This window comes from Pagrus major, chromosome 18 (genome assembly GCF_040436345.1).
Source record: "Pagrus major chromosome 18, Pma_NU_1.0".
Taxonomy (NCBI): domain Eukaryota; kingdom Metazoa; phylum Chordata; class Actinopteri; order Spariformes; family Sparidae; genus Pagrus; species Pagrus major.
The window spans coordinates 12562981-12635069 of NC_133232.1; the positions used below are offsets into that span (position 1 = coordinate 12562981).

The 72089-nt window shown below is 40.2% G+C and overlaps 1 protein-coding gene and 2 long non-coding RNA genes across 4 annotated transcripts; all 3 read right to left on the reverse strand.

Annotated features, from left to right (window-relative positions):
- Positions 1-10307: 10307 nt before the first annotated feature.
- On the reverse strand, positions 10308-19605 carry LOC141012860 (uncharacterized). The gene is made up of 4 exons (XR_012180417.1): positions 19553-19605; positions 17340-19452; positions 17078-17244; positions 10308-14851 (listed from the first exon to the last, which is right to left on the reverse strand). It is a non-coding gene; the product is annotated as an uncharacterized lncRNA (long non-coding RNA).
- A 167-nt stretch (positions 19606-19772) lies between these two features.
- On the reverse strand, positions 19773-22607 carry LOC141012861 (uncharacterized). 2 transcript variants are annotated; one of them, XR_012180419.1, is made up of 4 exons: positions 22559-22607; positions 22408-22478; positions 22256-22328; positions 19773-19951 (listed from the first exon to the last, which is right to left on the reverse strand). It is a non-coding gene; the product is annotated as an uncharacterized lncRNA (long non-coding RNA). The 2 variants fall into 2 exon arrangements; XR_012180418.1 differs by lacking the exon at positions 19773-19951 and having other exon boundaries at positions 22223-22328.
- Positions 22608-44729: 22122 nt separating this feature from the next.
- On the reverse strand, positions 44730-50499 carry LOC141012898 (uncharacterized). Its single transcript, XM_073486446.1, has 7 exons — positions 50467-50499; positions 46982-47075; positions 46528-46641; positions 46194-46414; positions 45898-46069; positions 45544-45653; positions 44730-45047 (listed from the first exon to the last, which is right to left on the reverse strand). Exons 3-7 carry the CDS (start codon positions 46550-46552, stop codon positions 44730-44732), a joined length of 846 nt encoding a protein of 281 aa, XP_073342547.1. The 5' UTR covers positions 46553-46641; positions 46982-47075; positions 50467-50499.
- Positions 50500-72089: the final 21590 nt, after the last annotated feature.

Genomic DNA, 72089 nt, shown 5'->3' on the forward strand with positions numbered 1-72089 from the left:
TGCACCATCGAGGGATGATGCCATTACATCTGTGGGGGCATGTAAAATGATTGCCGGATTGAAGTGGAGGAAACAGAGAAAAAGGGAGGGGGAAAGGGGTAATAGGAGTGGGGGGTTTTCTATTCATTTGTGATCGGTAGGGTGGGGGATGGCGTGGGTTGCACCCCCCTGAGATGAGAAAGGGTTAATGAATAAGAATGCAAATAATTATCGAATAAAACAGGTAGGCACACAAAACCAGTGCAATAAAATGGTGTAATAAGTCAAAGCATGCTAGGTTCAAGGACCCTGAGGGGGAAATCCGGCCAAATAACCATCCCACCGAGCTCCATGTCCTGTCTATGTGAAACCATACTTTCAAAATAAATTAGATAGGGTTAGGCTGAGGGAACTGAGCCTGCCCCCTGAAGGGGACAGGAGGTGCACGGTCGTTCCCCCGGTCGTACTCGACCCCCACAGTCCACCCTCCATCAAAATTTCCCATCCTTGTAGGTAAATATTTTTCAATTGTTTTTTAATTCTGGTGTAGCCTTTTGGTATATATGTAATAACGTAGATGTTTGTTATTCATTTATGAAATGAACTGTTTTATCTGAATTAATATTTTTAAACTCAAATTTTGATATAAACTAAAGAAATGAAATTGTTTTTAAATGTTTTAAACAAAAAATGCGAGTGCCTGGGGCATTGTTTCGACCCTGTCTGGGTTTTCTTCAGGCCTGCAAACAAATGCTAACTGTCTGACTGACTTGTGGAGAGATGCTTCCCTTTCAGTGGTCTGAGCGAAGGTGAGCTCCTTCTCCTGAGCGTATCATTTTATATCCCTCTACTCTTGTGTTTCAATGGTCCCGCCCCCTTTCTACATTACGGAGCAATACTATAGTTCCCCTACAGATTTAAACTTTTTTGTACATGAAATAATCTGAATGTAGGTTTTTAAAGTAAGTATGAATTTATGTATTTATGAAATGATCTAATTAAGGACTAACTTTTTAAGGTATTTAGGGCCAATATACCTTGTTTACATAAAAGTATACCCTGTTTTTGAGTGAAAATAAAATGAAACAATTAAGTATTTTGACTTTATATCATTTTGACTATTTGACTTATCACAGAGTGGTATATGTCAAAGTTTAGTGAGGATTCCATTTTTGAATCATTTTAATTTTTTTTTAATGGCAGCACATAATCACACCTGCTGTCCTCTGGGGTCAAAATTGACCCTGTCTGGTTTGACTGTTATTTAAAGAATATAAAGTGGATACTTTACCCAATACTGTGTTACACCTTTAATAACAACTTCATTCAAACACATTAACACCATTTCTTTATTCCATTTGAAATTTAACGCCTATAAGACCTCATTTAAATGAACTTTTACCTTGTTTTTGAGTAAAAATAAATAAAATCATCACTAATTCTGACTATAGTTAACGATCAGAGTCACGTGTGTTGATAGATCATCACAGACTGGTATATGTCAAAGTTGAGTTAGGACGCTGTTTTTAAACCACCATTTCTTTTAATGGCAGCAAATAATCACACCTGTTCTCATCCCGGGTCAAAAATGACCCCGTCTGGTTTGACTGTTTATAAAACAAAGTATAAATTATCACCCACCTCTGTGTTTCAACTTTTTAGTCAGCTTTATTCCAACTCATTACCTGACATATACAACATGTCAACATTCATTTCCAAAACATTTAACTTTTCTAAATTAACTTTTCAGATTAGGGAGAAGGAAGAGCAACAGAAATGTAGCTTAATGCTCACCTTGCGTCGCTTGTTGTGAGGTATCACCAGCTGTCGCCCGAGCTCCTCCAAGAACAGTCTCCTCCTGTTGTATGCAGACGCGTCAAGAATGTTGTAGAAGACAACGAGGGACCAACGGGCTGTCATTCTTTTGCACGTATACACACTGGTAACCTGAAACATACCAAAAAATATTCAGGAAAGGAAGTTTATTTCCCTACACACAAATTCAATGCATTATTCCTTTCCATATATAATATAAATATTATGAATAATAAATGTGCATTACCTTGTCAAGGTTATCGACACCCCCTTTGTTGTGATTGTAATCTTCGATGATTTTTGGCCTTTTGTCATCCCTGTTGCTCACAGCAGCATCCCGATGCAGAGTGCTCATCAGAAGAACATTTTTCTGTTTTTTGGGGCGATATGACACCAGAGCATGGGTCTCGGTGAAGGCAAACTTCGATGAGAACCGAGCCCTGTCTGTTTTTGACACCAGTGCAGGGGGTAGCTTGGGCTTATTCCTCAGTACTGTTCCCACCATGTACAGCTTTCTTTTCAGCAGCTGCAGGCCAAGGACATGTGAAGTAAAGAAGTTGTCACAGGTGATTGTTTTCCCCTGGAGCCCTTCTGTAATGTTAGGGACAATTCGCATGCCCTGATTTCTGATTGCGCACCAGCAGGTTTGCCAGTAAATACCTGCATGTTCCATGCATAGCTGGGCCTGGCATGGCATGCTGCCCATATTTTTATCCCATATTTCCCTGGTTTACTCGGGATGTACTGTTTGAATGACAACGACCTCTGAAGGGCGACCAGGTGCTCATCCACAGTCACATCAGTGCATGGATCATACATCAACGGCAAGAGAGACACCCACTTGTCCCATAAGTCTCGAATGGGAGCAAGTTTGTCTCGTGCACGGCGATCTTCTCTTGTGTCTTTATCATCAAATCGAATCACTCTTGAGATTTTATGAAACATCTTGAGTGTCATGGTAGCACGGAAAATTTCCATGCCAGACTCAGCTTGCCATAAACTAGCTGTAGCTTCTTAACTGGATCGGTACACGCCAGCAAGAATCAACATACCCACATATGCCTGCAGGACCATTCGATCCATCTTTCTCCACTTGTTGCCATACACACGTTGCCCCTCCTTGTTTGTCATGTTCAGCACCACCTCTTAAATAGGCTTGGGCAGAAACAGGTCAAAAGTGGGCTTTATGACATCAATACAAGACCTTGCATATGCGGTTGGACCATGGTAGTTTGTCTCTCTCTCTCTCTCTCTGCTGTCAACATGCATCCTCCGTCACTGGGAGGGATGGAAGACCAGATCAATGTTTCATCCTTTGACTGGAAATATTCTTCTATCTCAGCTGGGTCCTCTTCCTCAGATTCTTTCTCATCAGTTGATTTTTCCTCTTCATCATCATAAGTGCAGTCCTCCACTTCTGACACTTCTTCCATTTCAGCTTCAGGTTCTACCTCATCATCATGTTCATCATTTCCTTCACTTCATACCCTTCTTCCATTTCTGCAGCAGGCGATGTGGGGGCTTCTTCAGAGGAAGAAGTAGCATGTGTTCCGTATGTTGGATCTATCACCTCATCATTATTTCAAGTTCAAGTTCAAGTTACTTTATTAGTACCCAGAGGTAGATTTTGTTTGCAGTAGAGTCCTCATACACACATATGGAAAAAACAGACACATATCACACATCATCCAACTTAAAAATTAAAAAGTTCTTACACGTCCAGATCATACTAAGATATTGAAGTGAACTACAATACTAATAGTAAAAAGAAAATAAGTAAGTAAATAAAATAAATACAGCAAGGAGTAAATAAAAGCAATAATCATCTGTGCAAAATACAGCTATGCATGGATTAAAGCAAAAAAAAATCTTTTGACTGAAATGTATTTTCGAGCTGTAGCCAAGTCATATTCCCAATTTGTAATTTGTGAAACATGTTACAGGGCACGTTACTTGACACGTGCTAAAAAAATAAGATAAGATTTACAGCCTCACCCCACACCATGTTCTCTAATGCAGACATAAAGTTTAAATATTTGACCAACAGTGTGTTACAGGAGGATGATCTGAACAGCTGTTCCATTCACACTTAAAATGTTTTTTGTCTTTTCAATGTAATTTTCAATCTATGAAATCAAACTGTCTTTACTCTTCCGAATAATCAACCATCTACAGAGCTTTTCAGTACGCTATTTTTCTACTTCTTCTTCTCATCATCATCATTATCATTAATTATAATTATTATTATTATTATTACTACTAATAATAATAATAATAATATTGTTTAAAGTGAGCCTCTTATTGTTTAACAGAAAAATACATCATACAAGCAGCAACTTTTGCAGCCTTGTCAGTCTGATGGTGAGTTATCACCTTTCTGTCATCACTAACATACTGTTAGTAATCAAAGAAGCTCTGAGGCTTTGTTATATGTTATAATACAAGATTTCAGCATTGAGCTACAATCAGGCAGCGTTCCTGTAACCATGGTAACTCACGGTGCCAGAGGGGAGGGAGAGACGCTGAATGAAGCCGTTTACACAGATACACTGCAGACAAAGTCCAGACTATAGTTGTTATTTCACACATGTAGCACACAACAGGAGACTCTCCATGTCAGACGAGTTCTCACGTGTTGACTAAACTCAAAAACTAATTGATAATTGGTCAGGCGTGCACACACTGTTAACGATACCCACCACTAATGAATTGTTGTTTTAACTTTTTAAGGTAAGTATGAATTGTTGTTTTTAACTTTTATGGTAAGTATGAACAGAGTATGCAAGGTTAAAATCTCATATCGAGCAGGCTCTACATTAACCTGCACAGGCACATTAGAACTGTACATTCATCAGATCAGTTGGAAGTGAACCTGCTACTAATGAAAGTGCCAGTTTGTCTGCTGCATCTATTGCTGCTGCTGCAGTTGTAACCCAGCTGTAGTTTCAGTCAGCTGATGTTTTCAGTTAGTATCGTTTTGTGTAGTGCCCTTTAGACGGTGTCATATTACGACAGTGTTACGACAGCCAATAGTATGGTGCTTCTGGTAGGGATCGCGGGCTCAGAAGATCATTATTGCTGTGTATTGCCGTGTGTCCTGCTCGTCAGTGCTCTGTATTAGCCTGCCTTCATTTCATTTATAAATACGATGTTTCCTTGCTAGTGGGTCGTCATTGGAGCAGAGACTGTGCTTTTCCTGTGGCTACTGGGAGAACAGCTGCCGCCTGCCACCTCTTGGACCCCGTCTGATATTTTCAGGCAAAACATCACACTGCACTTCACATATAGATCTCTATATAACTTTTATTTTTTTGCTGGCCAGTACTAAACATATTTTGTTTTGCTAACGACAATTAAAAGGAAAAACAAAGGCTTCCTTTCATTTTGAATTGAAGACCGTCCGGTATTGAATTATTCTCGTGGGTTGAGAAAGGGACTCCCAATTCAAACAGACAAGGAGCATCTTGTCCGGTGCCTTTGTAAAGAGTAAAAATAATAATTACATTGTTTATAGAGAACGTAAACAATCATTTGTTTTCAGAAAAGAAAGAAAGAGGGAAATATATTTGTGTTTTATTTTTATTTTAATCTATTGATAAAGAGTTAAGGTCATACAGTTGTGGTTGTATGTTGATGGTAATGTATATTTCTATGGTTTCCACTTCTAGCATTTGTAGCATTTCAGTTCAGAAATTGAAAATTGTGAATAAAACTGGATAGGTAGTAAACTGCTACCATAACCCTGGTTAAATTCCACTTAGTGGTTACACAGTGTCTACACTACACCACCACAACCCAGAGCTCTATAAGACAGTTTGTGCAAAAGGCTATGTACTTAAAAAAATATTTTTTGTAGCACTCTGTTCCATGTTGAGTATAATAAGCCATATAAATAATAAATCACCCATTCTTGAGAATTGTGACAAAACCTTATTTTGTTTTTTTTTTTATTTTTAACCTTCAATCATGCTTGGAAGATATATTTAAAAGATCAAAGTCTTGGCTATTAAACCTTTTAATGGGCCAACCACCCAGTGATTTAATTTTTTCTTAAATAGCATTTTTTGCAGCTGAGGACTTGAACTTTGTCAACTCCGTCAGGCACACAAAAAGTCATAGTATTATAATATAAAACATTAAGGAAATGTTTGATGATTTTTGTTGTATTAAATACAAGATGATTTAATTAGCTGTATAATAAAAATGTTTAATATTTTCTTATTCAAGAAATAAATACCATTATAATGTTGCCAACTTACAATTTTTGTTGATAATGTCATTTGTCTTCGCGATAAACAACATATAATTTTTTAACACAAAGGACACACATTAGGTGTACCAAAGACACTTTTTATTGACATGAACTCATTTTATAAACCATTATGAACATATATTTCATGAATATCACAGAAAAAGTCCGTCTGACGGAGGTGACTTCTCTATGACGGAGTTGACAGCCAACTGACGGAGTTGACGCATATGAAACATAATAGTATACAAACCTTAAAAACTGGAAGCACACAGAAAGCCATTCCAAACATGATTGAGAACATGATTGAGAAACTTTGTAACCAAACTGATCAACTTTCAAACTAAATAACAATAACTGTGAAAGACCTATTTTCCCCTGAATTAAACAGCCACCATTTATTACAACTAGGGATGGGACGACATATCTAAATTCAATATTGCAATACAAAAATGTAAGGACATATATAGGTCAGAAAATTGGATGGGGATAGTATCTGTGATTTTCTGCGCCAGTAACCATAAATGGGACATTTGACTATCATAATTTAAGAAGCCCTCCATGCAAATTATATGATTTATACTTTGTAATGACATTTTGAAATTGTGTACATTGTAGCAAGACAATGCCATTGCTTGAAAGATTTGTGGCTCAGAAATAAAGAAACATATCTGACATTGACATTGGACATTGGCCTGTGTAACAAAACTGTTGCTGTTTAGTCACCAGGAAGCAGATGGCTAATGTGTTCACATTCTATGAAGTCCATTACATCTGGAGAAATGCTATACATTTCCCTTGTTCGACTGAGACGCATAGGAGCTGCATTTCCCACCAGGTTAACAAGAACATCTTTAACTGGGCAAAGGCATTCATCTCCCCTGCCATGTTGAGGTGTGAATTTCTCATTGGGCCCATGGGGATGCAGGAATTCCACTCTCACATCCTGGTTTTCACCATCCACAGAAACAGCTCTGGCCAACCACCAGTGCTCTTCATAAACTACTGCCATCCAGTCCCCAGGTTTAATACTCTCAGCAGTTATTCCTGTGGATGTGCCCTCAGGGCCTGATGGTGGCTCTTCTTCCTCCAGAAAAACATGATTATGCGATTGCATAATTCAACGCATAATCAGCCAAAGTCCGCACATTTATGCAGGGGCCGCATTTTTTTCAAAGACGCCACACTTTGGCCGCATAAATCTCCGATTTCCGCGCAAAATGCGCAAAATATGCAGGGCTTGCATGATTTCATAATCCCCGCATTTTCGTTGCAAAAAAGTCACATATATCTTCGCAGAAAGTTGAAAAATGTTGCGTTTACTTCACACAAGAGCAGCCATTTTCCTCCTGTTGCCTTGGGAACGTTATGAAGTGAAGTCATCAGAAAGCTGAGAACTTAATTACTCCCAGCACTTTCTGTGATGTAGTATGCTTGCTTATCATAGGAAGTCATTAGAAATGACTCTTTACATTAAGGTAGTAGCCTAGTGAGCCTAGTAACAGAGTGTTGGGGGAATCACTTTTTTTCTTCTTATTCATCAAACCGCAGTTTTTGCAAGTTCCCGCAATTTTTGCAAATTCCCGCAATTTCATCGCATAAAATTGCATAAATATCCTGCATATTCCATCGCAAACATGCCGCATAATCAAAGATTTTTGCCCGCAACAATCACAAAAAAACTCCGCATTTTTCTGGAAGGACTGACATTTTCTTTGGGGGCTGCAGAATATCTCTGGTTATTCATGCTGCCTCTCTCAGTGCCTAAAGCAAAACAAACTGGACTGAAACAGTGACACATTCTTGGTTTACTGCAGAAACATGTCAATTCTCTGTACCAGAGACTCTTTTGATTTGGGATGACCTGGTGAATCTTTCTTGTTGCAGGCAAAGGTTTCAGGTTAGGAGGAAGGACTTTGTCGAACCTCTCCATTTCTTGTCCATCAGTGAGGTAGAGTAGTACATTGTTAAGGCTGTTGGAAAACTTGTCATGGAACTGCTTGGCATTGACAATGTCATGTCCTCTTAAAACCAGACTGTCAGCTGCCCTCTTCACTGCCCCTCTAATTCCATCTGGAGCGCCCTTTCCGTGTGAAGTTGGAAAAAAGTTCCACGTTGCCCTTTTAAACCTCAATTTCAGAGGAATGTCACTGAGGAGGATGAAATTTTTCTTATTCTTGTATTGCTTGCTTGGACCATCTGACCAGAAATGTACTGTATCAACTGATGGATGTGCCCTCTGTATCTCTCTCAGTACAGGATCCATGTAGGCCCAAATGGATGCAGCATCTTGGCGTTTAGAGTCAGAGATTGTGCTGAATCCTGACTTTGCTTCCTTTGTGTAATACATACCAGTATGTAAATTTAACAGAGGTAAGTTCTGTCCGAAATGGCATGCCTGGACTTCAGCATGGTACTCGCATTTCCATGCCTCTGAAAAATCAGTGTGTACGATGACTTCGTTCTCTTTGCACATTTGAATCAGGTTGCGGTATTCTTGTGACTGGTTCCGGACAAGACACACGTGTTGTGGTTTTACTTTTGAGTTTTTCCTCATATAATTGTATGAGCTCTGAGAGCTTGCCTTCATGAGTTATCATTATTGTTGAGGTGTATGTTTCATCTGCTGTTGACTGTCGCACTCTTTCCCATTGTCTCCAGTGAACATTAGTTGCTTCATGTTCTGGGAGCAGCAATGTCTGCTTGTTTACACAGCGTGTACATTTTCAAAGGAGGCAGGACTCAGTCGCTGGTGTGCAACACACCAATTTAAAACTATCCTCCAGTTTTGCTGAATCCACAACCCCCGACTATTTCAGCACCTCCAACATTAAAGCTGCATTCTCATGAAGTTTACATAGGCATGTATGAAAGGGCCTTAAGGCACAAAAGGATGAGCAGCTGAGTTTTACTGTAGGGTTGCTTGTGGTGAATTCCTTGTGTAGGTTTATCATGCTGTCCATCAAGATCATCCTCTGATGCTTTACTTTGTTCCTTGTTATGGTGTCTTGTTCGTCTGTTGTAATCCGGTCAGAGTTGTGGAAGAAGTCTTGAACGTCTTTGGTGATGACCTGGAGGTATCTTGCTTGTTTTGCCTTGGTTTGTTTTTTGTTCAGAGATTTACAAGATATTCCAAACTGTTGGATCTTGTGGAAAATGCGATATTTTGTCAGAATTTTTCCTGATAAGGTTAATGCTTGTTTCCTGGGTGGAGTTTTGTGTTTGCTTGCGGAGAACTCATTTACCAAAGCATGGTGGAAAAAAAGGGTACTCTTAATTGAGGGATTTCTCAAGTCACTTCCGCTAATCATCTTCTCAGTCATGGTTTGTGGAGAGTTTATGACACATTCGGATGCATGCTTCGCTCGTAATTTAATTGAAAATAAAGTACTGATTTCAAACACATTATTCAATTATTAAAGAGAACTGAGAGTTATGTCACCTCCGTCAGCACAGATGTCAACTCCATAAGATGCAATATCTGACGGAGTTGACGTCTTACGGTGTTGACGAAATGTCACTTTTTTTCACTTCACAGCATAGTTGTAGTGAGTAGCCATTTTATTTTTGAAAGATGCTAAGAGTTCTCTTAATGCTAATCAAAATACACCTTTTTAAACCACAATTCATATTCTGTTTTGATTTAGAAGGGCAACTGAGTTGACCTGTTATGGTTGAGACACACCTGATAGCAATATTATTTCATGAATTTATCAGAAAATAGTGCCTAAACAGCATTCCCGCCTTTTTTTGAAACCAGGAAGTGAAACAGGGGTCCTTAGGATATAGCTGACCGTTTTTATGCCTGATTAAATTATGCTTTTGTAGAAATCTGGAGTTGACAAAGATCTGAGACACAACTTTAAAGGGCCAACATTTTTTAACAAAAAGTATATTTTTAAACAAAGATGATTATAATAGTACATTTGACATCTATGTTATCAGTAGGTGCTGTTATTTTTAGATTTTGAAGACTTTTATGATTAATATTTTATTGGGATTTTTGAATATCACACATTACAAGTACACATGTGGAAAATGTTGGTTACGAAACAATGTTGAGACTTGTATACAGCAAGTAAACAAATAACTATGTTATACAATGCTTGCACTCCAGGAAAAGGAGAAAAACAACCAAAAAAAGCGAGACGAGCAATCTAACAAAGGATAAAACAGGACAGCACAACAGCAATACAATAAAATTAATTAATTAATTAATTTTTTTTTAAAAAGGGGGGGGGGGGGGACTAAGAATAATAACAGATCATAACGTGTAACATGCTCAGCGATGCTAGGTGTCATGTTCAGATTGGCTACCATATCTCCTACACAGGTTCTTTCATATTGGACAAGTATCATTCCCATTTCAAATTGAAGCCTTCCACTCTGTTTATTAGCCTGTATGATAGGCCCTCCAGTGCAGCCAGTCTGGCTAAGTGCAGCATTTCAGCATTTCAAAACCATTAAGTAATACACTGAAGCTTCATGACCTCTACCAAAAATTTTCATTATTTGTGTGAGGAAGCTTACAGTGGGGGGAGGTGTTGAAAGAGACCCGAATGTGTGCAACAGCAGGTGTCTGAGTTGTAAGTACTCGAAAACTGATTCTGGGGTAGGTGGAGTTGTGTCTTGATATCAGAATAGGACTTGAGTTGACCCCAGTATATAGGTCTCCAAGGGCCAGGATTCCCCTGTCGACCCATGACTTCCAGAGAAAAGGTGATTTCCCTATGCAGAGTTTAGGGTTGGTCCACATGGAGGCTGCAGTGTGGAGGTTTGCATCAAAATCGAATATGAACGCCATTCTTTTCCATACCCACTGTAAGTGTGAAATAATAGGATGACTCTGTGCCTCTAATGAAAGCTTAGTGGTGATATAATGCATAGGAGGGAGTGGATTACACAAAGGGCTTTCTAGACCAAACCACGGGGGTGCTCTCTCAGGAGGTAGCGCCAAGTGCGCCAAGTGTCTCAGGCTGAATGCATAATGATAGAAAAGCAAATTCGGGACCCCCAGTCCACCTTGATCCACTGGCCTCGGTAATTTTTTCAAGCTTAATCTGGGTCGCTTATTGTTCCATAGGAATGTGTTGCACAGCCTATTAAACTACTTAAAATATTTTGGGGGATCTTCATTGGTAGTGCCTGTAATAGGTAATTAAATTTGTAGGTGCAGTTCATTTTTATCACATTGACCTTGCCCCAGAGGTAAAAGTAATAGTCGAGACCACTGTTCTATATCAATCTTAAATTTGTTCAGAAGGGGCTCAAAATTAACCTGGACCAAATCATTCAACGACGGGGGGAAAAGGATGCCTAAATATTCAATACCTGATTGGGGCTAAGTGAAATCACCAGGTTGGAATAAGGTCTTGGGGCAGTAGGGAGTCAGAGGAAGAGCCTCTGATTTGGCCCAGTTCACTTTATATCCAGATAATTTAGAAAACAATTTAATGGTTTTGAACAGAGCAGGGAGAGAGCGTTCTGGCTCTGTTATCAGGACCAAGGCATCATCCGCGTAAAGCATCAGTTTATGACTACTACTGCCTACTTGGATACCTGGAAAGTCAGGGTCTTTACGAATAGCCGCTGCTAGAGGCTCCAACGCCAGTGCAAAAAGTAAAGTGCTCAAAGGGCAGCCCTGCCTAGGGCCTCTATGGAGCTCAAAGGACTGTGAGATTATGCTATTCGTTGTCACTGAGGCCTTAGGCTTGGTGTATAGAAGATTTGACCCAGCTAATAAATATCCTGCCAAAACCAAAAGCTTCCAGGGTGGAGAACAAATATTGCCACTCCACCCTGTCAAATGCCTTTTCAGCATCCAAAGAGAGGGCAGCAGCAGGGGAGGCGCATTTTGAGAGGTCCACATGATGTCAATCAAACGTCTAATATTATCAGCTGAGCTCCGAGTGCGAAAAAAGCCTGGTCGGGGTGAATCAGGTTGGTTATCACCTTATCTAACCTTACAGCTAGAATCTTAGCAAGAATTTTACTGTCACAGCCAATCAAACTGATTGGTCTATAGCTTCTACAGTCTAGCGGATCCTTATCCTTCTTTAAAATGAGAGAAATTAGTGCCCTTATCCAGTGCCTCACTATACATTTGCAGAAGTAGAGGGGAGAGTTCCTCAGCATACACCTTAAAAAATTCTGCTGTGAAGCCATCCGGGTCTGGCGCCTTGCTAGATGGAAGGCCTCTAATAACATCCACAATCTCCTCCCTAGTGATTGGCGCGTCAAGCAAATCTACCTGGTCCACTGATAAGGTGGGGAGAGTGAGGGAGGTCAGAAATGCATGCATCTCTTGCTGGTCAACTTGCGTTTCTGACGAGTAAAGCGTTGCATAAAACTCTCTGAATATCTTATTTATCTCTTTGGGATCCCGCGTAACAGCACCACCTTCTGTCCTAATTGCTGCTATTGTGCTCTGAGCCTCTCTCTGTTTAATGTATCTAGCCAGCAATCTTCCTGCTTTGTCGCCCTCTTCTAAGTATTCTTGCCTAGCTCTGAAAAGAGAGAACTCTGCCTTCTGAGTCAGAATGGAGTTAAGTTCATATTTTAGTCTGGTCAGATTAGTGAGATTTGAGGGGGTCATATTTTGCTTAAATACAGCTTCAGCGGCATAAAACTTCTTCTCCAAATTGTTTTATTATGTTAGATTTCTTTTTGAAAGAAGCATGTTGTGTTATATGACCTCTAATAAAGGCCTTGAACGCTTCCCATTCCACACCAGCAGATGGTGCTGACGCCAAATTAGTTTCTATAAAAAGATTAATTTGAGTCCTTAAAGATTCTTTGAAACTTAGGTCAAGCAAAAGGCTGGAATTGAGCCTCCACCTGGGGGATTTAGGGGTATTGCAAAAAGGGGTTACACAAAGAAACACAGGAGCATGATCTGAGAGAAGAATGCTACCGATAGAGCTAGATACTATGGAGGAGATACCAAATCCAGAAACAAAAAAATAATCGGTCCTAGAAAATGTATTGTGACGCGGGGAATAGAAAGTATAATCTCTTGTGGTTAATAACCGCCAGACATCAACTAGACCAGAAGCTTTGTCCATTTTGTGCATAATGGAGGCTGATTTGCATTGACGCTGTGATGGGGTGCTACGATCCAATATGTTATCCATAACCTGATTAAAGTCACCCCCCATCAAAATCGGGTAGTCTCCCATATCGTTGAGTTTACACTTTAGTTGCCCAAAGAATGTGAGATCATCAATATTAGGGGCGTAAACATTAGCTAATATTACTTTATGGCCCTGAATCTCAGCGAGAAGTAACAAAACCCGTCCAGCATCATCAATACTTTCCCTAATACATTTGAATTGCATTTGTTTGTGGACTAGAATTGCTACCCCCCTGCTATGACCATTCCAGCATGAGGCGGAGACATGACCAACCCAATCTCTGCAAAGCTTTCTAGATTCCTGAGTTAATAAGTGAGTCTCCTGCAGAAATGCTATATCACATCTTTTCGACTTAATAAATGTTATGACTTTTTTCCTTTTGATAGGGTGGTTAAGACCTTGCACGTTCCATGTCATTAGTTTCAAGGTCCTTCCTTTATCAGCCAGCATCATTATATTGGAGTAGGTCTAGTAACCGATGCATGTAGGGGATGTAACCTATCATTAGGAACCACCTTCGCTGAGCAACAAGCATCATGTACATGGGCAGGAAAAGAATTGGGGAAAAAGAAAAAAGAAAACAATATGACAGGAAAAAAAGATGTGTATACATATTGATACATGGTGCCCGTGAACTGCCGTCACCTGCAGGTGCTCAAAAAGCACCAAACCGAACACACAAAAAACTTGGTCCGTGACTTTGAACAGTCTAACAGCTCGCGAAGAGGGCAGTCATGCAGCTATAATTATGTAGCTAAAAATTAGTAAGGGCTACATCAGTACAAGAGCTGTGTAAGGGTCATAAGCAATAAACAGTCAAATATAACCAAAATACTTGAACAAGTTAGTTTTAAGTATCTCTCCACTCATCTAGTAATGTCTATCTGAGGCATATGTCTCCCCATTAAGCCCTTATCAGCTCTGGGTTGGTCTATAGTGCTAATGGAAATGGTGGGAAGGAACGGAAGAAGACAAAACAAAACAAATGTATTTCTCCACCCCAAAAACAGGTGAAATAATAAGTGGGTGAGTAATAAAATAAAGGTACACCAGTAAGTTCAGGGAGTGACATACATTACAGATATGCTCCCCCTACTATAGCAACTCTAATGCCAACAGTATAGACAAATAACAATCTGAATCAGAGCACAACCAAAAATGATAGGTATAATAAAAGCCATAATGCCTCCATCCAAAATAGTAAATGAAATATCTCTTTCATATTCAGATGTGTTTAACAGTGTAAATGAGAGACGTGTACAGTTCAACTGGATGGTTCTAGGTAACTTAAGGGCAGAATATGAATATGCTTTCACGGGAGCAGAGAGCGAATGAATTCCAGTGCTTTTTTGGGGTCTGTGAACTCACGTCTACCGTCCACCGTCCTCGGGGAGAGCACAGCTGGATACATCACGGAGAACTTGATCCGACGCTCGTGAAGCAGGCATTTGCATTGATTAAAAGCAGCCTGTTTCTCGGTGACAAGTTTGGAGTAGTCAGGAAAGACCATGATGTGATGCTTGTCCCAGTGCACCTTTCCCATCTTCCGCGCAGCTTCAGCGATCCGTTCCCTGTCCTGGAATCTCAGGAAACGAGCAAGGATCGGTCTAGGGGGCTGGCCGTCAGGTCTGCATCTGGCAAGGGCGACGTTTCAATCACATTTACGTGTCAGGATCTGGTTATTATAGACAAAGATTCAATATTTAACCGTCATGTATCATCACAGTAGCAGCGTTACATACGTTGGCAGCTGTAAACACTAATAAAAACATTATAAAAGTACATCCGGTGGTTTGGTGCCTACCTGTATACTGAACATGTAAGGAGTAGTTAACGTTTATAATCATCAGAGAACGTTACAGATGTTGTTTTTGGTTCCTATCTGTTTCCTGAATATATTCGTACGTGTGTGAATGTGTAAATGAGAGACATTAACTTATAGCACATTGTGGAAGGAGCTTTCTAAAGTTCACTCCATTCACTTGTATTAGTTCACGGGGCAGATCTGCCTCCTCCAATATGGCGGCGACGTCGACGTACGGTCCAGCGCTCAATGAGGCGTCTATGTATATATGTCTATGGCTCTGCTGCTCAGCTCTGCCAGGAGCATGCGTAAACACAGGGCAACGAGTGCCTTAAAGGGGAAGCATCATCACATTTCTTAAAGGCATTTTTTAAATCATTTCCATTAAATTATTGCCAAATCTGTGTTAAGTGGCTCTTAATGAAATGTATGCATTTTAATCCAAAAACACATTTATGCTTCTTAACAAAATAACCATATTTATGCTCTTAAAATAAATATTTATGTTGTATCTATTTTCCTTCTCTGGGCTGTGGACCATCTTGGATTACACTACTGTGGCGGTAAGTGAAGACCAGTTGTGTTCTACAAAGTGTTTTACCAAAAGAGTGTGTGCGTTTTTCTTTTTAGAAATATTATATCTGTGTTGGATGAACCTGGTAAGCATTGTATTACCTGTTTCACCAACATATTGCATTCCGCACTGTTTATGTAACCAATAAGTGGATTTACCAGGGTTATGGTAGCAGTATACTACCTATCCAGTTTATTCACAACTATTAATTTCTGGACTGAAATGCATCAACTTCATCTTCACAACACTTCATCAACACACAACCACAACTGCATGACCTTAACTCTTTATCACTAGATTGAAATAAAAATAAAAACACAAAATATAGTTCCCTCTTTCTTTCTTTGTGGAAACAAATGATTGTTTACATTTCTGAACAATTCAACACCGGACGGTCTTCAACTCAAAATGAAAGGAATCATCAGTATTTTCACGATCCGCTTCCAAGATTGTAGGTAAGAACCCACAGGGAAGGAGCATGTCACGATGCAGGACCCGTTCTCTGCCCTCTCCATCCTCAGGCTTGACCACATAGACAGGGATACTCTCATCTGGCTGTTTGACAACAACATGAACAGTGGACTCCCACTTGTCTGAGATTTTGTGCTTCTTTCTGAGACTCAGGGTCCTTACAAGGACCCTGTCCCCCACTTCCAAAGGCAGAGCGGTCACTTTAGCATCCCAGTGCCATTTGTTCAACAGCTGCCTTTTCTCAGCATTTCTTGAAGCTAGCTCATATGCATGTCTCAGTCTTTTCTTCAGGTCACGCACATATTGTGAGTGCGTTTTGGGGTTGTGGCCTTGAGGGCTGATGCCCAAACATAGGTCAATGGGAAGACGCGGCTCTCTGCCGAACATGAGAAGAAAAGGAGCTTCCCCAGTCACATCATTTCTTGTACAATTATACGCGTGTACTAGGGGCCTAACATATTTCCTCCATTCCCCCTTCTTTTTCCCATCCAGAGTTCCAAAGAGATCAATCGTTCTGTTGAATCGTTCTACCGGATTCCCTCTTGGGTGGTAGGGTGTTGTGCGAGACTTGGAGATTCCAGCATGCCTACAAAGTTTTGCTACAACTTCTGACTCAAAACAGGCTCCTTGATCACTATGTAGTCTGCAGGGAAAACCATAGTGACTGATGAAGTTCTCCCATAACACTGTGGCAACAGTTTTGGATGTCTGGTCTCTTGTTGGATATGCCTGTGCATATTTTGTATAGTGATCAGTTATGACCAGTACATTTCTAGTGTCTCTTGAGTCAGGTTCTATTGACAGAAAATCTATACAAATCAACTCGAGGGGACCACTGACTTTGATGTTAACCAGTTTTGATGCCTTTTGCACTAGCTTTCCGTCTAACACATCTTTCACAGCTTTTACATTTTGTCTCAATGTACCTAGCCATTATCGGCCAATAGAATCTAGCTCTGGCTAGTTCCAAAGTTCTTTCAATGCCCATATGCCCCACTTCATCATGAACACCTTGTGACTGCTAGGTATGACAAGTTGATGAAAAGCTTCACCTCTTTGGTTGAGAACCCTGCGGCACAACACGCCATCCATCAAGGGTAGTTTTGATCGCTCTCGTAAGAGTAGGGCTACCTCCGGCCTCTCAGTTCTCATATCCATTGTCTCAGTGTCGATCCCACTTTCAAACATGTGAATAATTTGTGCTAAGGCAGCATCCTCTCTGCAAACAATGAGTGAGTGCAATCAAAGTAAGACACTAAGCATTTTTTACAGACAGCATACAGTACCTGTACCAAAGACAATGCCGGTGCCTACCTGAGACATGTAGCACACGCTGTTCAAGTTGCATACACCTCCACTTGAAATAAAATGGGGAGGGCTCCGGTTGTTAAGGGGAAGTATTTGATGAAAGCTTCCCATTGGTCCTTAGGTGGGACTTTCACAGATGGAGAACTGCAAGAAAAGAAAAGCACGTGTCGCCATCAGGTAGTTGTGATGTCGGACTGGCACCAATGAATGTCTTTAATATGGAACCATCCAAAGGATATGTGTCGAATCACAAACATGGCATTTTGGCTGAAGAGCTGCCTGATGTTGCATGCAAGGCCACTATTACTATTCCAGCTGATTTATATAACCCTACTGCAGCAGTCTTCATCCATCACAATATTTAAACATTCCACCAAAGAATCACGTATATAAATTCTTGATAGGAATGGCAGTGTTAGCTCTCTGAACAAGTTGGAAACTCTGTTGAAGGTGCCCAGCATAGTCATATCCATCAACGGGCAATACTGGATAATGGGTGACAGGACGCGCAAAGGCAAATTAGGGCTAGCAATGAAGGGAGTGTCAGGGTCAGCATGAAAGATATGTTTTGGCACTGTAGGACATGCAGAAGGAACAATATCAGGGTCAGTGTGACGGACGGTGTTGGGGTCACCATGTGGGACATCACTGGGGTCACCATAAGGGACATCACATGAGTCACCATGAAAGACATCACTGGAATCACCATGAGGGTCATTGTTGGGGTCAGAGTGATGGTCAGAGTCAGGGTTTGAATGGTGGTCAGAGTCAGGGATAGCATCAGAGCCAGTATTATAAAGAAGCACCCTCTGCTTCAAAGGTCCTTGATGTACCTCTAAGTGTTGCTGGTTGATGGCAGATGGCAAACTGAAAAGGTAGAGCAGAGAAAACTTGCTTCATGATAAGGTGTATGCCCACCATTGGCCCCGACCAATCCGCCTATCCCAGACTTTTGGCTCTTTATACTACAAAAATGGCTGAAAACATTTTGTGTTGACACACGAAAAATATAAATAATATAGGTGATGGAGCTTAGCCGCTAGCTAAAACATACAACATTATCCCAACAAACATCTTAATACACAGAATATTTAAACAGATAAGGTGGATGGCTTGGTTTAACAAAGATATTAATTGAACTTTAAAGGTCACAAATAGTGCTGCTTACCTGCAATAGTCACAGTAGAAGTGAGCACGGCATTCTCAAAGGCCCAAAATAACTCTCATGGGTGCCACCTAGTGGCTCAACTTTATACATCAATAAAATGTCAGAATGCAATTACTATTAAATACTTGGTTTCACTAATTTAGTTTACTAATGCACTGAAGCCCATGCCTTTTGCTTTACTTGCAGCTTTATTTGAGAGGTAAAATGATGATAATGCAACACTTTTCTCACTATATGAGCTATTATTACAGTATGAGCTGTTATTACATTATGAGCGGTATCAATAAGGCTCTTAATGTAATAAGTTATTACATTATTACATTATGCGCAAAGCCCTTATTACGTTATACGGGTTAGGGTTAGGGTTTCATTACATTATGAGCCGATTATTACATTATGAACTTTTATTACATTTAAATTATTACATTATGAGCCGTTATTACATTATGAGTTGCTACAGCACCGAAACTGGCAATGTTTACCTTTGGTCTCTGGAGGACGTCCCCGCGGCCTGGCATGTACCAGACGGCAGATTTCGGCCCGCTTACTCCCTGATTTTCTTACAGCTGTGTCGTAGAAGAGAGGGGGAAAAGGAAAACAGAGAGAGAGGGAGAGAAAAGGAAGTTTTAAGTCAGAGTTGTTCATGTTCAATGGTTGCAATATGCCTTGTCTGACGTGTAAGAACAAGTTAACTAACAATACTAGGACTAATAATTACCAGTTACAGGTTACATAAGCAACCTGCTAGTTCCGGTCACTTAATGAGTGAAATTGCCTCAACCCGGTTTAAGAAATGTACACTCACTGATTCCAGAGGTGGTCCAAGTTGGACCTGGCATTGGCCACGGGACCTCCCTTCTTACCAATGAAAAAGCAGCCCTTGTCACCCTGCGCTTGAGCTTGCCTCTTCAGGCAGAGTGGCCTGATGCCCGTGAAGTAGGCATCAAACCACTGTTGGTGGGAAAGGAAATGCCAAGCTGGTTTTTCAAGTCTGCCATCTTGTGGAAATGTTTTTTTGACTCTAATGTTAAAATAAAAACGCTCAACTCACCCTATCCTCTTCTGCACTGATTACCACTGTGTCTTTCCTTGAACTGGAGCAACACCCCGGCACCGACGCTCACCTGCCTGTCGTTCCAGTCAGTCACCTGTGATGGGGGATTATTTTTGTAGGCACACAAACAACTTTCAATGTACGGGAGTCAAAGGTGCAGGGAAACTGAGCCAACATTAGAATAAGCGCACGCTTACCTTGAAATCCACAACTGTGTGTTCCGATTTCCGGTGCGTAATCATCAGGGTCGCCATGCAAAAGTACCGGTAAATCGTCATGCGCTTCTCCGATAACTGCTCGCTACTTTGCAGCTTACGGCAAGCTTCCTCGATCCATTCTTTGGCCTCCTCCAGCAGACCCTGGTGCTCAGACCAGGACTCCTCCTTCCTCTGAGAGCTGACATGCATCACAGGTTCATATAGGAAATGTAGATTTAACACATCAAAAAAGAGTCAGCTTAAATGTCAAATAAATCATAAGCATAACCACCTCCCCTCTGCACCCTGCGGTGTCTCCTCTTCTTCACTGAGCACAAAGAGTCCTTTGCTCCTCATTCATTGCAATCAAGCCTATTCAACACACCTGACTTGGCAGAAACTCACTTGATAGCTACTTCACTTCAATGGTCTCACAACAACTAACACAAAAAGTATCTAGACAAGATTAAATATTTCAACTAACTTTCTTCACAGAATGCCTAAACACCAAGGCTGTGTCCAAATTCAGGGGCTGCATCCTTCAAGGACGCAGCCTTTGCGGCCCACGAAGGCCGGGTCCTTCGGAGAGACCTTGAAGGCCGCGTCCACCATTGTTAAATGGGACGGTCTAGCCTTCGGAGTATTTCCTGGTTGCATCACCAGGTGTTCATGCATTAAAGTCTGTTTTGGTTCAAATCTATCAAACGTGTACATTTATTTGTGTATTTTAACTGAAAGTTGAAATTTGGAGGTTTTATAGTCCCTTGAAGTTTAACATATCTGGCGTTGGATGTTCAAATGACTAAAAGCCGAGTATAAACCCATTACTTAAATTTGAATGTCATGTCTGCGCCACTTGATGTCGCCATTTTCTCTTGCTTCCTCTTCTGTTTCGGGACTGAGCAGCGGTGCACAAAGGATCTTGGGATATAGCAGGCCGCGAAGGATAGTAGCGGTGCGTCCTCCAAAAAGAGGGAAGGGCAGGCTGCATTTGTGGGCCGCATTTGAAGGAGCCTTCGAATTTGGACAGCCTTCACGCAGCGTTGTGACGTAATTGGCCTTCAAACAGGGCCGCCCCTGGCCAAATTGGGGCCCTAAGCAGAATTTTATTTTGAGCCCCCCCCCCCCCCCATTACAAAATGACTGTATCATGAAAGGCCATTTAGGTTTACAACCTTTATTAGTAGGAACAAATCAAATGAACAGCCTCTTTCAACAATGGAACAAGCCTTTTACAGATGCAGGCTGCTTCAGTAGACATGGTGCTTGATGGCCCTTGTGACGTACTGGGCGCTGGCTCCGTGTCACCCTTAGTAACAAACTTAAGCATTGACCCTGTTATGACAAGAAATCCATCATACAAGCAGATTATTAAGATTTGTTTTGGTCTTAATGGTAAATTACACAATGAAATTAATGTAAACACTAGCCTCACAAAGATTAAAATTAATGCAAATAATAATTATATTCAATATGATTTTATTTTATTATACTATTTTAATCCCACAAGGCGGCGCCCAATGAGCATTGTTAGGGGTCGGTGCCTTGCTCAAGGGTACCTCGGCAATGCCCAGGATGTGAACTAGTATTCTCCATTACTAGTTCACATCATACTTTTTTTTTTTTTTGTCTGAGCGGGACTTGAACCGGCCACATCTGAGCCCCCAAGCCAAGTCCCTACGGACTGAGCTATTGCCGCTATTTGATACCTCTATATTTAAATATTTTTATATACTTATTTTTACATTTTGTACTTAGGTTCTATATTCCTATACTGCTGTTTGCTGCTGCAACGCTTTAAATTTCTCCATTGTGGGTCAAATAAAGGATTATCTTAAATTCACCAAGAGATGGCGACATTTTACCTCCATAAAAATAGCCCAAAACTTCTATTGATAGCATAGATTGATAGGCTATAAACCTGAGCCAACATACGACCACCAACTGGTCAATTAACCACTCCTTTTTCAACAGAGGTGAATGTATATGCAGTTAACAAGACATTCAATAAATGATAATCAGGGCCGCTGGAAAATTTAATCTCCAGTCCAGAATTATCCTCTCTTCTGTCTCATGATTAGCAGGCTAGCAGCTGGGGTGTTCCTCCTCTTGTTTTGACTTTGTCTTTCTTTTGCTTTCTCCCGATTCATATTGCCGTTTGGAGGCCATCTCTCCACCTGCATCCAACTGCCTGTCGGCGCATCTGACCGCTGATTGGTCAGATGCTGCGTGCTGTCAATCATTGCGCCAACGTGTGCGGTGTCAGATTACTCGTTTTTTTTTTTTCTCTCCTGCCTCGGGCTGACTTGGTGCTCTACGCGCGCCTCACGGCAGCGATGCGCATCCTTTGCGCATTTGCAGAGAATGTGTCCCCTTGCGCAAAATGGGGCCCCCCATGGATCGTGGGGCCCTACGCACAGCGCGTGTTCTGCGTGTAGGGAGGGGCGGCGCTGCACAAATAAATATTAAAACCAACATTTTTGGAAAATGAACTCATACATACCACTCCGCAAAGCTACGGTGAAGGCCAAGAGAGGCGGCGGAACAACGGCCTGCGCCGCGATTTAATCACCCAGCTACATCAGACACACAAAGAAATAATCAGCTGGGAACTGAGTGACAGAGCCGCGGGACGGCAGACAATTGTGGACTTACTGAAAGGGACAGGCAAGCGCATCCAGGAAGGGCTTCTGGCGGAGCGATGCGTCCCCCCACAGCCGATTGCGCTACAAATAGCGGAGATCGCGTCACCAAAGTGCCCGTGTTACGCACACATGAACAATGGAAGACTAGCAGAGAGCATTACCTGAATGAAGAGGATTGTACACCCGCAACGGCCACGCCGAACCACCGCGATAGACAAGCCACAGCCACCAGAGAGAAGCGGAGGAAAAGGATGAGACAGGTGTGTCTGCACCTCTATATGTAAGGGCGCATTGTGCCGCCCCTCGATCAGGATGCCCAATAAGTTGGCACAGTGCCATATAGTGGCAGGGAGGGAGACGACCTGTCACACGTCTCAGTTATAAAGACATATGCTTTTTTATATACATATATTTTTGTGTGTAAAGTGTATTTAATTTAAAGGGAAACTATAATTTCTTCATGTTTTTTATAAGACTGTTATATGTCAGCCAATTAAAATGACCATATCAGTATAAAAAGCATATACTTTTTATATATGAATATATACAATTATATATAGCTTTTTGTATGTTAATGTTATGTAAACTATGCTTTTTTTGTTTTTTTTAAATAAGATTCTTATATGTCAGCCAATGCAAATTACCATTACAGTTTAAAAAATATATGCTTTTTATGTATTAATTTATAACGTTTAACACAAGTTTCTATAGTCAAAAACATATGAATCACATATTAAAATGACATGACTTCATTTGTTCCTATACTGATACTGTCTTGGATCAAACAAGTTTAAAACTGTCAAGACATGGTTTGCCTGGTCATCGCCCAGAACAACTAATTTCACCATACAGTGATATAAATGCAGTCTGTATAGATCTGTTATGTTGAAAACATGGCTGCAAACTTTCAAGTCAGTAGTCTTTATTAACAGTGGAACATTGCTGGGATTACAGTGCCGACAGCAGTAAACAAACAGCAGTAAACTCTAATCTTAGAGAAGATCGTGTTTTCAAAGATATCCTTTGAATGAACTAGTGGCAAGATAGGAATATGTTTCACAATTTCTTTTGATATTTTCACACACGTGTCATGCCTGGATATAGACATGAAGAGCACATGCTTATTCTACTCCTTCTCTAATATGGGAACGGCGTCACCATCAACTAATTGTTGTCATTACAAACTGGTGTACACACCTAACTGATTTGCCTCTTCACATCTAAAGAAAGGAAATTAAAGGCTTAAAGGGAAATTTTGTTGATTTTCAAACTTTCCCTCTATCTATCCGAGTTAGGGATATAATGTGAAAAACATCTGCAGTTGTTGACGATGTTCTCCGTGTCTCTGGTGCGCAGCTGCAAAATCTGTTGTTCTTCCGCCTCCAGTGACGTCAAATGACGGCGCTGGCCCCAGAGACAGAGAACATTTGCAACAACTGCAGGCATTTTTCACACTATACCCCTAACTCAGATAGATAGAGGTAAGGTTGAAAATCGGCAAAGATCTCTGAGCAAATGCTAGTACTGCCTACTGTGTAGCATGCTTCACTGATGTAATCTACCAGCACATCTACAGTACGCATTACGAGTATGGTGATTTTTTTTTTCCTGCACACTGCATATCTCACAATAAACAGGCACTAAGCAGTGCATAGTATGGTTAAAATGCTGTACATACTTCCAGCAGACAGTAGTCAGTACAAGTATTTGCTCAGGGCCAAGGACTGTGTGATACACTTGTGTAAAACTTAGAGCAAACAAAACAGTTTAATGGAGGGCTGTGGACACAGTAACGTTTTTACTTTTTGACCAGAGCTCAGTAATCTTGGCGTTGATCGTGCTTCCAATGCTGGAGAGCTGGGTCCCTGGCCACCTCTCAAGAGTTGCACCTACATATGAACAAAAATAAACAAAAAACAAAACAGAAAAACAAAAAACAAGAATGCAAAACCTTAGTACAGTAGGCTGAAATCAGGAAATACACAAAAGCGGAGACTATTGAGGAAACACCTATTGAATCCGAGGTGTATACGTGTATATGTAGATATAGGCTATATAATTAACTGTATATATTGTTTTAATTTATTTTCATTCCAAATTCAATTATCTGTATATTTGTACTATGTATGAAGGGGCTACAACTCATTTTGTTTTGCAACCCTGTGTTGTAAAATGACAAATAAATGACCTTGAAAAGCTGAAAACGTACTGTAAATGGCATCCAATTTATTTTTGTCCAGTGGTAGACGAGCATCTGTCTTACAAATACTGTGGCCAAATTTGCATTGAGGGCATAGGCCCATGCAGTTTCTCAACCATGACTCCAGTCCCAGGATGGATCTCAACCTGTTTAGACAAGGACTCAAGGTGAACATTTAAAGTTAGAATATATATGATTTGTTCAGACCAACAGATTTTAGACATTAAAGCACATTAGATCTGCCATACTCATTAAAAGGTCTATTTTATGTGCTGTATTTATTTATTCTTTACAAAAACATTACTTTAGAAGACTGGGAGACAGTCAGTGATGGAGTGACAGATGCAGACGTGGAACTGGTCAGCGTAGATCTTGGCATGGACAGCAGTGAAGCGGCAGATGGAGAACTGGACCTGGACTGCGGACAACCTGGGAGGGCCAGCGGTGGTGTGGTACGCTCCAACCTGGATCTCTTAGGAGATGCAGCCGAATCAATTAAATTCCTCATGCTCTGTAGGAGTCCTGGCACATCTAGACATAGTATATCAAAAACAAACAATTAGTTATCATCACTCTTGTTACGCCCCAGTCTAGGGGTGCCTAGAGCGCAATATGAAAACGGGTCCCCAATCTTCCCCGAGTCCCAAACAGCCACTCACAAGTTTTTATATACAACAGAATAGTTTATTTACAATAACTTAATGGATCAACAACTATAAATATAACTAAGGAAGCAACTTCGGGGTGGACCAAGGCCAAAACAATAACCAAAACACCTCTATCTGGGAAAATAAATCTCTTAGCTCAAAAACCAAAATCACAATAAACTTACCTCCCTCACTAACGAAAAAACAGGAGAAAACACGTTCAAATGAAAGGGCAGTCCACCCTTATGTAGGAACATATCTGTCCATCGCCTCTGCATTACATTGAGGCCCTGTTGTTCTTGTTAACCCTTTTCATCTGGATGAAGATTATTTACATGAAGGAGGCACCTTTCAGGCTGACATCTTATCTCCTGGCAGAGAGGATAGTGTTCTCCTGGACCATAAAGACTTCAAATGAGGACAGTTTTAATTAATTTACAACCCAAAGCCTTTGGATGAACTTTCTCTCCCATTTCTGAACTCTCTTTCCCCTCAAAACAGATAAATCCTGCCCTCACAGGTCAGTCTGAGGAAACATGAAGTTACCTACTCTCTCCACATCAGGAGGGACCGAAGCCATCTGGTTATCAGAGACTGTGTTAATACAATGTCTTTACATTTGCAGATTAAGTAACACGCCTGATCTCTTTCTACCTATTTCTCTCCCTGTCTCTATGACTTCTGATCCACAAACACTCTCCAGAGTGGACACCAGACACCTTCTGCTGAGTTGTTCTATGCTGTTACTCTGTCTTCTGTTATTTACGACCCTTATCTGTGGTCGCATTCCAACCAAATGGTCTCTGTGTTCCTCCAGATTTCAGACCATTTCTAATTAACCATTAAGTTAGGATCTCATTCTCTTAATTCCAACAGATTAAGGATCAGTAAGAGAAGCTCATAAAACTGATCTTTCTCCCGTTTCTCTGTGATGAAATTTGACTGAAATCAAATTTAATGTTTAAATGTGTCTTGTGTTTGGTGGAACCACAGTGCCCTCCAGTGGTGAGTCCTGGTACAGTTGGACGAGAAATATTCTGTTTAATATGTTCATGGTTATAACCAGTAAATGACTCTGATATGTCTTTGTTTTAACAAGTATTAAGCTGAATATGTATAATTAATGTTTAATCACGTCATAATCCTTTTCATGATAGACAAAGTACATCTATTGAGCCATGGTGAGAAACTGTGAAAGGTGAAGCACGGTTTTGAAACGTTTAAAACTATAAGTTTAGTTTAGTGAGTTTCTGTGAATCTTCACACCTCCACTAAATCTTGGAGACAAAGCCGGTAAGCCCCGCCTAGACACGCCTCGATTTGCAAATAATAAAACGGAGAGATCACGTCTCTCGAGTTCAGTTTTTCAGTTTTTAAGGTTCAGTTTTTAGTTTGAATTTTTGTTTTAGTTTAAGTTTTGTTTTAAAGTTTCTTTTGTAACTTATTTTGAAGCTCTTTACTTTACTTTGAAACACGCTCCAAGACAGCGATCTCAACAGAAGTGCTCACACGTTGATTTTTCTCACTTTATATTTTTCGCAGTATTGATTAGCTTCTTTTATTAAGTTTGTACCAGAACGAAGTTCTGTTTTAATTTGTTTTATACAGTTAAGTATCGTAACCTGCTTTTGAAGAAGTGAACTTAATTTAGATTATCTTGCATTAACTAACAACGGAAGATCCGCCTGATCAACGTATCATCCTCAGTTATTTTATTCAAGAAGTTAAATTTAGTTTACAAAGTCAGAGCCTGAAAACCACTCGAAGAAACGAAGAAGAACATCTTTATCACAATCATCATCACGACACTACAGCAACTTGCTGTGTCCGAGACCGTGCAAGCGGTTTCCAACGAAAGACTCTGACAAGCCCCCAGCGCTCGCTAGCGGTACCATCCCGCTGGGCATTGAGCCAAGATCTGCACCGGATCGGTACGGGACCAGCTGCCCTCTTCCTAAGACAAAGGACCGAGGTGCCCAACCGACTGATACCGGACGAGCTGACCCTCGGCCATTGGACCGGGACTGCCAGCTAGAGCCGCAAATCACCCGAGGGAATCCGCTGCCGCGGACTCCGCAGCTCTGCTGAGAAAGTAGGCTCTCCATCACTCACAACAGCTGGATTCACACATGATACATGAGATGGTGTATATGGCTCTGATTAATATCTTTTAGCTTAAGAGAAATTCGTTTAGGGTCTCGTTAGTATTAAAATTACTCACGTAATCTTTAAATGCTTCAACCTAAATCGTAATCTCACCATCAGCCCATATTCCACTAATAACCCATTACTTAGTTATTTCACTTTTCCTGTTACCTGTTGTTATTCATTTAAATTGCCATTTCATTTATTTAACCTGAATTATTTAGTCAATAAACATATTTAACCGTATGTCGTTGTCTGTGCAGGTTTGTTTTTAATGTGGAGAACCGATGGATATGTGTAGAATTCACTACTTCATTTATGAGATTGAATAAATTGATCTGAAATTGATTAAAATTGATACAAGTTAAACTTGTCCAGTCGAATTTGATTAATTACCTCCGGTTTATTCAAATGGACAAAATAACGGAGGTGGTGCCCCATTAACGAGTGTTTTATTAATCGCCAGTGATTAATAAATTACATTTATTATTAGTGTATCTCCTACACTTACTATTTAAACAAACAAAAGAAAAGCTTGTTGATCTCCACCCAAGGCTTTTCCAAACGGACATGTGGTTGGTTAGAAGAGGAGGAGGATGAGGAAGTGCTGTCTCTTCTTGACAGCCGCCATCTTGGCTCCTTATATATTGGGTGTCATCAGCTGCAGCCAATCACAGGTTAGGATCGGATCTCTCTACACCAATCACCTCTTGGGGATGGCACACTCCTATTTGCATATAAAATCAAAACACACACACACAGCAAAACACACAGCAAACGACACAAACTATGACCACAGTCATAACACTCTTCTTTAGGCCAAAGTAGCGTACAACACAGTCAATTCAGCCTACAGTCATTTAGACAAAAAAGTGTAATAGTTGTCTAATGGTTCAATGATTGATATAATGATACCTTGAAGAACCATCTCCTTCAATATAGCATTCTCTGCTTACGTAACCATTCAAAAAGGTTTGTTCCACCTGGTGTCAACTGTCAAAGTGTTATTATGTCACTTTCAATGTCAAATTGACAGAGGCTATGTCAAGTGACATGGTTGTCAGTTGATATACTGATATGTTAGGACACTTTCAGCAGTACACTGGTTGTAACTAAGGGATTAAGCATGTATAAGTTGTGCTTATGCATTAACTTTTAGTCAAGTTAACTTGTGTAGATGGGTGCATGTTTCTGAAACAAGGTTTCACTGCCAACTAACAACTTTCTAGCATTTGTAGTGCGGTATACATGATGAAATGGTGACAAAACTGTTAAAACAAAAGTATGAGCTCTGTTTAAACAAGTTACACTTTAAAACTAGAGTTGACTTGTTTAAATGTTTAAAGTTTCTACTTTAACAGTTTTATTGCTGTGAACACATTCCACCAAGAACATTCCAAACTATTTTATCATTTATACAACACAACAAATGCGAGAAAGTCTTTTGTCAGTTGGCAATGAAAGTTAACACATAAGCTAAAACAGGCTGAATCTCACCCTATTCATAGTTGAACAACTAACAAATTATTTTGAAATGCTGTAAATTAAAGAGGACAATCTGCAATTAAAGCCATAGTAACTCTATCTTACTACTAACAAAGATGACAGTGCCTCTGTAGTGAGGCCACCCTCCTCGTTGTTTCTTCCCATGGCGCCATTCAATAACAGCTGAGTAGTTTTTATCTTGCTGAGCTTCCCAAAATCCTCCCCTTCACTCCACTGCACCACGGCAAACTTCCTCTTCATGTGTCCTGAAGAGATCAAATAAATCAAATCTTTGCTAAGCTTAGCAATCAATAAATAGAGTAGACAGAAAATATGACTAAGCTAAACATCCTTTTTTGGACAAAAACCACTTCAGGTATCTGCAGGTTTAGGCCAGTTAGATTTAGGATTTTTTTGATGCCGCTCAGAATGAAATTTAAGACAAATGTCACATATATCGTGATATACAATTCTGTTGTCTAAATTGATAACACCAAGCACATATTAACCCAAATTTCTTCCTAAATTTGATCCGAAATATTTGAAGGAATATAATTGAAAATTGCATTTTTGGTTTTATATCACACTTTACATTACCACGCAAGTCTTGATTACAAATAGATGAGCACATATTGTGATGTACAGTATATCGCTATTGAGAAAAAGTCCTGATGATTATTGTGATTTTTACTTACAACCAACCAGAGAGGGTCAGGTGGGTCTGGTGTTTGCTATAAACAGACAGTAGAGAGATGCAGGAAGCACATCACTGGCTACAAGATGTTTTTGATCATGGTTATTTTGGCCAAAGGCTGTGCAACCAAATATAGTACATATATAATATAAATAATTATTCTATTTACTGATTTAAAGGGATACATTTAAAGTTTAGAATCAAAAACAAATATTCTGTAATATTGCAGCAAATAGAATAATATTATGTATTATATGCTCAAAACGTTAAGCCTACCCATTGTAATCTATTCATTCCCCATGTTTCTGTCTTGTAAATTGATAATTCCATGGGAAAAATGGATCTAGTTAACAGCTGTGCAGTCCTGATCACCTGCTACCTTACCCATGTTTATAAACAAACACATGTGGCTATGCTTTATACATCTCACAATGCTCTAGTGACAAAACTTAACTTGCATGCAGGCTATATGACTCACCTGTAGCTAGACGAGAGACCCCCTACCAGCCGCTCTATTTTGTTTCTCATCAGATCTGCATTGATCTAAGAAATTATCATTTTCGCTCTTCAATGACGGAATTCTTTAATCCCTGTAGTCTAACGTTAATTACTAGGCTACATGAGTTAACGTATCTGTCCCTGCAAACATAATATGAGGGTTGCGGGTTCCACTTGTGTTATTGGCCTATCATAGAAATCGTATTAAAGCTAATTTATGTTAATGTTACGTTACCTTCTAAAAATGCGCCACTTTGGGTAACGTTAGCTAAAAATGACTGTTAAGCTAGCTAGCTAAGTGAACGCTGAAAATGAATTAACTTTAGCCAGACAGAAAATCAATTGTTACATGAATAAATGTATGTCAAATTTAAGCTAAAACATTGAAATACATATGTTAATTCACTTACCTCTAAATTCACCCAACTGTATGATAGCAAAATCTGGTGGCCGCCATTCGTCTTCATTGAAATTCATTCATTGATTCACGTTAGATAGCGTTGCTTCCCCAGTCGAGTTGACTTACATTAGCTACCCTACAAGACAGTAACGGTAATAGCTATGTCGAAAAGAAAACACAACGTTACTCCCAACACGAAAGAAAAAGATTGGTTGAGAGAAAATGTTCCTAGATGTACTTTGACAAGATGGAAAAAAAGGTTTGTGCTACATCTGTTTCTTAATGCAGGTTATAATTACAGTGATTCTTTCCTAGTTACTTTCGACTGTTTCCTTAGGAAAATCAACAGAACTTTGACTGACACTGAAAAACACACTGACAGCTAGCGAAAGCTGTGTTTGTCTCCAACACAGTCTCCAAACTCTTGGACACTGTTCGCATAGTCTGTCTCCAGTCTGCACGTTTCCAGACTTTTCACTGTGACAACCAAGCTCCTTCGTAATATTATTAACATTAAACTCGCTCCAAACGCTGTTGCATAGCGGACCGAAGCGGAGCTAACTAGTTAGCCAATTTCAAACTGACTTCACATTACTCTTAAGCAACTGTAAATACTATCAAAACGTGGCGACACTTACCTGTGGCTCAGGTGCAGTTGCTGGGTCCCGTATGGTTGGGACTGATACTTTTACCAGGGTCAGTGTCGAGGCAAAGCCAGCTTTGTACTGACCCTCGTTACTGAAGCAGTCCGATGTGAAGTGGTTAGCACACACAGACAAACTTACAGGAACCGTAGCTGGCACGTTGTCTTTAAAAATGAAACGCAACCACTGTCTCTTCTGTTCTGTAACATATTGTGTTCGTAAGCACCAGTGATGATAACTGCGCCTGCAGTAGCTGTGTGACGTCATGACTCATGTATGCTCGCAGCACAGAAGTAAAACAACACAGTTCAGCTCTATGTTCGTGTGCGGTTCTTTCAGCAATACATTACATGGTGTCAGAAGTCTGAAGTGCAGAAAATAAACATTTGTGATGGCGTCCTCACAGTTTGAGCACCCGAGGATCGACTGGGATGCTGCCGACTTATACCAAGTTTACCGAGTTTGAAAGATTCCGAAGTCATGTCACGTTCGTCTTTGATGGTCCGCTCTCGGAGCTAGCAGCTAAACAACAAGCCGGCTGGCTAGGTACGTGGCTTGGGGAGCAGGGCAGGGAAGTGTACAAGACATTCACCTGGGCTGTGGGTGAAAAAGAGGATCCCTCTAAAGTGCTGGATAAGTTTGCAAGCTACATCAGACCAAGAAAGAATAAAAGGATTGCAAGACATCACTTCAAGCAGAGGAAAAAAGGTCAGACTGAAAGTTTTGACAACTTTTTGAAGGATTTGAGACTCATCAGAATCAGAATCAGAAATCAGAATCAGAAACAGATTTATTGCCAAGAAGAATTTTACACCAACAAGGAATTTGTCTAGGTGAATAAGGTGCATACATTGAAGACAATAAACAATAAACAAACAGTGACTATAATAAATATAAAAAAGAAAAAATATTTTTAAAAAATTATGAAAAATAAAAGATGTACAAATTCTGCATTAATGTAATGCAAAGATTTCAAGGGCGGTGATGGGTTTGAGTGCCAGAGTGCAAGAGTCAGTGTCAGTGTCAGTGGGGGTGGGGGTCCCGGGACTTGTTGAGGATCCCAACTGCAAAGGGGAAGAAACTGTTCATATGGCGGGAGGTTTTGGTCCTGATGGACCGCAGCCTCCTGCCAGAGGGGAGGGTGTCAAAAAGGAAAAAAAAATGGACTGTGAATATCCTGATCCGGATGATATATTAATTGATGCAATCATTGCAGGTGTGAGAGAAAAAAGAGTGCAAGAAAGGCTGCTGGATAGAGGTGAGGAGCTGACACTGCCGAAAGCTATTGAAATTTCCCAGCAGTTTGAAATGTCACAAATGAAAATTTTCAAAGAAGCAAAGGTGTCTGTAGTGACTGTGAGACCCAAACATGCAACACCTAATAAGTATATGCACAAAGGACAGACAAAACCCACGCACCAGAAACAAACACCAGATAACAGGCAGAGGAGCTGCACAAGCTGTGGGAAAGATCCAGAGCATAAATGGAGCAAAGGAAAATGCCCAGCAAAGGGATCAGTGTGTTCATACTGCCACAAACCAAATCACTGGGTAGCTGTATGTCGCAAGCGTGCTGTCAGCACAGTGAATATTGAACCAGACCAGGATTCTTCAGAGGAGCAGATACTGAACATCAACCTTACACAAGATGAGAGATCTGGGGATGATAAATGGACAGTAAACTTGGATATCCTGTCACAGGAAGTATTGTTTAGGATTGACACGGGCGCCAAGTGCAACACCCTAACTCTGGACAGGTACCAGTTGCTCATGCATGAAGGTGAGCTGAAACATTCCAATACTGTCCTACGCTCATACTCAAATCACAAGCTAAAGCCTGTTGCTGCAGTTGATCTTCTGCTAAAGTACAAAAAGTGTGAAGTGAGTGCAGAGTTTGAAATCATGGACATTGCTCAGGACAATGTGCTCAGTTGTGCTACAGTGGAGGCTCTGGGCCTGATTGCTCGTCTTCATTCAGTGCAAAAGACTGTTGAAAGAGACAAAATGTACAGCGTTAATGCCTTTACTCCAACACAGAGTGTATCTACAGGTCTGAATGAGTTTCCAGAGCTGACACGCACCACCGGAACCTTGCCAGGTACATACGCCATCAAGATCGATCTGGACGCCAGGGGTGTGGTCCATCCTGTCCGCCGCCAACCCGCCGCACTTAAAGCAAAGATTATAGAGAGGCTGCGTGAGATGGTGGAAGACGGCTACATTACAAAAGTTGGTCAACCTACTGAGTGGGTGAGTTCAATGGTAGCTGTAGTACGTAATGGCAAGATAAGAATCTGCATTGATCCAAGTGACTTAAAAAAGGTCATAAAGAGAGAGCACCACCCGATGCGCACCATAGAAGAGGTTGTGTCAACAATGCCTGGTGCTAAAGTGTTTTCAGTTCTGGATGCCAAATCAGGATTTCTCCAGATAAAACTGGATGAGGCTTCATCCCACCTCATGACCTTCAACACACCAATCGGGAGGTACCGATGGCTGAGGCTCCCATTTGGACTTAAATGCGCCCCTGAAATCTTTCAACGCATCATAGATGAGTCATAAGTGTCATGGATGACATCCTAGTGGCAGCCCCCTCAGTGGAGGAGCATGACACAATATTGCGCAAAGTAGTTGAGAGCCAACCAACGGTGCCATATGTGGGTCATCTGATAACTGCTGATGGGCTCAAGCCAGACCCAGCTAAAATTAAAGCAGTGCAGCACATGTCGCAACCAACTGACAAACAAGGTGCTCGCCGTTTTCTGGGCTTCGTCACCTACCTCTCAAAGTTCATACCGAACCTCAGTGAAGTGGACGCTCCACTACGTCAACTTCTAAAGAGTGATGTGGAGTTCGCGTGGCAACCACCGCAGCAGAAAGCCTTCGCCAGACTCAAGGAGTTGTGCATGGATCCACCAGTGCTACAGTTTTTCGACCCCGCAAAACCCATGGAAATATTCTGTGATGCCAGCAGTAATGGATTAGGAGCTGTTCTCCTGCAGAATGGGCAGCCCATAGCCTTCTCGTCCAGGTCACTGACTGATGCAGAAACGCGCTATGCGCAAATTGAAAAAGAGATGCTCTCTATTGTCCATGCCTGTGCAAAGTTTCACAACTACATATTCAGCACGCATATCACAGTTTTCAACGACCACAAACCTCTCGAAGACATCTACAAAAAAATCACTTCTGTCCACTCCAATGCGCATCCAGAGGATGCGTCTTCGTCTGCAGTGGTACGACCTGACAGTTAAGTACAGGAGAGGAAAAGACATGGAGTTGCCCGACATGCTGTCCAGAGCACAGCTTTCAGAGTGCACGCCAGAGATCGATGGAGTAGAATGTGTCTCCATGCTCAGCTTTGTCTCAGTCAGCGACCAAAAATACACAGAACTGAAGGAGTGCACATAAGAGGAGCTAAGCCTTCTCCTACAGACAATTCAAAGTGGCTGGCCTGAATGCAGATGAGATGCACCCGTGCCTGTACAGCCGTACTGGGACTCAAGAAGTCAACTGGCTTCGTCTGATGGACTCATTTACAAAGGATTACGCATTGTGGTTCCCCCCACCATGCGGGAGCGTATGCTGAAACTCATTCACCAGTCTCATCTGGGATGGTGAAAAGCAAACAGTGAGCACGTGAAGTGCTTTACTGGCCAGGCATGAGTGCAGAAATTAAGGAGGCGGTCAGAAATTGCAGCAAGTGTGCTGACTTTCAAAACAAACTGCCCAGACATCCCCTGAAACCGACAGAGCTGCCATTTGAAGAGGTGGCATCAGATCTGTTTGAGTTTGATGGAAAACAGTACATTCTGCTTTTGGATTACTACTCAAAGTTCATTGAAGTGGATGAGCTAAAGGACATGAGAAGCCACACCGTCATAGAGACTCTTAAAGCTCAGTTTTCTAGACATGGTATCCCATCCTTGCTCCGGTCAGATAATGGCCGTCAGTACTCCTTAGAGGAGCTCAAAGACTTCTGTGAAAGCTATGGAATAGCACACAAAACATCTTCACCACACACGCCGCACTCAGATGGTGAAGCAGAGCGCGCAGTGCAAACAGTGAAGAAACTTTGGAGTAAAGCAACAGACAAACACCTTGCACTGATGGACTACAGAACTACTCCACATGAGTCAGTAGGTCTGTCACCTGCACAGCTGTTAATGGGCAAGAGACCTCACAATAAGCTACCAGCTGCCATACAGTGCTCCTCAGTCCTACGTGGTGGAGTGTGGAGGCAAGCAGTACTGCCACAACAGCCAACATCTGCACAGAAGCACAGCGGCAGCTAACAGTTCCCACCACTACGTGTGCGATGAACAATGGACTGAACCCCCAAGTCTGCCTGAGAAGGAGACACATCCTTCCTGCCCCCCTGAACTGCCCCACTCACCCCCCAAAGTGCCTGTGGGCCCCACTCAAGCTCAGCCACAGCGCACCACTAGGCTGGGTAGAGTTGTGAAGCCCCTGGATAGACTGACCCTGTAGCTGACTAAAGCTTGACAAGTTATGTTCATACTGAGAAAGTAAGAGCAAGTGAACTTTCCTCCTGGTTATGTGAAAAAAAAAAAGATACAAGAAGTAATTGTATTTCAGTTCTGTTTATTTCTTCCTTGTTATTTTTCTTAAAAGCTGATATTACTGCATATACTGAACAATGCATGTTTAATGTCCGAGTTACAGAATTTCAGGTAACAAATGAGCAGTACTGAGTTGGTTTGAAGTTGAGTGAAATGCAGTAAAGTTTGTTTAATGTGTCTATTTTTTCTAAGGAGGGGAGATGTAACATATTGTGTTCATAAGCACCAGTGTTGATAACTGTGCCTGCAGTAGCCGTGTGACGTCATGACTTATGTATGCTCGCAGCACGGAAGTACAACACAGTTCAGCTCTATGCTCCTGTGTGGTTCTTTCAGCAATACATTACATGTTATTTTGTAGCTGGGACAGAATATAAGCACTTATGTTGATTTTCACAACCAACAACAGAACACTTCTCGTTGCGCTTCGATATGGTGCTTTCGATAGCGTAATGGCAGATCTCCGAGACGGTAATGCTGTACCTGGTGGGTGGACACTGTGGGTGGGAATATTCAAATGATCAGTCAATGACGTCGGTGACCGATGCCGAATTTGACTCGGTCATCTGGAAACTGCAGGCAAGACACCGTCAGAAAATCTGTATCTCACTCAAAAAAGCACAGATGTTTTTTTTCAAAGTTTTTATGCATGTGGCAGCACCATAGACCCAAAATAACACCCCAAATCCCAGAAAAAGTGAGTTTTTCATAATATGGGACAGATGGATTTTTACACATTAAGTTGTATGAAATGCATGCCAGTAGTATAGTGGATGCAAAGGTGTTACGTGTTCACGTTTTCTTACCAAAAAAATAGTACAGGAGATATGAGGGGGTCACAAAACCAACAATTTCATGCTCCCCTCATGATGGGGTCACCATACCAACAAGTTTTGCTCTACAAAGTAACATGCGTGTGTTATGTTACACTATTTTATCAACAAACATCATCGCATATGTCAGACCCTTGGTTTCATGTCCCCCTCATGTCTCCTGTGCTATTTTTCTGGTAAGAAACGGGCGATAACTCGGAGCAGGAGATTAGTTAAACAATGTGACACCTTTGCATCCACTGTCTGTATTTCATACAACTTACTGTCCAAAAATCCAAACTATCCCTTTAACATTGTGCCCATTTCACATCTTTTACTTCCACCTTCCATTGGTGTTAAAAGAACAACACGGGCAGCAACATACAATGAATTAGAGCATGACACTCGATTCTGATTGTTCAATACACATACATGTTCAAACATGTGATCTACAAACCTTACTGCACTTGTGAGTGGAGCATGTGTGATTCTTATCTTTTCGGATTTATCACGTTTCTGTATTTAATCTGTTTCCTTAATTTAGGTGAATTCAGACTTCATCATGAATGCTATGTCTCCCTCATTCAGTGAGGAAGGCACGACAAGAAGGCATCGGGAGATGAAAATAATAAACTTCCTGCAGGATTTCTTTCAAAAGCTGGAAGACAGAGGTAACAAGCTGGATAGAAACATTTTCTTTGATGATATTTGTCTGTCAATAAGTATTTTTATTGTTTTCCCACTAGTTCTAGGATTATACACTTAATAATAATAGTATAATTCAGTCAGACTTCTTAAGCAGTTTGCATACTTGAGAATTTCTCAGTTTGGTAAACCTTCCTTCTTTATGATGAAGGGCACTGTGCCAATGGCAATGTTTTAATTTATATCTTTGTATTTATATATATGAGAAGAGGAGGAGAGCAAAGAAAACGATGAAGAAGAGGGGATCTCCTGCCAGGAAAGCCACCTGTCAGCTGTGCCTGGAACAACAGGCAGGGGGGAGCTTTTAACTGTGAGGAGTTTCTTACAGTGGGTGACGGGACAAGAACATCTGCCACTGATAGAAACCAAAAGTGAGACGTTCAAAATTTCAATCAGCTTTACCCATGACTGTCAAACCCACTACGGGGAACACAGCCTTTGCTTCACCACAGAAAACGTTTGTGCAACAGGGCTTACATTTCCCACACAGCACATTGAAACCTTTGAGGATTTTGAGAAAAACCTCACAACAGCCATCCATTTTGGATTTGACTTCAGTAGGCACTAAAATAGCCTATCAGCCTCTTTTACTTGAGGTGTGTTTTACCTCAGAGGAGGACACGAGTTCTCACGAGTTTTCCATCATGGCTCATTTTTTGGATTTCTTCTTCATTGAATTTTTAATCCAGATCTGCTTTCAATGTTTCACAACTGTTTTTACTAAAACCCCAAAATTTGCTAATGTTTGGTTTGTTGGCTGCAACAGCGCTGAGGACAGGAGACGGCACTTGACAGTTAAACACTCAAAACATTCTGATTAAGACCAAAAAGGCATTTAATTCAGTTTCATTGTATCTCATTAATATCCAAATGACAAACATTTTCAACAGATTTCCAAGGTGGAGGGGGTATGGAAAACACTGCTACAGCAGTAAGGGAGCAGCATCGTAACGTTAAGCTATGGCAGTCAGCGGTCAGTTTGCAGACAAAGCAGCAACCACATACTCTCGACACAGGCGGTAAAGATTTCGGCTGTCAGTGTCTCCATTTTCATGGAGCAGCATCTGCATCTCCTCTAGCTGCCGATCATTCAGTGGACAGTCAATTTCAGGGACCACTACCGCACCATCTACATCCTCTCCGAAGTCTGTGGCTACATCCCAGTCAATGGTCTGTCGTCCGTAGTCTGGTTCCTGAATATCCTGGAAATTGTAGAAGACAGAGTAACACACCATGTCTCATTCCATATCTACAGCAACACATGCAATGAGTTATCCTAAATGTTTTGGCTTTAGTGGCAGTTTTGTATAAAGTAACAAAAAAGCATACTTGAACAAATTGAGATATCAAGTTTCTGACAGTCACATAAGCAAAAATTACTTGAGTAAAAGTTTTGTAATGTTGGCTATTAAAAGTACCTAGTGCAAAACTAATTTTCTGGGAATAAACGTTATAGTTTAAGGTAAAGTTAAATGATACAAAACACTTTTGTTACTAATCTGATGGCTGATGAATGAAATTATTTTAAAGATGTGCTAGGCTGGCTAATTGATATAGAAGGTTGATGAGACTTAAAATTATGAGAATTAATAGAAAAACATAGATTCACAATCATTATTATGATTTAAATGTAAAAAAAAATAGGTCAAAGTCATACTTATAAGATAATTAAGTCCATGTTATAACTTTATTTGAACATGTACAGTAACCCCAAATTATGAGAAAAGGTTACAAATTGGAAGCAAAAACTACATATACGTATCTCACACTTTTGTCTTTTTATCTTATAACTCAATACTCATTACTTTAACTCTCAGAAATGGGCTTTAATAGATACAGCTTGTAATATGCAAACAATTTTTTTTAAATGAAACTGCATATTTTATCCCCAAAGTTGTAGTGGACTTGAAGTCATGAGGCAGAAAATTGAAATACTCCATTATAACGATGAAAAGTGCCTTGAGATGATATATGTTGTGATTTGGTGCCATATAAATAAAGCAAATGAAAATGCTGTACCCAAGTGAAGTACTTAAAGCAAATTTCTGTAACTTTTCACCTGAAAATAACGGTTAAGTAATTTAAAATAATTTGAATGGTACACTGGAGAATTGCAGTCATTTAAAAAGGAAAAGGTAACCTCAGGATTCTCCGGCTGGTCAACTGGTCTGAGCATCCTTCCTGCATGCCAGAGCTGTTCAGGAGTTTTGTTCCCTTCACTTCTGAGAGGGTGGTTGTTCCAGGCCTCGACAAAAGCCTCCAGGTCTGCCTTCAGTTTTGGAAAGAAGGTCATGTGCACAGCAAGAAGATCTTCTGTTGAGGACAGGGTAGTAGTAAATCACTACGTTTATAGGTGCACATCAAACACAGCCTATACAATTTAACATTAAGTACAGGGTTGCCTTTTGAAATTATTAATTAATCCATGATGGTTTTTCTAGTGTTTTTGTAACATTTTGATAATTCAAAAGTTAGAGATCTGCAATGAACCGTGATTCCATTAATGTTCATTACAGTAGCCCTGACATTTGTCAACCAATCTAATCCTGTTGAAACTTACCAATTTTACAAGGACTAGCATCATCTGTTTTTTACTCCAAATGACCCTTACCTTTGGAGGACACATTAAGAAGATGATCAGTTTCAAGGTTATGGAGATCACGGTAATATTTTGATGTGACACATCACGGCACAAGCGTTCAATCCTTCAAAGACAGAAATTAACATTATTTCAACCTCTTAATTGAAGCTTAAATATTACAGTGATGGGTGCGCTGTTCAGATTTAGCAGTGTGTTTTTGTTTTTTCACACCTTTTATTTACTCAGAGCTGGGATTTCCATTTTTATTGGTGCCATGTGTAATAAATTATGGCATATTTCATGTCAGAAACGACTTGTTTTTGGCTTTAGTGCAAGCATGGCATTATCATCTTATTTTGCTGTATCTTGCACTTCTGCTTATACCGGGGCTCAGTCAGGTCAGATGAGTGTTGATCATCAGGTCAATTCGGTCAGCACCAACTCGAGTTTGGACAGGTAACAGCCTGAGAATCTCAGACCAATCCCAACACCAGGACAGGCGTGCAGAATTTGAAAATACCTTTCATTGTGGACACTTTTTCCAGACAGGAAACTTCTTCGGCCAGTTCCACGGATGGTGAACATGTGTCGTGCAATTTCCACATTCTCCACGCCTTGATCACTTCTTAACCTGAGGTGCAAGCACAAAGATGATTAAAATGTGTAGCAATCTGTCAGTAAGGAATAATGCACAGAACTCTAGCGCACAAAACTTGCAAAGTGCGCCTGGATAAGCTTGCACCTGGTCTACAAAATTACAGCCCAAGAAGTGACAGAGTATAAGAAATTACATTACTAAACCTTTAACACTACAATCCCAGATTCCATGTTGAAATTCTGTCTAGTAATAGCCCACAACAAACATCCTGGTTTATCTGGAAACAGGAATCAAAGGCAGTGTGGACTGGGGCAACAAAATGAATGAAATCATGTTGACTCATCTGATATCTCCCCTCATTCACTCTCTACTTTGCTATCATCGTATGTGAACATGTTCTTCATGTCTTCAGTATGAGCAACATGGAAAACACCCTTGCATTTGATTGAAATTAATTTAATTTTAATTATTCATGCTTGGTACCAGTATTTAATGCTGAAGTTGTATTACAAACTGACTTATTTTAAATAGTCAAATATTAATATGGGGAAGCAAGCATTTTCTGACATGAGCAACAATGTGTTGCAGATATTATAGGAACTGGAAAGAATCCCAAGTGAGTCTCCTCGGTGCATTGATGCAGCAACTCTCCTCCACTGCACATGTATTCCAAGTGACTTCAGCCTCCCTTTCACTATGTGGTAGCCTGCTGCTGGCATTTCAGCTTTTATTTGTTGGACTGTCTCATCCAGCTCCTGGTCTGTAAAGTCTTGACCATACTGGCTGAAACACCCAGTAATTCTGCAATGCCTGAGCAATTCCTGTAAGGGCAGTACAAGTTCTGGGGAGATATTTACATGCCTTGACAGTGCTTCAAATAGATAGAGCTATTGTCGACATGTGAACAGCAGGAAGTCCAAGTCAAGAGGTGCTCTTGAGAGAGCTGACTCTAACTTTTTTTTGAGCCTCGAAATCATCTCATGTCTTAGGATGCCCTGTTGACATGGAAAGCAGAACTTTAAAGATCGCATTAAAAATTATGATCCTTATTCACATAAAACATTTCATACATATAAAAAAGACAGAAGTTCATATCAGACAACACATGCCCTGTAAACACACATATGTAATGGGGTTTCAGGGAGTTGTTTTTCGGCCAATTCACTATATATTATCTCGCTTAGAACATGGCTTACTAGTAAATAACAATAAATAATATTAGTATTTCCGACCGCTATGTTGGTTTTATTTAATGTTACATCATTAATTGTGATGGTTAGTTACCGTATTTCCTCAATAAATGACGGAAATGAAGACGACCACCATCCTCTGCTTCAGAGAGACAGACTGCACCACCGGACTGCAGGTCTCTGCTCCGTGTCGCGGCAAACCCATGGATCTAACGCTGACTTTTAACTACTGTATGATCATTTGTATGATGTTCATTGTAAAAGACATATAAAACAGTGCATGTTTTTATTTACAATTAATTATATATTCTAATCCATATTATTATTATTAGTAGTAGTAGTAGTAGTATCATTATTCTATTTTGTTGTTTCGAATCTTTATCATATAACTTTGTTGTCATAACTACAGATATAATGGGAGAAAGTTAACTGTCATAGAGAGTACACGAAAAGGAAGCAAGGAGTGTGCTTTGCTACATATATTTCAATATCTTGTGAGCTCCCCGCCAAAATGGCAACAAGGTATCGTTTGTTGTGTCTTCTGATGTTTTAGTGATAGTGACTGTAAAGTTATTGTATTGTTATTGTTATTGTATTGTTATGAATTTGTATATAGCTACATTTATTGATTTGTATATATTTTGTGTTCACGTAACAGCTCTTACGGTGTTGATGTTGGCAAGGACGATGGAACGATATATTAAAAGAGCTGAAAACTAACGGCGCCTCATCAATACTTGTAAAGCAAAAAAACATGAATTGACTGGGGATTGATACATAGTTAAAAGCCAGCGTTAGATCCATGGGTTTGCCACCACTATGACAGCTACTGAAACCATCGAAACGTAAACATACAGTTCCACCTGATGATAAAAAACGGCTTCCATTGTGTGAAGTTGGGAGAAAGGTGGATAGAGAAATACCAAGAGAGAACGAATGGAACCCTTCTGACTCAACATCACTAATAAGCAAGGTTGTTACTTACCGGTAAATCTTCAGGTGTCGCCATTACTGCTCTTCTTCTTCTTCTTCTTCTTCTTCTCCTTCTTCTTCTTCCAATTTGCCTCTGCTACCACTGAGCTTCCTGTCTGTGACGGAAGCTGTCATCAGCAGAAAACTGAAAAGGCACCCACGTGGGGGGCTGGAAAATGACCAATTATAAGAGGGCCGGGGTCAGCCTTGGTCTCAACCCCCAAAGTGTCAAAAGTCCTTGCTTCCAGTGAGCAGAGCTCCACAGCAGAGCACAGGGGAGAGAGAGAGCGAGCCAGCGCACGCAAAGCAGCTGCACAGTGTTGTTGTGCATGTCGCTGTCATTTTTTACTCGCTCGCACCTGCCTCTGCTTCACTCTGTTGCTGAATATGCGCGCAAAGATCAAACAAGTGCGCGTGGCAGTTGAAATCTGCGCGTGTGCAGATGTGTTATCGCTCGCGCGACTTTTGACTCAAATATAACGCCATAAGCCCGGTTCTTGTCCTCTGTCTTACGAGCTTAAGGTATACTGTTTAACAGTTATGTATAAGATACTATATTACTTATAGACTGCCATACCCAATATCATTCAAGTCCTGACATTTGTGGACATACTGCAACAGTTATGAATCTGAAAGGATAGCTTCACCAAAATGTGCACAGCTGGCACGGGTGTTTTTCGTGTTGTTTATTCATAACGTACCTGGTGTTTAAAGACCTTAAGGCTGATGTAACATCATGTTGAAACGATCGGTAACATTACAGCATTTACAGCAACTACTGTTAATTAGCTAACTATTCACCTTGTGAAGTGAATTCAGTTCAATTCAAAAGGCTTTACTGGCATGAACGTTTCAACAACAATGTTGCCAAAGCATCAAAATACAAGTTGTCCAAATATTTGGACAGTACACAATAACAGTAATATGAACATTAATACAACATTAAGATTGATATGTATTGTATACAGTATCCTATGCATGTATGTATATTTCAGTTGAACTTGTTAAGCTAAATGTTCTCTCCCTTTCTCTCACTAACTTTACAATATTATTGTAACAACTACTATCTCTCTGTCTCTGTCCCTACCCCATCTCTCCCCCTCTTTATCTTATGTTTTTGATGAATAATGGACTTGTGTTATTCTCAAGAAAGTAATGAAGATGCCAGCCAAAGAGAAGAGCAGAGAGCAGAACCTTTCACCTTGCCACAGGTTAGACAAAACTACAGTATACACATTTATGAAGTTAATTACATAATTTGGTACACAGTAAAATTGGTTGAGTAAATTTTACTCAAATTGAATAAAATTTTACTCTAAAAAAGACAACATTTGGTCCCAGTCTGAATGGAGTAAAATTTACTCTCATGGCAGAGTTAAACTTTCAGAGTTAAATTTACTCTATTTAGTGCAAATACTTTACATAATAATTCACTCCATTTAGTATAAAATAAAAACTCCTCTACCCTAGTATAGAACTGAATTTTACTCTTTACAGAAGTGAATTTTACTCAAAATAGAATTAAATTTTATTATAAATAGAACTGAATTTTAATCAAAATAGAATTAAATTTCTCCCACTGGTGGGTCAGGAAATTTTTATTTTTTATTTTTTCTTGCTTACTTTATCTTTGTAGGTCGACTTATCTCCTGTCCCTTACTTCCCCTCTTTCTGTTTACTTATGTGTACAATATATATGTATATATTTTTTTTCTTTTTCTTTTCCTTTAAAGAATCTTTAATGACAGGGCGATGGCACTATGTTTGTAATATAATGTTCAAAAAAAAGTTTGTCACAAAAAAAATAGAATTAAATTTTATCATAAATAGAATTGAATTTTATTCAAAATAGAGTTAAATTTTACTATAAATAGAACTGAATTTTACTCCAAATAAAATTTATGATGAATTGAATTTGACTCTAAATAGAATTTAACTTTATTATATATATAACTGAATTTCACTCACTATATAACTTCTTACACTCAGTCATTATACACTGCAAGGTTTTTAAAGGTAAAATAAATAGATCAGAAACCAGAGCAAAGACCGTGGATCACTTTCAAGTGCTTTGTCAGGGAATTAGCATTTGCCTGAGAGCTCTTACAAATAAAACAGAACATTTCAGATCACCTTAATTCTGTAGTGAAGCCCTCACAGAAAAAAAAGACAATCTACTCAACGCAGCATCCGAGCCCTCAACTCTGCAACTCTAGGATTCACCTTGGTTGTATCAATATCGATTTCATAAATGGTTGTCTGCAGGAAGTTGTACACATTGACCAGATCGTGGTTGTATGAAGTACCAAAGACAAAGTGAGCTTTGAAAAGCTCATCAAAACAGGCAAGAGAGCCGGATGATTTACAAGGTATTGCATGTTTGTCAATGACAATAAAGTACTTGTGAATCACACTCCTCTGAGTTCCCACTGCAAGCAGGTATGGTTGAAGGCTTTCTGTGATGCCATCGAGATGCCCCTGGATGCTGGTCCCCGTCTGTGACACAAAGAGTTTCATTAGTCTGCTGTTAAAATGAACCATCTGAAAATAGTTGGAAAAAACATCTAAAAAAAAAAAAAACATACAGATAACATGACATGATTAGATTTGTTAGGATTAGGGACAAAACTACTAGCTAGTTGCATTTCTAGTTGCAATAAAATGAACGTTTGGAATGACTTTTGTATCTTTTATTCACTATAATAGTTCATGATTCACAATTCATATGGAAGTGTTTAAAAATAAAGTTAATGTATTACACAAGTTTTCATTTGTAATGTTGCACATTCAGACCACAAGGTGGCATTAGTGTTGTGTCAACTTAAGTGAGAAAAGGTCAAAGTTTAGAACTGAAGAAAAAATAAGTGTTGGCTATAGGAAGAGAGAGAAATGTTGATATATGCAAATTATGATTGTTCATCCAGTAAAAAACTACAAAAATACAACATGTAGCGTGATATAGCTAGTGATGTTTCCTGTATTGCAGCCTTACCTTGATGAACTTCACAAGATTCTCACATGCTTGTCTGGCGGAGAGCTTTCCTGGTCTCTTGCGGCCATGAGGTGACGGTGGCAGCAGGTGTACAAGGATCAGGTCCCATCCTGAAAGAACAAGTAATAAAGAAAAAAACAAAAAAACACTTCCATAATAAAGTTTAATACAAAAAACAAATCACTACTTGCTGTACCGAAAATGGTAAGCAGGTGGCAGTGTTGCACTTCTTATGCTCCCATTTATACAAAATACAATGAAATTAACTACATCAAGTGCTCTTTCCTAAAACATTAAATCTTATCACAACCAAACCAGAACAACAACAATATAATGCATTTATTTTTGCCTCACCACTTTCCACTTCTGCTGTGGATTCCGCATTCTGAATGAGGTACTGAAGGTCATCTGACTGTGTGAGACCACAGCTTTGCTCGAGGACTTTTTTCTTGTATGTAGTGGGCCACTTCTCCAGGAACTTTGCAGAGATGGCATCATCAAACAGCAAAGTAAAATCTTGCTCAATCTGTAGAATAGATGAGGTCAAGTTGTTAAATCTCCTTAACTCATACAATTTTAATAGTCACTTTTTTCCAACATGCAAGTCAATTTTTACAAGTTACAATGAAGGTAGTTTAAGATCAACGTACTAATACTTCTATGTCCAGGAATCTCGGGAAGGCCAGAAAGATGTCAGAGGACTTCACTGGATCATGAATGATATTTTGGCGATAGTTGAAGGTCTGCCTCATCTTAGTCATAACAATTCCTTCATCAGCTGTATGCTTCATCAGTGCAAAGGCCTCAGAGCACAAGATGTCTGTCATTAGGTGACTGTCCTCTCTCAAGTCTCGATCAGCTGTTGGGCACCCTGTAACAGTGGATATGGACATGACAGTGTCCTAGGATTTAATAAATAAGGCTTGGGAACTCTGCCAGGTTTTTCATGTGTACAGTTTGGTTCCAGGTAACAATAACACATACCTGTTTGTGTTTTTGACAGTCTCATGGCCTTCTTTTGTCCACCAGAAGCTTCCTTTTGGACAAACTTCAGTCTCCAAGCCAGATACTCCCATCTTCTGCATTGTAATAATGCTCCTAAAAGGTGTTATTCAAAATGAAATATTTTGAATATGTTTAAATCAGCAGGAGAAAATATCTTCACACTTTTAATCTTAAAACTTCAGCAGCTGAGCTGAACTTGCTCAGGACTGGAGTACTAAACTAAAAAAGGGTTTTAAACTCAAAGTCAGGAAAGGGTTTTAAAGTAAGAGTTAGGGAAAGATGGCAGAGATGGTGGACATGCATAAATGTTAGTATCTTTAGTTTTACTCAAACCATAGCCAAGCAAAAAAATCTAGATATACATCATGCCTGAAAAATGTCTTGAGTTTAGAAGTGAAGAGTAAATGCTGAATTTATTGTTTTCTGTACTTACATAACCCAACTTGCTCCTTGGATCAGCCAGGTATGGAAACAAGCTGATGATCCCCTTTGCGTAATCCTCTTTGACACGCCTTGAAGGACTTGTCCTACACAGATAGACACTATGAGCACCGTTGGAAGTATTGGAGTTAGGGCTGGGCGATAAAACGATAACGATAATTATCAATGAAAACTTTTCCTCGATAGAGATATGAAACATGGTCGATATAATTTTCGATAGATTACATTCGTCCATATTTTGACAGACAATACGAATAGCCAATGACAACGAGAGTTGCGCCGCACTGAACCAATCACGTGGCTGGAATAGAGCCATGCCAGCAGCTAGTCGCGGCGTGTTTGTTTGTGCTGCTGCAGCAGTTTAAAAAAAAGAAAATGAGTGCTCCGACGAAGGAAATGACGGAAGCCCAAGACGTAAGGGATGACATCGTTGACAAGAAGGGCCCAAAAAGTTCGGTGGTGTGGAGGCATTTTGGTTTTTTAAAGTCCGACACGAAACAGAGCAGTGTGCACTGCAAATTATGTCAAGCACATGTTCCGACAAAGACGGGGAATACCACTAATCTTTTCCATCACCTGAAGCAGCGCCACCCGCTTGAGCACGGAGAACTTTTACAAACACAGCCCGGAACAAGTACTAGTCTTCCCCCCAAAACAACGCCTGTGCAGCAGCAACAGAAGACCATAGAGTCTCCTTTATCCAGTGTCATACTTTATGACAAAAAATCGAAGAGACACCGTGATATAACAAATGCAGTAGCTTATTGTATTGCAAAAGACATGCTACCAATAAGCACAGTGGAAAATAAGGGGTTCAAGTGGATGCTAAAAGTTGTGGACCCTCGTTACAAACTACCTGGGCGTAAACATTTCTCCCACACCACACTCCCACAGATGTATAATGAGTGTAGAGAGAGAGTCGAGAAAGAACTGCAAAATGTAGCACACTTTGCTACCACGTCAGATATGTGGTCCAGTCGCACATCTGAGCCATACATGAGCCTCACTGCCCACTTCATAGACAAAGACTGGAATCTGATAAGCAAATGCCTTCAAACGGTGTACTTTCCGGAAGACCATACAGGTGAAATAATTGCTGCAGGACTGTCAGAAGCACTTGCATCCTGGGGCTTGAGTGAAGACAAACAAGTCTGCATCACAACAGACAGTGGGACGAATATAGTCAAGGCCACATCCCTCAACAACTGGACTCGGCTGCAATGCTTTGGGCATCGACTTCACTCAGCTGTTGGTAAGCCCCCCTCTGCTGTATATATCCCTGCCTCTGCTGAAATAATTTGTAATTTCATCAATATCATATATAAAAAATAAATGTATGTACAGTGTTGCAATATGCAAACAATAACAAAATCTGGACAGGGTGATTAAATTCTGGCATGTTAACTTAGCATTTAACTTATTGTACTGTTGGATGTTTTCACATTACTGTAAGTAATCTTTTTTTTTTGATTAATTGAATATTTATGTAAATTTCAATTCCTAAATTGTTTTATTTAAGTTCCTAATTACTTTAGAAACTAGGAACTGTTAAGGAAATGTTTAGAAATGTCCAGCTCAAATAAATAAGGAGGAATGAGCTTGAAATCCCACATTAGCATACAGCAACAAAGTGATAGCAAAAATAGAGAGAATAAGGAAATAACAAATAGTAAACAAGAAGTATAAAAAAACAAGGATATGTAAAATATCAATTTAAACAAGAGACACAAAAACAGGAACAATATATACTGTAAAATAACAACAGTTTAATTTATGCTGTTTATCTTTTTTCCTCAGAGAGAGCAGGAAAAGACAAGAGGGTGGAGCGAGCTGTGGGTGTTTGTAAGAAAGTGGTGGCTTCCTTCTCTTTCTCGTGGAAGAAGAAGAGAGACTTGGCTGCTGCTCAGGAAGAGTTTCACCTACCCCAACACAAGCTGGTGACAGAGTCACCCACCAGGTGGGGCTCACGTCAGAAAATGATTGAGAGGGTGTTGGAACAACAGAAAGCCATCTCTCAGGTACTGGGTGCAGATAAGAAGACCAGGCACTTGGTTCCCTCCTGGCAAGACCTAGAAGTGCTGGAGGCTATGCATGAGGCCCTGAATTCTCTACTGGAGTTCACTGATTCACTCTCTGGTGAATGTTATGTGAGTGTGTCATACCTGAAGCCAATGCTGCATCTCTTCAAAACACAGATTCTGAAAACTTCTGACGATGAATCACAACTCACAAAGGACATGAAGATGACAGTCATGGCATACCTGGACGAAAAGTATGCTGACCAGAAAACAGATGACCTGCTTGATGTTGCAACCTTGGTGGATCCACGTTTTAAGGTACAATACACCAAGCCAGAAAAGATTGATGCCATCAAAATGAGAGCAGTGTCTGAGATGTTGGAGGGAAACCAGGACCCGTCCACTTCAGCAAGAACAGAGGGACCAGGAGAAGAAGGGGCAGAAGCTGCTGCAGTGCTACCCACCCAGAAGAAACAGCGAAAATCATTGGGCAGTTTCTTTAAGAAATCATGTCCCACCACCAGCACAGGACTTACTGACAAAGAGACAGTGGAAAGTGAGCTTGACAAGTACTTGCTGGCACCAGATGCGGACAGTGAAATGGACCCACTGCAGTGGTGGAAAATCCATGAAAAAAACTTCCCAAGAGTGAGCTGCCTGGCAAAGCGCTACTTGTGCATCCCAGCGACCAGCACCCCCTCTGAGAGGGTATTTAGCACAGGGGGTAATATTGTGACCTGCAACAGGGCAGCTTTAAAACCGGAAGCAGTGGATAGACTTGTCTTCCTCACCCGCAATCTAGTGTAGGCTTATGTCTGTCTGACCCAAAACATTGACAGCACTGAGAGACAGTACTGCACTCATTGGGATTTCTTGTGCCTTTTTTCTGAGCATCTGATAACAGTTGAGCCAATGTCTATTTTATTTATGTTGTCTTTGAAAGCTGCTTGAAATTGCACTGAGAGTATAAGACATTTTTTTGGCTATTTATTGTTCTATTTTATTGTTTGTTCTTAAAAAAACAATATTTAAAACAATGTATTCAAAGGAGAGTTTCTGAAAATTTAATTATATTTTGATACTATTTTATTCATTTGACATTGACAAAATAATGTCTGTTTTGTTTATGTTCTCCTTTAAACTTGAAAGATTTAAGATGTGTGTTACATGTCATGTTCACCTTTGACAGAAAATAAATATTTAATTAAAAATTAACCTTCTGATATCTTCATATCTCAATTAAGAGTAGCAGGGAACATTTAAAATTCACAAAATAGTGAATTGTTTTATATCGTGATATATATCGATATCGTCTGATATAAAAAAAAATATTGTGATATGACTTTTTCCCATATCGCCCAGCTCTAATTGGAGTGTAAATGACACCTTCAGCAAACTAGGCGTGGATGGTGCATAAAAAAACATTTTAGTTGTGAATGAAATAAATATTTCAACATACCCATGTTCACTTGTCATATGTGCAACCAATATCTTGACCATGTCACGCCGTCTGCTATCTGTTAGGCTTTTTGTCCGAGCATACTCATTGATGATCCTCTCTCCTCCAGGTTTGTTCTTTAGAACATTTTCAATCATCTAAGTGACAGTAAAAAATACAATAATATAAAATCAATGTTAACACTTGTCTGCAAGCACACTACACTTGTATGTTGGAGATACTGTCAACAATATGCAGAGCTGTGTCTAAGGTAAGACAGCACAACCTTGTGCTTCAATGGATAATACATTAAAATTTGTGTAAATTTTCTGAAAGGATGTATAGCAATCAGCATAGCTTACTTGGGCAAGAGAGGTGTTGTCAGCTCTCCGTCTTGTGGCAGGACTGTGCTGCAATATTATTGTGTTATCAGAGTCCTCTGCAACCACAATCCCCACTGGAATGCTCCAGTGGGGATTGTGGGGAACATTTAGTTGGTGTGATTAACACTAACACCATACAATTACTATAATTGTATAGTATAGAGTATTATAGTAACTACCAAAAAATACCATACAAAAAGATTATTTGAAATATAGCAAACTAACAATTTAGCAGATTTATCTGCTTGTCTTACACAGAACATGTTAGGCTAGCCAAGACTCAAAGAATGAATGACACTGGGATGCTCAGTGGCTGAGTGGTTAAGCACCTGTCCCATGTTGGCAATGCCCAATGCAGTGATGGCCGGATCGATTCCTGACTGTGCTGATCTGTACAGTGTGTCATTCCCCCAGTCTCTCTCCCCTTTACTATCCACTCTACACTATCCTGTCAATAAAAGGCAAACCTCCTACTCATCAACCTCAGTCTTTGAGTCGTCAAAGACTTTTAAGTCCAAAGTTGGGATGCTGAACTTCTTGGCAGCTGTGAACACAATAAAATCGCACTATTTAAAATAAACACCAGAACAAGGGAAACAGTGAAATTTAATAAATTGAGATGTATAAACCTAAATGGTTAGTATAGCAGCTGGATAATAATTGGCCTCTTACAGGTATATCTCATCTTTAGTAATCATTTATTGATATCTGCACCATCCCCCAAAATTGACTATTTTCATATGTTTAATAGATTGCATGAAACTCGTTAAGTTTTCCACTCACCACATTCCAAAAACGATGTGTAGGTCACTTGGCCCTCAAAACAGAGGTACTTCTGTCTTTCCCTGACTTTACACGCACAGCCTGCATCCTTCATGACACAAGAAGGTTATTTTTAATATCATTTCTACAATTATTCACAAAGCCTTAACATATAATCCATTGTCCACCTTGACTTATTCAATGTGTATTTTACAATCTCGTGATGTTGACTATGCTGCTCTGATTGTGTAAAGCCATATTAACAAAAATAATGGCAAACTCTACATAGCAGCAACAAATTAAGTACATGCCATATCCATAACGTTAGTGCAATGCAGAGCTTCTATAATGCCAATTTATCACACTGGGACTAGAACGACCGTCAGAGCCATGTACTTGCTAACCCAGCTGCAGATAAAAATAGTATACAAAGGACTCTAAAGTAAAACGCGTGTGCAATAGCATGGAAAATTAAAGTTTTCTGACTGACTGAAGACGGTCAATGTACACGACTCAATTCAAAATAAAACATGCTTGCTAACCAAATAGCAGGTGAAACAAAACATGCATGCTTCTTAACCAAATAGCAGGTGAAACAAAACACGCATGCTTGCTAACCACGTGCTTGCTCACTGACAGCAGGAAAAAACCATCAATGTACACGACTCAATTCAGAGTAAAACACACGTGCACTGAAAAAAAGGCAAAATGGGGGTTGTGGAACTTGCATAAATTCAATGAATGTACATCACATGATTTATTCCTGTTTCCCTGTGAACATAAATAAATCATGTGTACCCAAGTGATTCTTAGAGCATATCAAATTCATAAGTTTTTGTCATGTTGGGAGAGAAGAAAAAAGTTATGTTTTGTTTAGTCTGGTAGCTCCGCCCTGTGGATGTGCGCGAGAAGAGCAGATGTCAGAGCTGAGACAACGACAACGACGAAGGAACGTTATCCGCCATTTTCTCTCGTCTCTTTTCAAATGTGGTACTTCGGCGGTGTGATTTGAAGAGTTGTTCCTACAGTACAAGGTAAAAGCACTTGATTCTTAATCTTGGATTCAGTTAAGTAAGGTTAGCTCACCGACCAAGTCAATGTGTTCTTTGCAAGCAGATAACAGTTAGCGTTAACGTTAGCCTGCTAGTTACTTGCCCTATCTCAAGTAACATTATAGCTAACGTCACTTTTTCACATACTTTAGGATAATAGGATATAACATTGGAATTTAAGGGATAACTCTGCTCGGCGGTCGTTGTCGTGGTGTAACTGCCGACTGTGTGCATTTCGTGTGCATTTTATCATGTCGTGTGTTTTATGGCGAATGTATTTGTTTCTTGCGAAACAGTTAGGCTAATTTAAAACCTAGCAAGTGCAAACGTTGCTAAGCTAGCTAACCAGTTGATGAAGGCGCCAAGGCATGTCTACTGGCTACCAAGAGGGGAAAGTCCACATTGAAAACTCATTAAAATCTCTGAAATATGCTTTTATTTTGTGAAATAAGTGAGTGTAAAAGTTTAACTTGCTCAGGTTTGTGCTCTGCACATTTCGGTTTTGTAAAAAAAAAATAGGTCAGTGTAAATTTTCTCCAGTGTGAACCAAACCTGCAGCTCTTGCTCTCAAGTGAACACGCGCAACAGCAGGCATGGAAAACAAGAACTCCGTTGGACAGCTTTGTCACATGGAAGCTGCGCTGAATACGTGTGCTATGTACATCATCTAATCTGTTACATTTGCATGCATTACTTGCATGTTAAACGAAAACTGACAAAAACTTTGCACCGCGAATGCACAGATTGCTGTGAAAATGAGGCAGTTGTATTAAATTGACATTTTTAGCTCTTGTATCTTCAATAAACACTGGGTGAAAGTTATTTATTGCCTATCAGTAACTCAACAGTGCCTGCATTATTAGATGGAACAAGGCATAGTAAATTAATTGCTGATTGAGTTTATACATTTTTAAGTGTTTGTTATGTTACTAGTATTATATTATGAGTGTGTCTGTGTTCATTTGTTGTAATACCCTTCTCTTTCTCTCTTTCTCACAGTAAATGTGGGAGTGCAAGGCGTGTCCAGCAGCTGTTGAAAGCAGGTCTGACCTGCTTGCCCATTACAAACTCCATCATCCCCACTTTGGCCGTACCATTAACTACCCCTGCACATATTCAGATTGCCCGTGTACATTTAAAACATGGAATGCTTTGATTGTTCATCAAAGTAGATTGCATTCCACACAAGTTGGTCAGACTCTAGATGATTTGGCCACTTTCTCTTGTCACATATGTAACTGTTGCAATTTGCCCAATGAAAGGGAGTACTTCATTCACATCAACACACATCTGAGGAAAAATGAGCTTGCATGTTCACTGACTGTAATTTTCAAGTGTTTATGGCACCTTTAAGTCTCACAAGAGTCGTCAACATAATCCACACACCTTAGCTGATTTTAGACCTGAAATTGTGAAGAATACTATTGTACCTTCACATTCATCATCTGATTTGTTTGATTGTCAGGTGGAGGAGAGTGTGGAAGAGGGTCTTCCACCTGTAGATCACACTGTCACGCACAGTGAAGTGCCAAGTGCAATTCAGAAGCAGCTTGCTGCAGCTTTATTGAAGTTGGAGCATTTGGTGCATGTACCAGGTACAGCTATTGATGATTTTTTACAGGAACTTCACTTCTTACTAAACACTGCATCAGCCTCACTCTTTCGGGGATCGTTAAGCACAATCTTTGAATGTCACAACCTCCAGGTTGATGACTCAGTGATAACTGAAATAGTCACAGCAGCGATATCTAACCCAGTTCATCAAGCAATTGAAAAGGGTGGCACACTCAGTACTACATACCAACGTAAAAAATACTATAAGGAAGAATTTGGCGTTGTTGAACCAGTTACCTACACACTAGATCACAAGAAAAAACACACTTTCCAGTATGTCCCACTTTTGAAGTCTTTGCAGAACACACTGAATTGCAGAGTCATTCTTGATAAGGTCATTGACAACCATAGAGGACAGCAGGATACTGAGCTTGAGCCTTTCTTTGAGTTAAGGTCCCCTGAAGACGGTGTGTATTTTAAGAGTAATGCTTTTCTGAATTCTGATGAATTAAGATTATCACTGCGTCTTTATGTTGACGATTTTGAGACTTGCAATCCGTTGGGGACCTCTCGAAACAAACATAAGCTTTGTGGTGTTTATTGGGTTCTAGGCAACCTACCACCTGGCTCCCACTCATCGTTGTCATCAATATTTCTGACGGTACTTTGCAAAAGTGTTGATGTAAAAACCTATGGTTTTGACAAAGTGTTGGAACCTCTCCTTCGAGATGTGAAAATACTAGAAGACTTTGGTGTGTATGTGCCTTTGTTAGGCAAGTGTCTTAAAGGCACAGTGCATTGTGTTGTGGCAGATAACTTGGGTGCACATAGTATTGCAGGCTTCATTGAGAGTTTTTCTGGCGAATACTTCTGTCGATTTTGCACTGCAAAACGTTCTGAAACACAATCTGACTTTGTGGCATCTGGTGCTTTCAGCCTCAGATCGAAAGAGGGTTATGCGACTCATGTTACAGCTGCTCTTGAGGCTAATGTGCATTGCTGTGGAGTGAAAAGAGAGTGTGTTTTGACGAAAACCCTATCTCATTTTCATGTTGTGTCTGGATTTCCTCCAGATGTTGCACATGATCTTCTTGAAGGGATCGTTCCAGTGGAGCTTGCATACTGCTTGAGGTCACTGATTTCAAAGAAGCTCTTTACACTGCATGATTTGAATAAAGCCATCTTGTCTTTCCCTTACAAGTGGTCAGATAAAACGAACAAACCCCATGTGCTGCCACAGAATACATGTAGTCGGACAAGTATAGGGGGAAATGCTCACGAGAACTGGTGCCTCTTACGGCTCCTGCCATTTTTGATTGGCTCCATAGTTCCAGAAGATGAGCCAGCATGGCTTGTATTAATGGATTTAAAGGATATTGTTGAGCTTGTTGTTGGCCCAGTGCACACTGATGAATCAATTTCGTACCTTCGCAGCAAAATAGTTGAGCACAGGACCAGATACAAGGAATTGTTCCCTGATCTCCAACTCCTTCCAAAGCACCATTTAATTGAGCATTATCCCATCATGATGAGGAATTTCGGCCCTCTAGTCGCACTCTGGACGCTTCGATTTGAAGCGAAACATGGCTACTTTAAGCAGGCTGTAAAGCACACAAGTTGCTTTAAGAATGTACCACTGACTTTGGCTTCGAAACATCAGTTTATGCTTGCTTTTCACATGAATTCACCTTCATATGGTAAATCTACCCTTGATGTATCCCATGTGTCCACTGTACCAGTTAATGTCCTGAAGGAGGAAGTGGTACAGGCTTTTAGGTCAAAATTTCCCAGTACATCTGTGGTGCATCTTGCCAATAAGGCATCCAGTAGTGGCATACACTATAACAAAGGGATGATTGTAACTTATGGATCAGTCAGTGGATTGACAGAGTTTGCTGAAATCACTCAGATGTGTGTTGAAAATGAAGAGCTGTTCCTCTTTCTGAAATTGCTTTGTGGGTGGTATAATGAGCACTACAGAGCTTTTGAACTGAGTGTGTCACCAGCTAGAGAATTAAAGCTTGTGGCCATCACTGAACTCTGTGACCCTTATCCATTGGCTGATTACTTAGTTGGATCGAGTCGCATGGTTACTTTAAAAAGGCATATCCACATTAAAGGTTAGTCAACTTTCTTAACAATCTGCTTGGTTATATAAATGTCTCTTTTTTTCTTTATCTTTTTATGTTGCAACTAAACTTCACATTCTAGTTGAATTTTTGTGCAATATGGATTGTGTTAACACTTACCTTATAAACAAGCATAATGTGTCTCTATTCAACTGTATTAATACTTTCTTCTTTATCCTCTTTATAGACTGATGTGATCATGAGTTCCCCAGCCATACTGAAAATCGTCCTGACAGACAACACGTGTCAAAGATTGACGTTCCCAAGAGGACTACCTACAGCCCTTGATGACCTGATTTGTGAAGTACAGAGACAGTGTGGCTTAATGTCAAATTTTAGACTGCAGTTCATGGACTCGCTGTTTGGAAATGACTTTATGAACCTGACTTCCATGGACGAATTACAGGATAGAGGGACAATTAGGGTAATTCCAGATGCCTTAACTCCCATGAATGCTAGTAGCCCCTCCATCTCAACTGCTGCTCCTTCCACCACTTCAAATTTTGAAGGACCTTCATCCCCATCTGTTAACAGTGTCGACACTGACATCATCTCTTCACCAGAGTCTGAGCCATCTGGGTCAAGGTCACTTTGGCCTCCCACCTTCCAATGCCCTATGTTTTCTTATGATGCAGAATTGAAACTTCAGAGGGCAAATGCAGCTTACAAGGAGAAAGGTACCTTGCTTTGTGCAGATGCAGACCCTAAACTGAAATCAGACATTCTCCATGGACTAACTCAAGAAATAGTCAAGTATGGTCTTTATGTCACTGACAAGCAGTTTAGCATGGTTGGGAAGGCCCTCATTTCCAGGCACCCTTGCCTAACTGAAGAAAGTTCTTTCACTGGATATGCTGGGTGGAAAAGTAGCTTGAAGAATAAACTGGCACTCTACTGTTCTCGCTTGAGGAAACTGGGGTGTCCTGAGGTGATGATCAACTCTGTTGAGCGGACACCTGGGATCAAAACAAGTCCTGCTCTTGGAATAAAAAAACCAAAGAGATCCGAGGTCAACTACTTCCCTGCTTATCCTACAGGGGAAAATGATGTGTCCCTTGAGAAGCTTAGAGCGGAACTTACTTCTGACGTTAAGAGGAGGAATAGCAGGGAGGTGATAAGAATGAAAATGGAGAAGACATTTGCTTACAGAAGACAAGAAATTGTTCGTAACACACCCTTGATCCATGAGGTCCAGGAAAAATGGCCAGCCCTCTTCGAAGTACAAGAGGTGAGGCAATATGATAACTGTAAACTGACATGATTCTGAAGAGGATTGTGATTGGCGAATGCATGCAACATGTGGTTCATAGAGAGAGATTGTTTTTTTGTGTCTATTTTTGTGCTTTATGTTGCCATGTTGATGGTTTATATTTCAGGTTTCTGTCCAAATCACTGAAAATTAAAGGTTAGGTGGGAGATCCTTGAAAATTCTTTTAGCAAGCTGAATATGAAAGTGCGTTTCTTTAGACATTCCCTGAAGGCCCACCTCCAGAGTACAGGACAAGCGTTGTCTATGACACAGAGAGTGGAGGAGAGGGACATCTGGCAGTTTAAGGAGGTTTGGTGTGAATTGAGCCGTAGCCCTATTCAAGGTCACTGAATGCTGTCTATGGACCATTTTAGGTTCTAGTTCCATTGCTGTTCCCACAGGACTTCCTGTTTAACATTCCATACGTTATCTTAATGTAGAGGAAGTTGTCTGGGAACAAAATAGAATGTTCAAGCATTGTATTTGTTTACATCACTGAACCCCTCCATAGGAAGAAGAACGAAGAAATTTGATACAACATAGGCCGAATAGTGAACTGGTCACTTACACTAAGTAAATGGGGCATAGTGACTCACTTTTAGTTTCATTTTGCTATGCCCCATTCACTTAATAGTAGTCATTGGTTCATTACTCGGTCTATGTTGCATCACATTTTCTGGTTCTTTTTCCTACAGACAGCACTTGGTGATCTCTAACAACAGGGGATGGATCAATTCACACTTAAGTTTGATAGACATGTCAGCATTGAATCGTTTCGAACGAGACACTCAAAACTATTGGATGTTTTCTGTCCTGTTCATTCCGCAAGGGGCCAACCTTTTTTATTTTTGTGTTGGAGCATTTAATTAATTAGTTGAAATCAGGGTGTGAAGGGGATTTTAAGCAATAATACCAGTATATCTCTTTATTTGTTGTCTTCCTCAGATCAATGCCGAATTCAAGCGGATCACAACCATCCCCCTCCAGTCCAGATTTCTTTCGCAGCTAGACATTCTCTCCGACAAGCTTGTGAAGCTTTTCAAAAACCGAGCTGGCCCGATTGGCACACATCTAAAGACCATTTTGTCACCCATTACTCAGGTAGGAATTGCCTCACTGCTGTGGGATGATGATTGATGTGTGTCGTAAAGTAAAATGTTTGTCTAATTAAATGTCACTTTTTCCTAATCCCTGTTGACCTAGGATGGTGATGGTGATCGTGATAATGATGATGTTGATGTTGGGCGGGAGTGCCTTCTGAAAGGGTTGTGCATCTACCTCAATGAGGACCCGAGCAACCTTGTTCGAGAAATTGTGGTAAGTGTAAATTGTGGCCCATTTGGACACAAGAACTGCAGAACTACACAAAAGTTGGAATTTCACAAAATGCTGACAAATTTCCAAACAGGTCATTATCACATGAAGTCAGAGTCAGGGAGGTAAAGTTGATCTAATGGGTCATAGAAACTGAAGGCTCTATGCAGATGTAGTGCAAAAATATATACTGCAAGCAGACAGAGGCGATCTGTAGGCTGAAAACATGGCAGAGAACATTTATTGTAAAATGACAGTAAGTTAGAATCACGAGCCCGTATAAGCCCGGAGGGCAGCACAGCCTACCGCCAGGGCGGCTACACTGTACTGACCTCCTGAACCACATCTTTCTACAGTATTTAAAGTGTGTCTCCTCCTCTCCGAGGAAAAGCACGATCATCAAATGATTGTTAGCCAGCCTGTGGCCTAACAACAAAGGGATAAAGGTCATGAGCTTGATTGGCAAAGAGTGGGCTTGATCAAAAGATGATGACTACAGCCCTGTGTCAAGACAACCCTTAGGAATACATCAGATATAGTTTCATGCTACATTCCATCATATAATTATTTATACTACACAGACTCAATGTATGGATATGTTTTTAATGGATTTGTTTAACACATTCTCACTATATCGTTTTATCTTACTCTGCAGGAAGAAGATGACATCCACATTCAGAAGGCAGTGGAAGAAACAACAGTTGGCATTCTTGTTGTGAAGCGCCATATCGCAGACCATTCCGACATTGGGATCATTCTGGAGGGGCAGCAGGTATTGCAGGAAATAGACAATGTGGCTTTAGCAGCAGCAATGCTGTTTGGGCTCATATATGCGCTCAACTTGGATTACCCTAAAGAACTCAAATACACTTTTGAGGTTCTCCAAAAGGTAGTCATGGAGCTGGAAGGTACCACCATGTCAAAAAAATGCCAGGTCCTGAAAAACAGACTCCGCGATTGAGGTTTTTTTTCTTCAAATTGCTAAAACAGATTTTTTTTTTTTTGCTATTGTGTGATCATTTCTGTTTTTCTGTGTTAGCAATCTGAAAGAAATACTATAGCTGCTTTTGAATGGCAAACCACTGAATAATGGGGTTACTAATGTAGGACAGATGGTAGGACAAAAAGATAGCAGTCTAGCAGTGACATAATATTGACTGGTGTTACATGGTGTGATGGTTGTAGAGCAATTGTAAATACCAATGACTGTATATGGTGTTGGTTCCTAGTTGAATTGGTGTAAGATGAAACCGGTGCTGTTAGGCTTTTTCTAAGCTGGTTACAGAGGTTGCTTAATTTGTTTTAGTGAACATGATTTTAATATGTGCAACCGATGTACAAGATTTTTTTATGTTAATTCAACAGCCCATTTTTTTCAGTGTGCTTGCACACTGAACAGGAGAAAACAGACTGATCAAAAATAAATTTTTAAAAAACAAAACACATGCTTGCTAACCAAAGAGCAGGGAAAACGGTGGTGTACATGACTCAATTCGGAGTAAACCCTCTTTGATAAAATGGTCGGTACACAGGACTTAACGCAGTAAAAACACACTGTGCATGGTAAATTAAGCTACATACCAAGCAGCTATTGAGTAATTTAGTTGTAAATTAAAAACAAAATAAAATACACATCAATGTAGTTTGTGCGTAGTGTAATGACTGACTACGTAGAAGCTTTAGCATCGACCATGGCAATTATGCAGTAAGACCCACAAACTCGCCAGCAGCAATGTTAAGCACAGGCTTTACCTTTCAAGTAAGCCAACAAAAATTCTGCTGACATTTCATTTTAAATAAAATCCATATTTAATACTTTGCAGACTTACCTGGCTCACCGCCGTCCACTGCTGCCACTCACCTCGACCTTCCACTGCGGGGTTAGAAAATGGCGGCTGAAACGAAACCTAAGAAACATTAGTGGGCATGTTCTTGCTGTATTACTCCAATAGGATTTCCTGTTTTTTTGCTCCCATTCTAGCGGCCACTGGAAATAATTACAATCCAAAATTAATAAAAAATACTCTTTTAGAGGAAAATGATGTTAACTCTGAAAAAATTACTCTCTCGTTTTTCCTGTGTATGACATTAAATTGTCACAAGACAACCAATGCAATGACAACATTCACACATTAATTTCTGCAGTTCATGGAAGTGTACAGACACTTTCTGTCCTTCCTTTTTTGTTTCTGGTGTGTGTTGTGGCTTCCATTTAATTATTTGTGCTAAGTACTGTAGACCAAAACAAGGTTATGTAATGGAAAAATAAAAACAAACAGAACCTGATAAGTTTCAATACAATGCTTCTTTTTCTATAATTTTAGGACAATGTACCTCAAGCAATAGATGATGTCCACTCCCATGGACTAACGGAAGGGCAAAGTTGCATCGCGATTCTCTCCTTTGCATTGAGACACAACACTACAGGTGTATTGATGGAAGACTTGCTGAATCTTCTAAAGTTACATTCTGCTGAGACAAGTATAGTTCCAGCAAGCAAGTCTTTTTGGAGAAACCATTAGCTGGTATTTGAACACCATCATTACTGCAGAGTATGTACTAAGTACCTTGGCACTTCACGGTCACAAGAAGAAACACTTACATGTGTGTCATGTTCCTCACCCATAACAGTAAAAGCCAGTTTACTGTGGAGGACTAAACATGACTTAAGTATAAATAAATAAATAAATAAATGCATAAATAAATGTATAAATAAATACAGGAATAAATAAATAAATGCATAAATAAATGTATAAATAAAATAATAAATACATGCATACATAAATGAATAATTAAATAAATGTATAAACAAAAGAATACATAAATGCATAAATAAATAAATAAAAGAATAAATAAATAAATAAATAAATAAATAAATAAATGCTTTACATTTATTTCGACATTTCTGTTCACCTACATTTATTTATTTCTGTATTTCTGTGTCCATATGTTAATGAGGTAGGAGGTCCTAACCTCAGTCAACAGCATGATTGGTTACAGGAGTGTGCTCGATTCGGGTCTACTACTTCTGCCTTACTAGCAGCGCTGATTCGTGTACAGGAATGTTGTTGGCTACCAGCCCGCCCGCTCAGCTAACCATTAGCTGCAGTTGTTGACATTTGTTATTTATGTAGCTCTGGTTTAGTAATGGCATTTTTTGTACGAGCGATTGTGAATGAATTACGATCATTAGCGAACGATTTAGAGAACCATGCAACCAACAACTATGTTCAGTTTCGTCTGGATAGATTGATGGATGACTTGGCTCAGCTCAACGCCAATATGGATGTGGAAATTGAGCCAGCAGTGTTAGACGGTCTTGAAGAAGTCACCCGCCAACTTTACATCCTGTCAGAGACAGAAGAAGGGACCCTTGGACATCCGTCGTACAATATACCCCCCACTTTAATCGGAGTACCTACTCTGGGGGCACACTGCTGAGGAAATAGCACAGGTGTTGGGAGTGTGCGAGAGAACAATTCGTCGGAGGATGGCACAGTACGGAATAAGGTAATTTTACTCCCCTAACGCTACATTGTCTGTTTGTCTGGTTTCCTCTTTATATTCTTTTAAAGGTGGCAATATATGTGTGCAAATTCACAGATATATTTAACTAGCTAGTGTTTATTGAAGGTAACGTTGCTCACCTTATCTCCAAATAACACTGGGAAATATACTGTGTTTCTTATATAGTCTAATGTTAGGTGCACATTTGAGCATTAAATGTTTGTTAGTCTAAGCTTTTTGTATAAATTGTTCATGATATCATAGAACATTTATCCCTACAATAATGTCTCCTTGCACTGCTCTGCAATCTGAGTTTAAGTTAACTAAAAATTAACTAACGTTACTGATATTAACTTACATTAATATGGACTGGGAATAGGTCTAACAATACTTGATGATATAGGCCTATATGCTTTGGTTTTCAATGACAGATGGACTGGTGACTAACATGCTTATATTACTGACAAAGTAATGTAGGAGTGTAGTAATTAGTGTAGGAGCCAAAATTGGTTTGGCCTGTATTATTAATTGTTTATTCTGCACACGCTCTTTGGTTACTATCATTTCCGGCAATTAACACCTGGGTGTGGTTTCACGGTATTTTACCTGTTCAGTTGCACGGCGGTTCTGGTTAGACAAAGAGGGTGAGTGGGGTTGGATATTTTCTGTTGACCGTTTCAATTCATTTCCATAACGTATCGTTTTGTTTCCATATACTTATATAATTTTTTGTTTCAATAAAAACGTTACTTTGAGTCAAGAATGGATTTATACGAGCGCATCGCAGACAAGACCCCACTGAGCCTCTTAGCAGCCTTTTAAATTGGACAATTAGTCGCTACACTTAGTTTATCATATGTACTCCTTACAGGTAGTGGATTTGTGCTGCTGCATTTGTTGATACTGCACATGGGTGCCATTAATTAACATCTTCAGTTTGTCAGATAATCTGTAACCCTATTTCTGGAGTAAAAAGTGAACAGAGTAAGATGTGACATTTCAGCACAATTGCATTAGTTTGGCACATGATAGTCTTGCTTTGATAAACTCATACAATATGAACGATTTTAACTTAAATTATAAATAAAATTCATAAACTGATAGGCATTTAGGTTATTTCTACAGGACACAGCAGCTGAGTTTAGACTAAACAGGAATGAGGTTTCTTTTAGGTGACACCGATTTAAAATAATCTAATCCTTACACTGCAGCTAACGACAGAGCAACAGACTCCTTGTGGTCAATGTGTTTTGTTTGTACTGTGAGATAGGTGACATTTCTTTGTTGCCTCTTGTGACTTTTTTCTTGTTATTTTTGATGATCAGAGTCCACAATCTATTAACTCAAATAGAGGACAACAATCTGGATGAAACTGTGACCCAAATTCTGCAGCAGCATCCCATGACTGAATACAAAATGATGGTTGGGCACCTGAATGCACAAGGCATACACATACAAAGTAAAGAATTGTATTCATTACCCATTCATCTGTTTAGGGGTTATTTTATGTTGGGATTTGGCCTACTTGCTGATTTACTCACAATGTGAGGAAGCTGCTTTATTTAGTGCTAGTCTGGATTTTATCTGGATTTGTGAATTCACTGCCAGATTGGGGAATGCTTTACTTTTTTTCAGTACACCATATCTGTGCATTGTTTTGCCTATTATTGGACAGCGTGTCCAGGAATCCATGCGGCGAGTGGATCCTGGTGGAGTTTTGATGCGCACCCTTCAGCTGAGCCCAAGAAGGCGTAGGAAGTACTCTGTTAGAGCACCGAACAGTTTATGGCACATCGATGGAAATCACAAACTGATAAGGTATCGAAAAAACATTAACCATCTCAAGCACCCACTTCATTGTAGATTTTACTACTGTAAGATACTAACTACCCAGTTTAGTGTATATCCAGAGCAGTCACAAAAGCCCATCTACAATTTTAATTAACCTACCAGTGCACTGCAAGCCAAACTGGGATTTATCAATGGTGGATGGATCAAATTATTTAATCCATCAACGTTCTTGTGCATGCAAATCAGTTTTACTGACTTCTACCAGCATCAAAATTAAGAGTAATGCTGGTTGGTTTTTTGAACTTTTAGGTGGGGTGGCTTTTTAAAGTGGTCCGAACGGGTCAGTTAGAAACTGTAATAAACCTTCTGTTTTTGGCACAGTACTCTATTGTAGATTGTACAATGTAGAAATTGTAATCTGTGTATATACAGTCTGACAGGGGCTAAAATGGCTACGGCTCCCACACTGTGCACCCAGTATTGATGTCAATATTGGGTTAGGGGCTACCGAATTAAAGTTGCACTCAAAACTTTAACCTCAGCCATTGTCTACAATGAAATGCATCTCTTTGCTCTGCACTGGTGCTTTGTGCCCGACATACAGAAGCACCTTCAGTTTTTCCAGCGTGGCTGGAACTGCCACAGACTACGCACTGAGGGCAACCAGTCACCGCTGCAACTGTGGACTCGCCATGAGCATGAGGCGCAGCAGGGCCCCATACAGGTTTGAATTTATTCAGTAATTCTGTTTTACTTTAACTTTTAATTTCCTACATGGGATATTGTCAACATTATCTCCACTTTATGTCCATTATAAAGTGCATGTATCAGTAGCAAAATGTAACTAATAGTGGCCTTTTGTTCAGGAACTAAATGTGATTTATACTGCCTATCATTGGCACTTTCAACACAATAAGGTATTGCTACAATGTTGTGGTCAAACAAGGAGCAGTGATTTAGAGAGAAGATTATACATCTTAGCTCTCAAAATTAATGTATTAGCTCTTGGAAATTGTAGTCAAGCTCTTTCTGATGCCATAACTGTTTTTGGGGCATATATTACAGAATCCCAGATGATAAACAAGTGATAGTTTTGTAAAATGAATGAATATGGCTTACAGTTCTGTAGACATATTTACCATAAAAATCTTTAAGACTTTGATTTTGATTGACCCTTTATCCTACCCTTTAACCTCAGCTTTTGCAATTGCAGGTTGACATGTAGTTTGGAGTTGACTGGACTGGACCATGTGGTCACTGTCAGCCTGGTGTTGTGGTCCCTGAAGTTCAGCTGCAGCGCTCACTGACTGACCAGGAAGTTGAAAGTCTACCAGACCCTGATGGCCCTCTGTCCAATGTGTTAGATGTTTATGTACAAAGTGTGAGCTTATTATCAGAAATGCTCCAGTAAATCCATATTGCTCAAGTTCTGAAAGAAGCCGGAATTATGGTTTAGCAGTTCTGATATCTGTGTTGAATCGCATTCTTATTTGCCAAACACATCTTTGTTTCAAGTGTCTAAAATGATTTTTTTTTTGAAGTAAAAAGAATGGTAATGACAGCATTTTTATTTTATACCAGATGTATAAAACTTGCTGCATTGTAAAATATGACTGCAAACAAACACTTTTTGCAATAAGCAATTTATGTCTATTACTATTAATGAACTTTTTTTTTAACCATTAAGTTTAAACATTGAAAACCATTATGGTTATGTAACAGAGCCTTGTACGAGAAACTGTCCTGTAGTTACCAAGATAACTTGTTTTGAAGTATTCATTTCACATGTGATTGGAGACTTACAGTCTCTGAATCAGAAGGCTTGGGAAACTGCAACATGCATCCTGTTTCAGAACAATACTACAAATAAAGAACAGCAACAATTCAATTTGTCTCTGTAACAGTCTCCTGAGCTTTAAAGGAATTGTGAACAATGAGATTAAACCTAAAAGACAATTGTATAGACATGAAACAAATAACAACTTTGCTTCACCACATCACAAGCATGCAGACCTTTTTACTGCACCAGTGTTACACACACTGGCAGAACTAGGCACTAGTTGATATCAATCTTTCAAATGCTTTTATGCTGCAATCCAAATTTTGTTGCAGGCCAAGCAAGACAACAAATGTACACTAAGGTGTACAGTGATATATTGATGTGTCCTTAGACCATTCCAAACCCAGTGTCAGTGCTACAAATAGCAGCAAGAATGTCTCTTTCAAAGTTAGAGTACTCTTTGTAATGTCCTATGAAGTTTAAGCAGGTGGAAGCAGGTGGAAGAACTGGGGAAGTTGCTCTCCACCACATTAACATCCAAGTGTCTGGGCAGCACATTCCACCCTATCCAGAACTGCAGGAGTTTCCCAAGGACGCTTGGAGATGCTACCAAAATAGAGAATAAAGTCAACATTTATTTTATTGCCTGAAATGATTTTGTATCATCAATAATAAATGAAGTTGAAAAAAGAACCTAATTTTACTTAATTTGTGCTTTGGGTTATTCATGTAGCTAATAATCCACAGGTAATAAAAAAGTAGAGGAAGCAAAGCCTTGTGTTTTTGACCAACATTCATTTATTTGCACCCAATACAGACTTTCAGTTAAATAACCTGAGGAACTGTTAAAAGTACATATTTACCGTTCTCAATAAATGTGCGAAGGAATCCTGTGATCCTACATGTATCCTCCAAAGAGACATCACTGTCTTCATCCTCATCCTGTGTTGGCCAGTTTATCTTTTCCAAGACCATCTGACAGATCATTTTTTCAAATCAGTTAACACTTGTTTTTCCCAACAGCCCAGAGAATATAAAGCACAATAAACCACAGAACAGAAAATATGAGTAATTGTCAATTCTAATAATCCAAATTGTAATTTGGTCAGGGCATGGTTGTAGGCAGTTTTAAGAAGCATACTGGAGGTTTTGCATGGGTAAAGTTACAGCAAATGGCAAACTGAGCACTTCCAGTCCTGTTGAGCAATTTCTAAATCATCCATCAGTTTTTTGATTGGTTTCCTTCTTTTAAGGCAGCAATTAGTACCAGTTCATTTCATTTGAAAAACAACTTGCAAGGACTTAAGGACAACCATGTTTTTGCAGTGCTACAGTGTTTTTGCAGTGTCACTCATGCAGTGATATAATGTAGGATTAACTTCAAAAAAGAAGAAAAAGTGATCAAATGCAGACTGGTTATTTGCAAAAGGTTTCCATCTCTCCAGGTTAATGTTTGTTGTAATAAACTGAAACAAATTGCTGCCAGAGGGTAGAAAATAAATGTAATTTCTGGGAAAGTAATTCTTATGAGTTAGGAGGAGTGTTTTTTACTTAGCAGCATCAGTCACTTACCCTTGGTGGGCACTGTAAATCAGATGGTCTTGGAAAGAGAAGGGGAATTGTGTCTTTCCTCTCAGTTAGCAAAGGCCAGATCAGTGTCTCTTTTAAACCCCTTCGTAACGGTTTGACTTGTCTGGAGGTTCTTCCAAGTACCTGCAAAATATTTGCATCAAAATAGAAAAGCCAAGCAGCATTACAAATCTTCTACAGATAGCCCTATTAGTATTAATAACCTCATCAACATCCATCTGTGTATCTCAGAAAAAAGTCAAAATGTAGTCCCACATCAAAACTTGTACTTTGATTAGTCAGTCTGATTATATGAGCTATTTAGTACAGAATAGGATAGGACAACTTATTGATAATTAGCAATCATGCAGTTGACACCACCCACTGGTCTGAAACAGGGGTTTGCTGCATAGACTGTAAAAGTGAAGCCAAAACATTTCATTCATAAGCCCCACCCCCTCCATGTTCATGTACATGTCAAAAAAATGTTTCCCAAAGATGGTTTCTGTCATTTTTAGGTATTTTCTATCACACTGATGTTTGTTCAAGTGTTCATTTTTCTGATAAGTTTGGTTTTTATTAGTTATTTTTTGCTGTAAAAACAGACTGAAATGTCATGATTAACAGCTGTGATTGACTCACTACTACGCAGACTCTGGCTCCAAAGTGACAAGATGGCGGTGCTCATATCTGGAATATTTTGGCTTCACTTTTGTACAGTGAAAGAAAGTGGAGCCGCGTCGTCCATCTTTAGATACAGTCTATGGTCTCAAACCACATGCCAAATTATTTTCATTTCGCTTGTGATCAGCATGTTAGTAGTCAGTAACTGTAAAACAATGTTTGCTCCAAAAAACACATTTTACATGACATGGGTGTAGGGGGATTACGTTTTATCTACAGGGGAATTTAGGTCAGCAAAGAGACATAAAGTACCTGACACATAAAACTGGGTTATAATTGTAATTACAATATTTTTCTGGAGGTTTAAATTGCTGGGGTCAAATTGACCCCAAGGATAAAGGATGTTAGTATATTTGAGGATAACAGGAGGGTTAAAGAGATTCCTTGCACTCCCTGCTGGTGCAAATTGTAACTACATGATGTGATTGTGGAAGTATCTATAAAGTTGATCAAGTTGAATTACCAATATTTAAATTGAATAAATTGATTATAAAAATATATTTATTTTTCCCCTGACATCAGATATTCTTTTTATCATCCTAGCCCCATTTTGTATCAATAAAATCATACTTGAAAAAAATGGATCGTACCAACTTGATTTTCTCACGGATACCAAGGTCAGCACAGTCCTTAATATCGATTGTGGCTTCTTCTGGGGATCCACCAAAGAGCACATGCAGGATAGCTGGGCTCAGTCCACCAAGGCATGGCCCATCATGTAGAAATGAATGACCGATCATTTGACCAGCAACAACAAAGAAGTCACTCTCCAAAAGGATATGGGAAGTGGAGGGAATCCGATGATCTTGTTCCCCGTCGCACTTGAATAAAAAGAGAAAAGTCAAAGCATATAGATAGTAATGTAAAGGACATAGATATTTAACTGTCATACAGCATTAGTTAAGGAAATATCAATCAGCCACTGAATATTCTGGTTGATCCTGTAGAAACCTAAAGGTTCACAGCAGCTACATTCACAATTAGCGATAAGTTTAGTATTCTCTGGGTAAGCGTAAAGGTCTGGGAAAACAGATCTGTTTTCAGTCTGGAACTGGTACCAACCAAACACCAAAGTGAATATTTACTTACCAAAATTGATCTCAAAACCATACTGAACTTTTGACATGATGGTTGCAAAGAAATGGCGAGTCACACCATCACCAATTGCTGGATCTCCTGAAAAAGCAAAACACACGGTACAGACGTCAGTTAAATGAAAATTGTAAAAATATATATATTTTTTATCTTTAGTTTTGTATGTGTAAGCAATTTACCCTTAAGTGTGCATGTCAAGGGGCAAGCCCACTCAACATTAGCCATCTTATAAAAAGATGGCTAACTGCCATCTGTCCACTGCACTTTCTCGAAGATCCATGGTAAGACTTAAAGATTTTCAAGTTGCATGCTGACTTAAAATGGCTTCTTTGAATCTCTTTGCTGCCTCTGTAGGATTTGGCGCAATTTGCCAATCTAAAAGTAGTTGTTCATGTAGGGCGGTTGCCTATTAACGTCAGTAGATGGCGCTACTGTATTGTTCTTTGCCCTCAGCGGTTTGGCGAATATGGCCGTTTGTCCTAAAAAGGGCCACCGTATTTTCAGGTGTGTTACGCGCACAAGCGCCATTCTGGTCAAATGTTTATTTTCCTGTGATAAGGTAAGCTGCATAAACCGTGCTCTCCCGAAATGTGAATAATTATCCAAAAATATTAACTTTTGTTCATGTATCCTGTTTACTGTGTGTAAAAGATATGACGCAGGGTTAGGTAAAATGTTTAAAAAATGTTTATTTTCCTGTGATAAGGGCATAAGGAGTTGCCAGCCCCCGTGACTCGACACGTGTGATTGTGAGATAAACAACGGCGTGGTCCGAGCCGCAAATACAACAACCGTGTCCGACTCGTCCCTCCTCTACACCCCCCAAACACAACACAACGCAGAGTCCCTGGGTGGAGTGGTCGGGTTACATCTTTGGTGCCATGACCCGGATTTGTGGCGCTTCGAGACTGAAGACGAAGCGAGGCTGGCCGCAGCCCCGCAACTACGCCGCCGTATTGAACTGTGTGTGTGACGAACTGAGTTATTCCGGTGAAAGATGCGCTGCAAGGATATTCATCCTATCCGGCATATCCTTTGAAAGTTGAAGTGCATCTTATTTCTGTTGTGTTTTTCATTAAAGATATCTCTGTGATATTCTAAAGAAAAGAAGACAAAAAAAAAAATCTTAAAGCTACTTGAATAGTAAATGAATATATTCTGTGTGAAACATTTCTATAAGGATAATTTGTGATTGATATCAACCAAGTGTTGCTTTTTTCTCATTCATATTCTCTGTGCAGAACATAGAGTAGTGTAATGACGTTTTGAGTTGAATTTAAATTTAAATTTAGTGTGAGTGTTTTTGGGTTATTAAGTGATAACTGTGCCACACATTTTGTTTTGTTACATTCAAACACAGCTACACTCATACATAGTTAAACATAACAAGTAATTCACACACATACATTTTATTCTGCTGCTTAAATCTGAAATAGAGAACATTGAAGATGATGAGTGACTCTCCACTGAAGCAGGGTCCCTCTGCAGCAACAGCAGGCCCCCCACCCACTCCTGTACCTGCAACAACCCGCAGCAATGACACCCCAAGGAGGACACATGCTCACCTCTCTAGTGAAAGAGCTTCCACCAGTAACCAACAGCCATCTGTGAGGTCAAAGCTAACCATCCAGTTCCCAAGATCCCCTACTCAGCAGCTGCAGTTCCACACTCCAGTCCGGCAGCCCACAGACCCTGGACCGGATGCACAGTTCACCCCAGCACCCCCAATGCTGTCACCCTACACTGATCCCCGTACAGCTCCAGCTCAAGTGTCCATATCCCCAGCCCCTGTAACCCCAAGTGCAACTCTCCCAATGTTCCAGCCCACCATGCAGACCACCATGGCCCCTGCCCTCCTGCCCCAGACCAGCGTGCACAGACCCCCCACAGTCACCCTGCCACCTCAAAGTCTCCCATATCCCAACTTCCCAGAGACACAAGTCACACAGCATCCCACCATGAACCAGCCAGCTGTCTCCCCTTACCCAACGCAGGTTTATCAGCCAAGCCCCCAGGTCCCCACCATCAATACTGATTCCTTACCTGCACCCCAGGCCCCCATGTTGAGTTCCCCAGCACCATATATGATGAACACTATGAATAACCCCTCTACAACTGAGCAGACCCCCCAAGGCACAGACTATGGACAAATCCCCCAGTTGCACATGTCACAAGGAGCTGCACACTACTCTCAGATACCCCTGCACTCATCTGCCACCAGTGCATGGGGCCCTACTTCAGCTGCACCCACCTCACTGAATGTTGCCCATGCAGCTATCGACTACGCACCTTCTCCCCACACCCAAGCCCCAGCATACCTACAGCCCCCGACTTCAGTCCCTCAATTCAACATGTATCCAGATGCAAGTCCCCCAACACACCCTCCTGTCCCCATCCTCCGTCCAGCACATGCATGCACCACTGAAAGCCGCTGTCAGAGCCATAGCCACTCCAAGCCTGCCTCCAGCAGCCTATGGCGGTTTCCTGCAGACTCATCAGGTGAAGAATGTCCAAGTCTTCTCTGGTAATGCTGATAGCAAGATGCTCATAGAGGACTGGGTTCGCGACATGCAATATCTCCTGGAGGCAATAGAGCTCCCCCCCCCCACCTCTGCTTCTCCACTGTGGTACGTCACCTGAGTGGTGAGGCCAGAAAGCTAATCCTGAATCTACCCCCCCATGACCAAACCCCTGAGAAGGCATTTGAGAAACTGAGGGCAGAGTACGGTGACACACAGGGCTCCTTGGACCCACTAGCTGACTTCTATGAGCGTG

Excerpts from the sequence above, each read along its gene's own strand:
- LOC141012898 (XM_073486446.1), bottom strand. The coding sequence starts at position 46,552 with ATGAGACTGTCAAAAACACAAACAG. Across the intron at positions 46,070-46,193 it reads TCCTGGACATAGAAGTATTA|ATTGAGCAAGATTTTACTTT; the intron begins GTACGTTGATCT and ends TCTATTCTACAG. Across the intron at positions 45,654-45,897 it reads CACAGCAGAAGTGGAAAGTG|GATGGGACCTGATCCTTGTA; the intron begins GTGAGGCAAAAA and ends TTGTTCTTTCAG.